Source organism: Sturnira hondurensis, unplaced genomic scaffold, assembly GCF_014824575.4.
Source record: "Sturnira hondurensis isolate 20B ecotype Veracruz unplaced genomic scaffold, ASM1482457v3 Scaffold0008782, whole genome shotgun sequence".
Lineage (NCBI taxonomy): Eukaryota > Metazoa > Chordata > Mammalia > Chiroptera > Phyllostomidae > Sturnira > Sturnira hondurensis.
Genome location: NW_028081413.1, coordinates 4,275,305 through 4,347,393, shown reverse-complemented (window position 1 = coordinate 4,347,393; position 72,089 = coordinate 4,275,305). Strand labels below are relative to the sequence as shown.

Below are 72,089 nucleotides of genomic sequence, written 5' to 3'. Positions count from 1 at the left end.
GTGTGAATTCTTAAGATATTTTTGCGCCTGGCCAACATATATTTTCATTTGGTTTTCCTTCCATTGGAAAAAAACAAACCCACGGATGTTTTGCTTAACCACCTTCTCTTCCTGTGAGGATAACATTTAAATCAGCAATAATGTGTGAGCTTTCCTGAGCACATAATATTCCAGAACCGTGGCCAGGAGAGCCTGGCGACTTACACACGCTTGCAAACCACAGGCTGGAACTCCTGGTTGCCCCCCTGCAGATAACTGAACTCGACAAAAGCTTCAGTTTTCTCATTTGTGGAATTGAAACAATACCTATCACATCAGACTATTGTGAGGCTTAAATAAGGTAAGTACTTAGTACCTCATTACTCGTAGGTATAATAAAACTAGTATCATATATGATCATCGTATCACACATTATGTAATTATTACTACTACTGCTACTACCATAGAAGTATTTTTATTTTTATATTGAATAGAAAACAAACGCCATTAAAATGTGTGTTTTCTACATTAATGTAGTATAAGGTGGATAGCTTGGTTTATTATTGCTTTTCTCAAGTTCGTTTAGAAAAAGCCACTTTGCAAAAGCTAAGAGACAGGCAGAACGAGGCAGTTGGAGGCAGAACGAAGCCTTCCTTATGTTTAGATAATTGTTTTATTGTATTGTATCTAAATTGTGTCTAAACAAACAGGTGTCTAGTTTAGCACTCCTCTGCTGGAGGTGGGGCTCAGAAGCAGCGAGTCCATGTTTCTTACCATAGCCACCGTAGCCATAAAATGCTGTTTGAATTTGATCTTTAAAAATTAAGGAAAAATGAATTTGGGGGAGTCACTGGTTTATTCCTCCTTCTGATTGATGATAGCAACACTATTTGGGACAGCTTTTTAAAAGACGATGCCTCACCAGCACAGCACCCCTAAACATAAACTGCATTAGATCACAGGCAAGCTGAAATATTTTTGAACAGTTCAAAGTGCTGATGTTTCCCTCCCCAAACACAGGCCAGCCTTTAGAGATGTTGGAAGCAGATTCTGGATCAGATTCTCCTTGGCAGCAGAAAACATTGTAACAATAACGCTGGGCACAGAAAGTGTGGCTTCTTTCATCTGGGGGCTTGAGAGCATTTTGCAAACAATTAACTAGCTTCCCGATACCCACGCCAGGTGGGCGAGTGCTCTTGTACAGAGTGGCTAACTGACTGAGCTGTTCTACTTGTGGAAGTTGCTTATTTGTTTACTTTTCAACAATAAAGGAAACTTGGAAAACATTTACCCTGAAGAGAATGACTTCTCTCTCCATACTACAGTTTATGTTATCTGGAAACGTTTTTTAAATGAATATTAAGCCCTGGCAGGATGGCTCAGTTGGTTGGAGCATTGCTCCATGCACCAGAAGGTTGTAGGTTCAATCCCTGCTCAGGGCACATGCCTGGGTTGTGGATTTGGTCCCTGGTGGGGGCATGTGCGAGGGGCAGCCCAGGTGTGTTTCTCTCCACATCGATGTTTCTGTCTCTCCCTCTCTCTCTCCTTTCCTCTTTCTCTACAATTAACAAACCATGTTCTTGGGTGAAGATTAAAACAAACAAGCAAACAAATAAATATTAAAATGTCCACCCAAGCATAAAAATTATAATAGCTGTTGCCCGAGCTGACCTGCGACCAACATGCAGAGAATGTTTTTCACAGATGTTAGTAACATCTCAGAGAACACTGGAAGACAAACATACCAAACAGTGACGCACCAGGAAGTTCCCCCAGGGATGCTCCGTCACAGCTCCGACCACGGCGCGGAGGAGTAAGGGAAAGGGCGCCGAAGCTGTGCATCGTTCCGTTTCCTGATGCCCCCAACAGCCCCTCCTCTCGCCCACGTGTTGCATAAACTGTGAATGAGAGAATTAAAGAGCAAAAATACTATCTTTTTTACCTACAAATTGTAAGAGTTCAGCAGAAGGAATATCACGGCCCTTGAAAAGAACTTTGCAGTGGCCCATTGTCGTCCTCACCGTGTGGTTTAAAGGTAATTCAGATGCTTTCATGAACTGACTTTGAAGATTTCAAATTCATTTGATTCAGACTCAACCTGGCATTATATCCTGTTAAAACACATGAAGCCTGATGTGGAGTGTCCTGATATGACTTCAGCTGATTATTACCTAAAACTGGGTTTGCGATGCACTAATGTCAAATTACACAGAGTCACCCCAATAGTTCACTCATTCTTCTAGCATGTAGGCATGCATTGATAAAGGTGGAGATGTGATGAGAAAGGGCGTCTCAGCTGCCGCAGGAGACATAATTCTTCCCTGCATGGGAACTGGAGGCTCACTAGAGACAGCAGGATTGGCTGGCCCCATCTAGGGTGGGGAGTCAGTGTCGCCACCGTAGCAGGCCCTGGGGTCAGTTCCAGAGCAGCTAGTAGGCCCTCAGCATGCAGATCCACAAAGGCAGTGATCTACAGGGGAGAGAGAGGACATGTGGCAAAAAATTTATTTTTCACATAAATCTCTCTCACACACAACATACCAACACATGCACAAACACATCTTCATCCTTTTTTACATAGTTCAATTTTTGTTAGGAGTTGGGGGAAGGTGCCTTATCACAGCAGGGGTAAACTAGTCCAGTGATGAGCTTGCACCATCAGTGTAGCCAGTAAAAAGTAAGGACACACGTATTGTGAGGTTTCCGAGAACACTTGTCTTCCCTGATAAAAGGAAAGCCACTTTTCTGGTAGCCCTTCCCTTTTGAGATCAGGGGATGGTGAGAGCTGCACTATCCATTTTGCAATCATGAGGGAAAGGCTAAAGAACCCACAGAGCAGGAAGGTATGAAGACACTGAGGTCGGCTCTGCCAAACTCCTCTTGTTTCAACTGTTATTCCTGAGATGGTCCGTTACTTGCACCCAGAAGCATTCCCAACTGGCCAAGGGCTCTTTCAAATCCCAAGAACAGAATTCTTGGTCATTTCTTATACTGTACTGAGGGAGTGATTTCGTTGAAATGTCTAATAAAGTTGCTGGTTGCTCAAGACATACCCAGAAACACTGCTCCCTAAGCAGTGAGGAACTCTAAGATGGCCAGGGTAGAAGCTACTTCCCCTCGGAGAGGGGATGAACCCAGCCATTTATAAGGCAGCACCCCACAAACACAGCACATCGTAGAACTCCGAAAATCTGTCAGGTTTCCCTGCCAGCACTGAAGCCTCCAGGGACATCATTATTAAGATCGAGTTGAGAATAGAAAATGAGTTCTAGAGAGCAAAGGGCCCCCTTAGAGAACTGTGGATGGAAACTTAGCTACATATGCAGTTGTTTTGGGTTAATGCTTCCCGTCTCCCTCTCCATACCTCACCCCCTGAAAACAATACCGTTTTCACTGAATTATTCAGTTGAATACATTAGCCAAACTTGTCTCTCTATCTTTGCCAGCACATTGAAAATGTTACAATGACAAGGACTGCTCTATCGTGCTGGGCACTTAATACACATCTAATTCAACCAGGTACAATTACCTCCAAGAGTGGAGCTGGGGACTAGTCATGCAGCCCCGTAAACTGGTGCTGGGTGCCTGGGTCCCAGTCACAGAACCAACTCGTGTGCTGTGTCAGCAAGTCACTTAAGTAAGTAAGGTGGTTATAATTCACCTTTTGTGCTATTTTAGAAACTGTGATAAACACTACTGGGGCTCACCAATGTTCAGTTCTGCCTGCCTTCCTGAATGACCTGCACTTCCCAGCCCCCTCCCGCTTACGCGGGGTCATGGTCCCAATTCTGGCTAATGAAACATGAGTGAATGAGACTTCTGCCCATGAGGTGGAAGGGCCCTGCAGATTTCTCCATTCTCTCTCTTCCCCTGCTGCACTCCTCAACCCAAGTTCACAGGCTGAGTCTCCATCAATCGGGGCTCTGAGGACCTAGAGCAGCCCACCACCACCGCCCAGCAGTGGCCACAGACAAACTTTGAGTGTTCAGCCACTGAGACTTGAGGGTTGTGGGCGGCACATCAGCCTAGCCTATCTCAACAAAGAGAGTAAAATTTCCAGTGCTATGTGACAAAAGAGAGAGTATTGATTTAATACTTTAATTAATAGGACATTATCCTACGGGCTCATTGGTGATCACTCTTGGTCATTTTTTTGTTGGTTTATCTGATATTATTATGCTACTATACTGAGCCATAAGCAGGAGTTCATGATCATTGTTCTACAGGTTAATTTTCTATTACAAGTAGTACTTTAGGTATGCAAACCTAAAGATAAGTAATTATGAATATTGGAACTAACATAGCTCATAATTTTAGTATTTTAGAAAGCCTTAATATTATTGCTGCTTTATATTTTCTTCAGGATATCATAGGAAAATCTATTGTAAATATTATCTTGGCCTTTTGGGTTTTTGAATAACATTTTAGCTAACCCTCCATGTAAAATATATTTAAGCAAGCATAAACAGAAGTTATTTTTATTCCTCCCTACCTAGGTTATAAAAATTAGAGCCTTAAAAATAGATTAATCTTCTAAAGACATGGTTAAGAAAATAAAAGCAGAAGCTACAGAGTGAAATATAATATTTGTGAGTCCTATCTGGTAAGAATTTGTATCCAGAATATGTTCAAACTCTCAAAACTCGATAATAAGAAAACAAACAACTCATTTTTAAAAAGTTGGGGAAAGACATATGCCATAAAAGCACTCACAATGACATTCAGTATCACGAGTCATTAGGGATATGCAAATGAAAATTTGCAATGAGGTACTGCTATGCTCCTATCAGAAGAGCCCAACTGAAAAACTGACATGACCGAATGTTGAGGGAGGATGTGGAGCAACGGAAATGCTCCTGCACTGTTGGCAGGAACACAAAGTGGGACAGCGGAGTCCTTTAGAATCTGACTGTTCCTTACAAAATTAAATCCACACTGCATCACCCAATAATTCCACCTCTAGACATTTACCTAAGAAAAAGGAAGACAAATGTTTTCACAAAAACCTGTCCATGAATATTTATAGCAATGGATTCATAACTGCCACAAGCTAGCAATGAACCAAATGTTCATCCACTTACTAGTGAAAAACAACAAATGAATGGTACATGCCTGTTGTAATGGATGTACCATTCAGCAGTGGAAACGGACCGAGTACAGATCCTAACCACAGCGTGAAGAAATCTCAAAACCATTCTGCTAGGCGAAAGGACCCAGGCTTAGAGGACTATATGCTGTATATTCCACTCGTATAATATTCTGCAAAAGGCAAAACTATACGGGCAGAAATCAAAGCAACTATTGATTGCCAGGGGTGGGAGCGGAGAGGAAGAAATCAACTACAAAGAGCCATGAGAGAACTTTTTAAAGATGTTGAAAGTATTCCGCCTTAATTGTGGTGTCTGCCCACCGTGTGCATCTGTCAAAGCCCACAGAACTGCGCACCAAAAAAGGGTGTGCTCTTTGTAAATTGTGTCTCAGAAAGCAACCCCCCAAAAGCAAATAAATGTAACAATTTTTAATAGATAGTAGTTTCAAATGACTTTGTTCTTTAAATGTCGGTAATGTTCTGATGGTTTATAAGTTAAGCTGTTTCCTGGTTCAATTTGTTATCTATAAAATATGTGATGTAGTAACTTAAACTAACCTACTTGAAATTATTCAAAGTAAAAAATTTAGAAGAGAAAATCGTATTCAAACAAAAAGAAACAAAAAATATATCTTGCTTCATAACTCTATACAAAATATTTATTCATCACTTCTCAACAAATGCTTTTTAAAATATTTTTATTTATTTATCTTTAGAGGGGAAGGGAAGGAGAGAGGGAGAGAAATATCAATGTATGGTTGCCTCGCCTGTGTCACCTGCTGGGAACTGGCTTGCAATCCAGGCATGTGCCCTGACTGGGAATCAAACCGCGATCCTCTGGTTCGCAGGCCCGTGCTCAATCCACTGAGCTACACCAGCCAGGGCAACAAATGCTTAATTGACGTGTATAGTCTCAGAATCTATAAAAACTGCAGACTTTAAAAGCCTCTAGTAACCATACGGAATAGCCAAATCTGCACTACTTCAAAGTATGCTAGAAAATGCCTTGATGTTACTACAGAATCCCATCTCTGTCTTGGAATAGCAGGTAAGAAGCAAATAATAGGTGTTATTTTATGATTTAAGTTTCTTGCACTCATCATTATTATACATGGCTAATAGTGTCTTCTGGAGTTGCCTCTTGTGAATTGCTGACCCAACAACCATTCACTGCCACCATCCCTCCTTTCTGCACCAATGTGACTTTTGTTCAGGGGTCTACTGCCCCCAGATGACCTCATACTTCCTCAGGAGAAGAGAACCCCAGTCCCAGCCCTAAGATGCACATAAGATCACGTCCCTCATGGCACTCCTTTCTCTCACCCGTGACTGGGCTAGGCATGTGCATATGATGCAATTGGACCAAAAAAATTGAGAGAAATTCTGCTGAAGGGCTTCTAGAAAAGGCCTTCCCTGCTGGTCAAGAATCACAAAAGGAAAACGGCCCCTCTCCTGTAGTTGGGGCTGTATCTGGGTGAGATACACCAACTGCCACAGCTGTTGGACGGTCCACCGTCCAGACAGGTGCTGGACGGTGGACCGGCCAGTCCCTGAGGGTCAGCAGGCAGCAAAAGGCAAAGAGCCTGACCTGGGGGACGTCACTGGGTCCCTGGTCCAACCTCGGAGCTGTCCTACCTCCAAACCTCCTGTGATCTGACGTAATACATTTTCTTTGTAAGCCAGTGGACTCAGGCTTTTCTGTTATTTGAACCCAAAATGTCCTAACTCAGAGCAAATACACTGTTTTCCATTTGAGTGGGGAAGAGGAAACTAAGATCTCAGAAAAAGAGAGTAGAGCATTCCACACTTATTCTTTTTAGAACTTAAGTATATGTAATAATAATTTGTCTTAGTGACTAAAAGTATGGATAGGATAGCGATCATAAGTGTCCATAAAAGTGGATATGATGTGGGGTATAGAGGAAGTCTCTGTACTCACTTCACAACTTTTCTATAAATGTAAAACTACTGGATTCATTTCAAAATATGGATAAAAATAACTCAATAAGACAAAGAAAATGAGCGTTTAAAATTTGACATTAATTTGCATAGTAATACTTCATTCACATTTCTGAGCAACTTTTATCACAAAGTCTCTTCACATACGTAGTCTTTTCATGTATCTTCCTACGAAGCTAAGACACTTCCTAAAATTGTGTAGAGGAACAGGAATTACGAGTTCACTTAACAGATGAGAAAACAGCCATACTAGACAGGGGACGTGACCTGCTGGGTTTCGCACGGTGAATAAGAGACAAAGCCCAGAAGAGACCTGGCTTCCCATGAAGGCAGCTTTGCTTTTTCATTGCTTCCTCCACTTGAAATGGCAAGATACTCTTACAAAAATTCATGGGAAAAGGAAATTTCACTCACCAAAAATAAGTAGATCATGCCAGAGACCACAGAGGATTCTCTCTGAATTTCAAAGAGAAACAAGGGCAGCTGAACCGATCCTTCCCCCAACACAGTGTATTGACGGAAAACTGGCCAGAGGCAGCGAGGAGAGCTTTGCGGCTGACACACTGCCTGGCGCGTGGTCAGGCCAGCCAACTGGGGGCGGGGAGGGGAGGCATTCATCCCAGTGCACGCATAGGCCAAGTGGACTGGAGCCTCTGATTTTTAATCTTACAAAAGAAAAAAAACCCTTAATTTTAGTAACATTGTATATAGCTTGCCAATTTTACCAATATTATCCAGTAGTTTATTCTGAAGATAAACAACTTGTAAATATGCTATACACAGCTTAAGGGTGTGTGTGCAATTTGGTTCTCCCTGACAGCAGTGTGGGATCGATAACAGCGAAGATCCGTAGGTACCACCTATGAGTGTCCACAGTCATTTGATACAAATTACACGCTGATTTCGACATGTCTTGCCATATATATTGATCTGTTATATCTCAAGTGCTTCCAAGGGACATCCTCACTTTTTAGACGTTTGGTCTCAATCTGGCAGTAACATACAATTGCAGTCTAAGCACCATAATCACAGAAAACATTCAGCACTTAGAGTATGATGGGCCCTTCTGCAAATGCCTAGGTATTGCACCCAGAAAATGAATACACTACACAAGGTAAGGGTCAAAAGAAGCAGCCAACTGACTTTGTAACTGTTGAATTCCCTGCTTCTTAATTCTTGAGGTCACATTTGACATTATCCCATCCACGGGTAAGCAGTGGCATGGTGGCACATACTGAATGAGGAGACAGAAAACACATTGCTAAGCCAATAAGCAAACAGGCAATTTCCCATAGTTATAAGAACTACTACGGAGAAGAGAGAACGGGGACAGGTGACACAGCAACACAGTTGGAGGAGGGCACCCTTTGGATTATGTGCCCAAAGAAGGGGATGTACAGCAAAGGCCTAAATGAGAAGAAGGAGCCATTCCTGCAAAACACCAGGGCTGAGCGTTTCCACGTGGAGGGACAGCACAGGTGAAGGCCCTCAGACAGGAGCCATCTGTCTTGTTTGAAAATGGCAAACAAGCCTGTGGCCAGATATACTGAACAGGAAAGGAGAGGGAAGGACAGGGAGAGGGACGGGTTGTGCGACGAGGTGTTTATATTTTACCAAGTGCAATTGGAAGATATGAAGTGGGGAAGTGACATGATCTGATTTACACTTTAAAAGATTACTATGGCTTCTATGAGGCAAACAGATTTTGGGAGGAAAGAGGGAGAGCAAAAATCAGGCAATAAGCAGTATTATTCACAATATTCAAACAGTGGAAGTAACCAGTATCCATTGATAAATGAATGGGTAAACAAAGTGGTATATCCATTGTATGGAATATTGTGCAGCCATATGAAAGAACAAAATTCTGACATAGGCTACATCCCAGATGAACCTTGAGGACATTATGCTAAATTAAATAACCAAGTCACAGAAGAAAACACACTGTATGATTCTTCTTATATGAGGTACCTGGACTAGTTGGACTCCTAGAGAGAGGAGTAGGATGGATGGGGGTTGCCAGGAGCTGGGAGACAGGGAGAATGGGAACTCATTGTTTATTGGGTTCAGCGTCTCAGTTTATGAAGATAGAAGCGTCCTGGGGATGGATGGCGGTAGTGGTTGCCCAACAGTGTGAATGGACTTAATGCCACTAAACTGTACACTTAAAAATAGTTGAAATGGTAACATTTATGTCATTTATATTTACCACAGTAAACAACATGAAGAGGTTAAAAGAAAAAAAAAGACCGAGCAAGAAATGATGGTAACTTGGACTAGGAGGTAGAAGTAGATGGAAAAGGGATATAATTTGGATCTAGAACCTAAAGGACTTTTGGCCAATTGAACAAGCAAGGAACAGGGAGGGAGGGTCAGGAGAAAAAGGTGCACAAGAATGACTTCAGGCTTTTCACTTCATTGAGTGCTTAGGTGGTGGTCCCACTCACAGAGCTGAGGGAGATTTGGGGCTGTGATGGTGGTGGAGGACAGGATGGGGTAGAAGTCTGGAATCTGATTTGGATATATTCATTTTGAGAGCCTATTAGAATACAACCAAGCATCAGGCGCCAAGTTGACGGTCGAATGTTATGCCTCAAGGTCAAAGGGCGGGCAGTGCTGGAGAGGCAGATCAGGAAGTTGTTGGTCTATGAGGCCCCAAGGGGAGAGAGTGTAGTTAGAGAAGTTAGCCTGGCTACTCCTGCACCCAAATTTCACACTACGTGATATCATCCAAGAGAGAACAGCTTTGAACATTAAATAAGTAAACAATTTCTCTTTTCTGTGGACAAGAAAACTTTGAGATATGAAGAAAACAAAGTTATCCTGAAGCTACTATCACAATGAACCGCTGGCCTGGTGAGTGGTTAGGTATAAATGCTAATGGTCGTTGAATTATTTTTGACCCATTTTGTATTTGTCAGTCCTGCCGTGTAATGATAGGTAACTGTTATTACATAGATGTTAGCTTTCCAACTTATATGGACGATGTCACAAGTTGGAGAGCATATAATAATTATCAGTACCACCCGCTACAATCATTTTAGTGTCCTGCACACAAAAGACACTCAGTAAAGGTGTCAATTTATGGACTAATACTTCAGGGAGGTCAGTGAGATTGCTCTCTAGTAAGAAGAGGAAAACTTCTTGTCCCGAGGAAAACAGCAGTAGAAAATGTGGTATCGACTCATAGTTGCAATTATTGACTATTTCTTCAGAAGCAGTGCCCTACTTTTTTGCTTAAATTGCCTAGAAAAAAACAGTCTAAATTATTCAAATGAAATGGCAAACTCAAAAGGTCAATGCACTTCTTCACTGTGGACTGAATATGTCTGACACAATAGGAGCTTGAAAGGTTACTCGTTAGCAAAGATTTGATTTAATTTTTTTAAAAGTGTCCCCGATTATCAGAAGGTGATGGGCAGCAAGACGTCAATGGATCAATGTACTCTGCAACCTCATGTCAAGTCAAGTTCAGAAAAGGTCAACAACGCTCATCACTCACACTCACTCGCTCATCAAACCTTCAGCAAAGGCTAGGTGCGCTTCAGGAAGACTTACCTTCATTTCTCAAGTGACTCATAGTTGTGTTCACAGTCCAGTTTTCGTGTATGCAGTGAGAGGCAAATACAGAGACATTTTCAGAATCTCAGTGCCTATGGATGGTACACAGGGCAAAAGCAAGTTTTCCTTCAAACCAGAATTTATTAATATGGGTCCTTTAAAACATTACATGATATAAAATCAATCTGGAGGTGAATAATGTGTTTGCAGATGACTACAAGATTCTCCCAGCTGAAAGATCAGGATGGTGACTGTATGTCAAAAGCAGTTGCTTTACCAGTGGCACTGAAACATCTAGAGAATGACGTGGCCCTTCAGAAGGGGAGTGGTCAGACTGGAAGTTGGAGAGTGGGGATTGAGAAGCCATGCAGCTGGTAGCAGGTGGCCAGCTTGGCCAAGGGCTAGCAGGCCACGCTCTCAGAGCTCACTCATAGGGTGTCGCTGGTGGGTTGTGCTCTGCGGAGGTGGATGCCCGGGGTTAGCAAGGTCATTGAAATTTGAATCACACAACTAACCTCTTGTGTTCTGATTCTATACATCTAACTGTCTTTCTCATGACAATTTATACCCTCATTTAGATTTCTATTTGCTGGCGAAAAACAAACCCATCTAGTTTTCTCGTGTTTCTTTTGTATTTTCATTAAGTAAATGGACATTTTGGTTTTTGTATCAGGCTCACGTAAGTTGGGTTCATGCAAATCTCTTCCCATGAAACAACAGATCCATCCCAGGGGGCTGAATACATCCAGTCTCAAAATCTGCAAATCTGAGCTCTGCCCTCAGTTCATCTAGGGAAGTGCCAAAATGTCAACGTCTCCATGTGACACATTTACTGTGGCATGCACTTTCAAGCCCCAGCAATTTACTCCCTGAAAATTTTGGTATAAATAATCCTGCCATGCCTGTTAGTAATACTTCCTTGCTTTAGACAGCTTCTTTATTCCTCAGGAGGTTATCTGAGCTGTTGGGTTTGGTTTGGTATGGGTTTGTTTTGTCACACATGAAGTGGTCATCATTTCTGTTTCACCTTGAATTTTATTTCCTCTAAGCAAAGAGGTACCTCATGCCTGACACTCAGATCCTTACGTCCTGGGTCCAGATGACTACCTAACCCCCTTTAAACTGCTAAAAATCATCACACTTACTCCAAGAACCTGGGCAAAAACAGCAGCAAAAGTTGGTGATGTTCCTCCATTCACAAGGTTAAAAACCAGAGTAGAATATATTGATACTATAGTTGGGAAGGTCAGGTAAACATAATACAGCAGAAACAAACCCACTATACTTTGGATTTGTGAGTGAGTTCTTCTAATGAGACCTGTCAGATGCATGTTACTATAAAATAAATGCATTTTGGCAGCTTTTTTTTTCTCCTTATTAAAAAGAAAGGCAAACTGTAGCACAATTCTTAAACAAATTTTAAATGATATCATCATTGTTAATGCTTTTTATTTACAATTCAGTTCATCACTGCAGGCAAATCAGTTTCTCATTCATAAATACTCTGATTGTCAAAACAATGTACACGATCGTTTATCATAATGTAATATATCTTGGAAAGTAGTCATAATATAAAGAAGACTTTCTCTTATGTAAAGGACAGCCTATTTTGAAATATTTTGAAGGCAATCCCTGACTGGCTATCACTAAATTGTTGCTGCGAGCAACGAAACATTTTATTTTGGTACCCTCCAGGATGTAGTAGCTCTGTAGTGCTGCATCTGAATTTCTCAGCTGTTTTTTTTTTTTCTCTTTAAGTTTTGGGACTTCCTGTTCTCCAGAGAAGAAAATTTAACTTTTTTATCTAAACACATTCCTGTTTGGAATATTTAAAAATGTTATAATATACGCCAATCACACAAGATTACACAGATTATTACTTAGTGTATTAATGCCTAGCTGCAAATAAAAGAAATTGTTGGCCGACTTGCCCGAAAGAGAATTTACTGGCAGTATATTAGTTTCCGAGGACCGCTGTAACGAAATACCACAAACTCGGTGGCTGCAAACCGCAGAAACTTGTTGTTTCCCAGTTCTGAAGGCCCGAAGTCTGGAATCGAGTTGTTGGCAGGGCCACACCCTCTCCGAAGGCCCCTGGGAAGAACCCTCCCCTGCCTCTTTCAGCTTCTGGTGGTTCCTGGCGATCCTTGGGGTCTGTGGCTTACCCTCCAATCCTTGCCTCTGTTGTCCCTTGACATTCTCACTGTGTATCTCTATGTTTCTTCTCTTCTTACAGCAATGCCAGTGACATTAGATCAGGTCCACCTATAGTCCAATATGACTTTGTCTTAACTTGCTTGCACCCGCAAAGACCCTATGTCCAAAAAGGTGACATTCAGAAGTTCCAAGGGCTCGTATTAGACTGAAAATAGTAATTCCAGAGGGCTAAGCTTCAGGAACATGTGAGTTAACACGTGCTGATGAGATGTATGATGCATGGTCTTTCATCAGCCATTGTGGTTGTTTATGAACTCCTCCAACATTGGCAGGTCCGGGCATCAAATGGCCAGCCAAGTTTGGGTCACACTCGTGCAGCACCCGACAGCACTGGAGCAGGACAGGGAGGCTGTGCCTCCTTCAGCTTCTGCACGGCGAGGTGAGGAAACACCAAGTTTAGTCCCCCGAAAAGAGGTCATTCCCCAAAAGGAACAAGATGCTGTTAGGAGAGTAGGCTGGAGTCTGGACTGAAAAAAATAAAGAAAGTCTACATTCTCATTGTCATGGCTACTTACAAATCATGTGTAACAAGACAAGGAGGTGGGGGGGGGAGAGTTTGCAGATTTACCACAGCTTGTGTGCGTGACTTCAAGGTGCACAAAAAAAGTCAGACACCTAAGTCCAAAACACTTGTCTAAAAGCTTTGAGCCCATGAGTATTTCAGAATTCAGAATTTTTCAGGCTTTAGAAAGATAATCCATGGTGCGTACCATGTATTATATAATATCCCAGCAGGGTGCACACCAGCACCCCATAATCAGGTGCACAACCGTTTCTGCAGTAAATTGTTTGAGTAGCCCCATTAAATGATAGAAAAGACCAAAAATCTCCTCATGGCAGCTTAGGCTGGGCTTAGATGCTAAATAAATTGAGGTCAAATCAGGTTTTGCCACTGTAATTTTTTTAATTGGAGGTTTTCAGAACTTTATGTATTTCCAAACCACAGTTAAGGGTCTGTGGAATATCCTTTTCCTGGAAACAGCCTAAGAAGGGAAGCCATTCTCTCCCAAGTAGGCCGTTTAAGGGTGTGCTCGCAGCCGGCACAGGTCAAACGAAAGTTACACATCCTCACATCAACAAATCTATATCTCTAGTGTTAAGTTTTAGAGGCCAACAGTTATCTTTTTGGGTCTGTGAATGATTGTCATTTTTTCAAATTGTAAAGGAAAGAGAAGAGCACAGGGGTCTGGGACAGAGACCTTCAGGGCAAGGTATGTTGTGAAAACTTATAAAGAGAAAAATCTTCAGGACTTCCAGCCAAGATGGAGGTGTAGGTGGAAACACTGTGCCTCCTCACACAACCAAGTTTAAAGACAACAAAGTGCTAGTAACAAAAACGCCACCAAAACACAGAAAATTGAACTATACAGAAGTCCAACAACAAAGAACCCTTCAGCCAGACTGGTAAGAGGGGCGGAGCCAGCAACTGGCAGAGCAGGGTTGCACAGGAAAACTCAGCCAGACCGACCCAGGTGTGCAGGGGGCGGTTGGCAGATCCCAGGTGTGGGGTTGCAACAGGCAGACCCAGTGAGGGCTCAAGGCAGCGGGCTGACCGCAGTCACACATTTGCGCGCAGATAAACCAGGTGAAGGAGCAAGTAGTGAGACAAACCACGCAGGCCCCAGCAGCGAGAAGCAGCAGAGGGGACCACCATTGCCCCTCTTTGACCCCGCTCCCCCAGACAGCATCACAACCCAGCGACTGAGTTGCCCCACCCTGGTGAACACCTAGGGCTCTGCCCCTCATAGGTAACAAGCGCGAACAGACCAAAACATTATGGCTCAAGAAAAACTCAAAGACACCAGAGCCAATACTTCTAAGTGACCAAGAAATAGCCAATCTATCAGATGCACAGTTCAAAATACTGGTGATCAGGATGCTCACAGAACTGGTTGATTTTAGTCACAAATTAGAGGAACATATGAAGGCTAAACTAATTGAAATGAAGGGAAATGCACAGGAAACCAACAGTGATGGAAAGGAAACTGGGACTCAAATCAAGGGAGTGGACCAGAAGGAATAAAAAAATGACCAAACAGAAAAGTATGAAGAAACAAGAATAAAAAAAAATAGGGAGAGGCTTAGGAATCTCCAGGACATCTTTAAATGTTCCAACATCCCAATTATAGGGGTACCAGAAGGGAAAGAGGAACAGCCATGAGTGGAAAACTTATTTGAACAAATAATAAAGGAGAACTTCCCCAATCTTGCAAAGGCAGTAGAATTCCAGGAAATCCAGGAACCTCAGAGAGTCCCAAAGAAGGTGGACCCAAGAGGGAACACACCAAGGCACATCATAATTACATTAGCCAAGATGAAAATGAAAGAGAGAATCCTAGAAGCAGCAAGAAATAAGGGGACAGTCACCTACAAAGGAGTTCTCATCAGACTGTCAGCTGATTTCTCAAAAGAGACCTTACAGGCAAGAAGGGGCTGGAAAGAAGTATTCCAGGTCATGAAATCCAAAGACCTACATCCTAGATTGCTCTATCCAGCAAAGCTTTCATTTAGAATGGAAGGGCAGATAAAGTGCTTCTCAGATAAGATCAAATTCAAGGAGTTCACCAAGCCCTTATTATATGAAATGCTAAAGGGACTTATATAAGGAAAAGAAGATGAAAAATATGAAGAGTGAAAGGACAGCAAACTCACAGTTATCAACAACCACACCTAAAACGAAAGCAAACTAAGAGGACAGCTAGATCAGGAGCGGAACCATAGAAATGGAGATCACATGGAGGGTTAGCAACAGGGGAGTGGGAGGAGGAGAAGGGGGGAGAAGGTACAGAGAATAAGTATCAGAGGCGGTAGGTAGAAAATAGATGGGGGAGGGCAAGAATAGTATGGGAAATATAGAATCTAAAGAACTGAGACACGTGGACATAAACTAAAGGGGGGAAATGGTGGAGGAGGGGTGTGCAGGGTGGAGGGGAATGAAGGGGGGAATAGGACAACTGTAATGGCATAATCAATAAAATATATTTTAAAAATTATAAAGGAAAAAGTAATCTCTTAAGTGATCTTTGTCTGCATTTATGTAAGAATCCAATTTTACTCTAGGAACATGATGATTACATGGAAGAAGTTAAGTTGATTCGCCCAATGTCAAAATGAGTTGATTTTTCTTAGTTCTGCTTTGGTTTTCAATGGTCTGTATACTCTCCTGCTCAGAGTGTAACACCCACGTCAGAAAAGGGAGAATTACGGTTCCTCTTTCAGAAATAAATTTTAACAAAACTTACTTTTAAATGTGTGAATTGCTACTGAGAGAAATGAAGACTATCAAATTACATATCAGGTTTTGGATCAGAAGACCTACTGTTGTTAAGATGTCAGTTTTCACTAAGTCGACCTATAGATTCAATGTACTCTTAAGCAAAATGCCAGCAGTGTTTTGTTTGTTTGTTTATTACAAATGGGTGTGTTGATTCTAAACTTCATTTGGAAATACAAAGAAGAGTCAAGATATTTTTGAAAAGAAAATCAAAATTGAAGGACTATGCTACCTGATTTCAAGATTTTGTATAGAGTGCCAGTATTCAAGATAGTGTGCTAAATAAACATATAAATCAATAGAATAAATTAGAAAGTCCAAAAATAGACCTACACATATATGTCAATTGATTTCTGACTAAGATGACAAGGTACTTCAAGGAGAAAACAGTCCAAAAAATGAGGCTGGAACAGCTATATATCTATAAGCAGAAGGAAATGATCCAAACCCCTACCTCACACCACATGCAAAAATTAACTCAAAATGAATCAGAGACCTAAATGTAAAAGATAACATTGTAAAATTACTTTTAAAAGTGGGCTAGAAAATTTGTGTGACCTTGACAAAGTTCCCTTAGATAGGACACAAAAAGTATGAGTCATGAAAGAGAGAAATGACAAATTGGACTCAGAGTTTAAAGCCTCTGCTCCCAGAAAGGCACTGCTAGGACAATGGAAAGCAAAGCCACACCCTGGGAGAAAATGCCCACGAGGCATAAAGACTGTATCTAGAATACATATAATTTCTTATAACTCAAGAAGACAAAAATTTAGCAAAAGATTTGAACACTTTGCAAAAGAAAGTATACAAGTGGTCAATAAACACAAGAGAAGCTATATAATTTAATTAGTCATCAGACAAGTGCAATTAAAACCACAAAATATACACTGTCATTACAACAGCCAAAGTTTTGAAGACTGAGAATCTCAGGGTTTGATGGGAACCACTTTGGCAGAGTTGAGCAATGTCTTAAAATGCTCATATGCACTTACCTTATGACCCAGAAATTCCACCCTTGGGTATTTATGCAAGAGAAATGAAAACATTTAACAGTGGGGATACATTCTGAGAAACATGTTACTAGATGATTTCATTACTATGCAAACATCATTGTGTGCACTTACACAAACCTAGGTGGTAGCTTACTGCATACCTTCATGGTCTAGCCCATTGCTCTTAGGCTGCAAACCTGTACAGCATGTTACTGTACTGAATACTGTAGGAAATTGTAACACAACCGTAGTTGTATGTCAAAACATATCTAGACATAAAAGAGGTACAGTAAAATGTGCTATGAAATATTTAAAAAATCATACCCCTGGATTGGGCACTTACCATGAATGGAGCTTGCAGGATTCAAAGCTGCTCTGGGCAAGTCAGCGAGGGAGGGGCGAGTGACTGTGCGGGCCTAGGACGTCACTGCACACCACTGCAGACTTTATAAATGCTGCCCCACAAGCCTCCCCAGGTCCCTCCCGACAAGGTCAGAAATAGGACATTGAAGCTGTCAATGTTGCTCCATGAACAAGGAGGTGCACTGAATTGATTGGAAATATCGATTCGAAACTGGCTGGGCAGGGCATAGATCACCATAATAGTGACGATCAGGAGCAAGTAAAAGGTGGCCTGAGGCTCAGTAGAAAAAAGAAATCAAGATGGAGACATAAAGGAACATGGGAAATTGTCATGTCAGTGTGGTTTCAGTTATTGCATGTTGGAGCAGTGGTCAGATTAAGGGACTTCATGGCATTCATAAAAAATGGGGGGCGGTGTTTAACATGGAGAGGGTATAGAACTAAGGACTCAATATTTTGACTTTGGAAATGTGGTTTTTGTTTTGCTGACCCTATCTGGCACAAAGAGCCCTCTCCAGCATTGGATTTATGGAAGAAATAAAACTTATCTATACTTATACCACCCTGAAAATGCTTCCAAAGTGCAGGGACAGGCTGGCCCTGCACTAGCACAGGGAACTTCTGCTGAAGCGACAGTGGGACTTGTTAAGGTAGCTCCTGTGGACCTGTGTCCTTGTATAGGGCCTGAGGTCCTCAATGAAGAATCCACAGCAATGTACTCTGAAGACCATCAGGCTAGATCTGGGAGGGTTGTGGTGCCTCTGAACCTGTAACACTGGGGGACGGGCTCCTCCGTGCCGAACCAGGTCTGCGGCTGACTGATCTGGAGGTGCTCGTGCACACGAAAGTGAGGTGCTGTAGGTGAGGGGAGTCTATTGCTGAGCCCCACAGACATTGTTCCCATCAGAGAAAGCAAAAATTCCTCCTGAACCACATATCCTCCCATTTCTTACAAGAAATTTAACTCCATTATAATCTAATGGGACCACTATTATATACGTGGTTCCTGATTCACAGAAATGTCCTTATGTGACACGTGACTGTATATGAATATTTATAGAAACTTTATTCATCATAACCAAAAGCCAGGAACAACCCAAATGTCCATCAACAGATGAATGGATAAACAAATTGTGAGAGAGAAAATGGTGGCTAGGAAACAGATTCTACTTCCCCCTACACATGGGAGAGAAACCTGGCTGATTTACAGAGGAACAGAGCAGACAGCCAAAGGCAACATAGCATATATGAAAATAGGAGATCAAGAATTGTAGTGGACAGGCCCTGGCTGGTGTAGCTCAGTGGATTGAGCACGGGCCTGCGAACCAAACAACCGTGGTTCGATTCCCAGTCAGGGCACATGCCTGGGTTGCAGGCCAGTTCCCAGCAGGGGATGCACCAGAAACAACCATACATTGTTATTTCTCTTCTCTCCTTCCCTTCCCTTCTAAAGATAAATAATTTTTTTTAAAAGCATTTAAAAAAGAATTGTAGTGGACACTGAAAAAACCAGACAGTAAGGAGAGTGCTTCAGGACAATAAGGGCCCAGAGATCAGTGCGAGGACCAGGGAGGCTGCAGCCCCAGGCCAGGGCCCGCTGGGCCCACCACAGGTTCCTTGGGAGAGAGCTGGGTCAACCGCTCCTTCCCCGGCCAAGCAGGGTTTGAGCAGCACTGGGGGAGACCTGGTTACTTGAAGTCGTAGAAAGGGGAGTAAGGACTGAGTGGCAAACACATGGGGGCTGGGAGCACCCACGCATAGCCCTGGGAAGAGTGTGCACCAGAGCTCGTACGACTGGAGGCGGCCTGGCCAGCAGGCACCCACAACCTGGGGAGAGAGAGCTTTGTGGAACACCCTGGGAGCCTGCACCGGTAAACCCACCCCTCAGCCTGCAACTGCCAGCAAGAACAGAAAAACCCGTTTGGCCAGTTTGAAACCAGCAAGATGGGTTTGTTGTTGTTGTTTGTGGTTTTGTTTCTTGTTTATTTGTTTGATTTTTTAAAGTAAATTTTTGTTTTTAAATTTTATTATTTTGTATCTCTCAATTCTTTTTGCTTCTCTTTCCTTCTTCCTTATTTTATTCCTTCTTCCTTTCTTTCCAATTTTATCTCTTCTACCTTCCTTAGTCTGCTTTTTTATTTCTTTGAAATACCCACAAATGAGACCAAAAAACCCGAAACTGTGAAAAGACCAGAGTTGGACCCAAAGAGGGGGCATCCCAGCATGTGAGACAGAGAGACAAATTTCACTTTGTTACTACAGAGAACCTGCAAGATATTGCATATTTGTATTATTATTTTCACATTATTTTTACATCTTTCATTCGAATAATATTTTTGTATTTCTCGTCTTTCTGTTTAGTCTTCTTTGTTTGGCTGGTTATATTATATCGTTTGACAGGTTTCCCCTGATCTCTCTTTCATAATGTATTGTCAATTTACTGTCCTTCACTTCACCCGTGTTCCATTAGCACACTACTGAAGGCCTGATATTCCCTATTCTTGGTATCTAGATCTCATAGATTCTGTCATATGATTGTTGCTCTAATATTATTGTAAATAATAGCTTCTCCATACTATTGTAAATACTACACAACATCCCTCCCAGATATTAGCCCACTTCACAGTTTCCTGAACTCTATTACTGTAGTGGTTAAATAAACTCTGTTTATTCTCTCACACACTACACCTATTTACTATAGTTTATTTTCACCTTACCTCAGAATCTGACCTCCCACATCCTTATTGCTTCCTAGATCCAAATCACAATCCTTCCCTCTCCAACAGGAGTCTTATCTTCTTTCCAGCCTTTCTAAAAAGGTGTAAAGAAATATTCCAAGTAATGAGAACCAGAGGGCTACAACCAAGGTTATTTTACCCAGCAAGGCTCTCAATCAAGATAAAAGGCCACATAAGGAGCTTTCCAGAAAAAAGAAGTCTAAAAGAATACATCTCCACCAAACCAGCTGTGCAAGACCTGCTAAAGGTACTGTTTTAGGAAAGGAAGGAAAAGAGAGAGAGAGAGAGAGGAACGCAGGTACCAAAATGGCAATGAATAAGTACCTATCAATAATAACCTTAAATGTATGGATTAAATGGATTAAATGCTCCAATTAAAAGACATAGAATAGCTGAATGGATAAGAAGCATGACCCACATGTATGCTGCCTACAAGAGACCCAGCTCAGGACAAAAGACCTACACAGACTAAAAGTAAAGGGCTGGAAACAAATTTTTCAAGCAAACAGACAGGAAAAAAGTTGAGGTAGCAATACTTATATCAGACGAAATAGGCTTCAAAAAAGGGGCCACAAAGAGAGACCCAGAATATCACTTCATAACACTCAAGGGAAGAATCCACCAAGAAGACATAAACATTGTAAATGTATATGAACCCAACATAGGAGCACCCAAATACATAAAGAAAATCTTAGAGGACTTCAAGAAAAATATTGACAGCAACACACTTATAGTAGATTTTAACACCCCACTGTCAAAAATGGACAAATTTTCCAAACAAAATATCAACAAAGATATTGTGGCATTGAACAATGCCCTAGATGAAATGGACTTAACTGATATATATATAGAACCCTTCACCCCAAAGAAGCTAAATACACATTATTTTCAAAGGCACATGGAACATTTTCAAATATTAACCACATGATAGGACACAAAACAAGCCTCAACAAATTTAAGAAAATTGAAATCATCCCAAGCATTTTCTCTGACCACAAGGGACTGAAACAGGAAACCAGCCCCAAGGGAAAAGACCCAAAACACTGAAAATCATGGAGATTGAATAGCATGCTATTAAACAATGAATGGGGAGTTCATAGCAATGCAGGCTTACCTAAAAAATATAGAAACATTTCAAACAAACAACCTAACCCTATGCTTACAAGAATTTGAGGAACAACAACAAAAACAGCCCAGAGCTAGTAGAAGGAAGGAAATAACCAAGATCAGAGAAGAATTAAGAGACATAGAGACTAAAAAAACAATTCTAAGGATCAATGAATCCAGGAGCTGGTTTTTTGAAAAGATAAACAAAATAGACAAGCCTTTAAGCAGGTTGATCAAGAAAAGAAGAGGAAGAACCCAAATAAACACAATCAGAAATGAAAGGAGAGATTACAACTGACACCACAGAAATACAAAGGATTGTAAGAAATTACTATGAAGTAATTTGCCAAGAAATGCCAAGTATGCCAAGAAATTTGAAAACTTAGGTGAAGTGGACAAATTTCTAGAAAAATATAATCTTCCAAAACTCAATGAAGAAGAAGCAGAGAGCCTGAATAGACAAATAACAGCAAATGAAATTGAAGTAGTAATCAAAAATCTCCCAGTACACAGAAGCCCTGGGCCAGATGGTTCGCAGGAGAATTCTACAAAGCATTTAAGGGAGAACTAACCCCTATTCTTCACAAACTATTCCAAAAAATCCAAAATGATGGAAGAATCCCAAACTCTTTTTATGAAGCCAGCATCATCCTAATCCCCAAACCAGATAAAGACACAACAAAGAAAGAAAACTTTAGGCCAATATTGCTGATGAACATAGATGCTAAAATCCTCAACAAAATATTGGCAAATCGCATCCAACAATACATGAAAAAGATCATACACCATGAGCAAGTGGGATTCATCCCAGGGATGCAAGGATAGTTCAATATTCACAAATCAGTAAATGTAATACATCACATAAACAAAAGCAAAAACAGAAAGCACATGACTATATCAATAGATGTGGAAAAAGCTTTGGATAAGGTACAACACCCATTCATGATAAAAAACACTCAGCAAAGTAAGAATAGAGGGAATATTCCTCAATATAATAAAGGCCATATATGAGAGACCTACAGCCAACATCATACTCACTGGGCAAAATCTAAAATATTTTCCACTAAGATCAGGAACAAGACAAGGTTGTCCACTTTCACCACTTCTATTCAATACAGTATTGGAAGTTTTAGCCACAGTTATTAGACAAGAAAAGGAAATAAAAGGCATCCAAATCTGAAAGGGTGAAACAAAACTGTCATTGTTTGCAGATGACATGATGGTGTACATGGGAAATCCTATAGACTCCACCCAAAAACTGCTCAACCTTATAAATGAATTTGGCAAAACAGCGGGATACAAAGTTAATATCCAGAAATCAAAGGCATTTTTGTATACCAACAATGAAAGAGTAGAAGCAGAAATCAAGAAAAAAAATCCTATTCAATATAGCAAAAAGAAAAATAAAATACCTAGGAATAAACCTAACCAAGGAGGGAAAAAACCTGTATGCAGGAAACTACACAACACTGAAGAAAGAAATCAAGGAAGACACAAACAAATGAAAACATATACCATGTTCATGGATTGGAAGAATTAACATCATCAAAATGTCCATACTACCCAAAGCAATTTACAGATTCAATGCAATACCTATTAAAGTACCAATGGCATATTTCACAGACATAGAACAAACACTTCAAAAATTTATATGGAACCATAAATGACCTCGAATAGCAGCTGCAATTTTGAGAAAGAAGAACAAAGTAGGAGGGATCACAATACCTGATAACAAACTATATTACAAGGCCACTGTAATCAAAACAGCCTGGTACTGGCACATAGACCAATGGAACAAAACAGAGAGCACATAAACCAGGCACATAGACCAATGGAATAGAACAGAGAGCCCAGAAATAAACCCAAGTCTCCATGGTCAATTAATATTTGACAAAAAGGGCAACGACATAAAATGAAGTAAAAATAGCCTCTTCAACAAATGGTGGGAGAACTGGACAGCTATGTGCAAAAAAATAAAACTCGAGGACCAATTTACACCATACACCAAAATAAATTCAAGGTGGATAAAAGACTTAAATATAAGCTGTAATACCATTAAAGTCCTAGAGGAGAATATTGGCAAGAAAATCTCAGATATTGCACGCAGCAACATTTTTACTGATATGTCCCCTAGAGCAAGGAACATACAGAAAAGAATAAAGAAATGGGACCTCATTTTTTTAAAAAAAGCTTCTGCACGGCTAAAGAAAACACTATTAAAATAAAAAGAAACAATCATATGGGAAAACATATTTGCCAATGATACCTCAGACAAAGGTTTAATCTCCAAAATATATAAAGAATTTACATGACTCCACTCTAAGAAGACAAGCAACCCAATTAAAAAGTGAGCAAAGGACTTGAACAGATACTTCTCCAAGGAGGACATACAAAAGATCCAGAGACACATGAAAAGATGCTCAATATAGCTATCTATCAGAGAGATGCAAATTAAAACCACAATGAGATACCCCTTCACACTTCAGAATAAACACACTTCACACTGGCCATCATAAACAAAGCAATAAACAACAAATGTTGGAGAGGTTGTGGGAAAAGGGAACCCTAGTGCACCAGTGGTGGGATTGCAGACTGATACAACCTCTATGGAAAACAGTATGGAATTTTCTCAATAAACTAAAAATGGATTTTTCTTTTGACCCAGCAATTCTGTTAGGATTATGCCATAAGAACCCTAAAACACCAATCCAAAAGAACCTATGCACCCCAATGTTCATAGCAGCACAATTTACAATAGCCAAGTGCTGGAAGCAACCTAGGTGCCCATCAATAAATGAATGGATCCAAAAACTATGGTACATTTAAACAATGGAATTCTATGCAGCAGAAAGAAAGAAGTAGCTTCCACCCTTTGCGAGAGCATGGATGAAACTGGAAAGCATTATGCTAAGCTAAATAAGCCAGGGGGTGAGAGACAAATACCACATGATCTCACCTTTAACAGGAACCTAAAGAACAAAACAATCAAATAAAAAATATAACCAAAGACACTGAAATACAGAACAGGCTGGCAGTAACAAGAGGGGAAAGGGGAGGGAATTTCAGGGGGAAAGGGGAGGGGTTTACAAGAACAAGTATAAAAGACACATGGACAAAAACTAGGCGGGAGTGGAAATGGGAGGGAGGGGGAGGGAGGGTGGGTGGGATGGGGTGGGAGTAAAGACAGAAAACTGTACTTGAACACCAATTAAAATTTAAAAAATCGTTGCATATTCATGCAATAGAATACTATTCAACAATCAAAAAGAATGTACTGATGCTACATGAAACATTAAGGATGAATTTTAAAAAAGTAATGCTTAGCGAAAGAAGCCACTCAAAACACTAGGACTCCCTTCATATGAAACTCCAGACAAAATTCATCTTTGGGAACAGGAGCAGAAAAATAGTTTCCTAGGGCTGATGAAGGTAGGGACATGGATTGGAAAGGGGCCAAAATGAACATTTTGGGGTAATTAAAATGTGTTTGGGGTAATTAAAATTCTGTGTTCTGTGCCAGTGATTACTCAAAATGTCCACTGGTCAGGATGTATTGAACTTTACACTTAACATGGATTCATGTAAATGACACCTCTCTAGAGGGGATTTTTAAAACAACCATATTAACTCAGACCGCGGACACTTGCACACTCCAGTGCCAGGCAGGAAGAGGACACCCTTCCAAACGCTCTGACAGACAGATCCACCTCTTAGGTCAGTGTCCTTTGGATCAGCAGTGTCATTTGCTTTTACAGTACTTATTTGAAACATATGATAAAAACATTGTTTAGAAACTTTACGGATGTCAATATGAATTGAGGTGAGTTACATACATTATTATAAATAAAAGTGTGTAAAAACATTGTTCATTTTGACGATGAGCTTAGAGCTGCGATTTTCAACTGGCGTGTGGCAGAAGGCACGCTGCTGTGCCACAGCGTGGGATGGGATGGGAGTAATAGAAAACTGTACTTGAAAAATAATTAAAGAAATTAAAAAAAAAACCGCGTGGTACCTGGCTGCTTAGTCAGGGACTGACCCCTTGTTGTCTCTCAGGTTGCCAAATAAAAAAATGCCAACAGCCAATGCAACAATAGCTGTCTGGTGTGAGTTCACCAAAGTTATATGTATTTTTTGCCAGATGGGCAAAAAAAAATTTTTGTCATGCCACTGAATTTTAGTAATTAATTTATATGTGCTATCAGATGAAAACATTGAAAATTACTGGCTTAGACAGTATATCAGTTTCCTAAAGCTGCTGTAATGAACTATCACAAGCTGGGTAGCTTAAAACAACAGAAATTTTTTACCTCACGATACCAGAGAGCAGAAGTGTGAAGTCGAACGCTGGCAGGGCCGCACTCCCTCTGAAATCTGTAGGGAAGCCCTTCCTTGCCTCGTACTAGCTTCTGGTGGTCTGCCACAGTCTGTGGCATTCCTTGACCTGCAGCTGCCTCACTCTAGTCTCTGCTTTTGCAGTCACATGGCACCCTCGCCTCCTTGCCCATCTCTCTGTCCTCACTTCGCTGGATTCTTGAAAGGACACCAGTCATGTTGGTCCAGGGGCCCACCCTCTTCCCTTGTGACCGTATTTCCAAACAAGGTTCCATTCTGAGACACTGGGGGCTAAGACTTCAACATATCTTGTTATTTTGGAGAGACACAGTTAAGCCCATAACAGAGAACACAATTGTTGAATTCACCCTGTACTTTGAACGAGACAAGAAAATCCAGCCCTATCTCTTATTGAACAGAAGTCAGAGATTTATTAAACTATTCCTTCATTTTTTGGTCATCTATCTGTCCATTCATTGATTTAATAAGCATTTATAGAACACCTACAATGTACCAAGCTTTTGCACCCTACTGTTTAAGAACTCAGGTCTCATAAAGAAAAGAGTCAAGCCCTGGCTGGTATAGCTCAGTGGATTGAGCGGGAGCCTGTGAAGCAAAGGGTCACCGGTTCGATTCCCAGTCAGGGCACATACCTGGGTTGCAGGCCAGGTCCCCAGTAGGGGATACTTGAGAGGCAACCACACATTGATGTTTCTTTCCCACTTTCTTCTTCCCTTCCCCTCTCTCTAAAAATAAATAAATAAAATATAAATTTAAAAAAAGAAAAGAGTCAAGAAAACAAATACGGAAAATATCCTATGGTCTGCCATGGCCAGTGCAGCTCAGCTGGCTGGAGTGCCCTTCCACAACCAAAAGGTTGTGGGTTGGATCCCCGGTCAGGGCACATACTTAGGTTGTGGGTTCAATCCCTGATTCAGGAGCATATGATACCCAGTCCAGGCACAGACAAAAGGCAGCCAATCAACGTTTCTCTCCACATTGATGTTTCTCTCTCTCCCTTCCTCTCTCCCTTCTTCTCTCTCTCTAAAAAAAACAAAAAAACAACAAAAAAAAAACAATAGGAAAGTGTCTTCAGATGAGGATAAAAAATAAAAGTCATGTGGTCTGTGCCTCTAGGAAGATTTGTTCAAAGGTGGCAGGGAGAAGAGAGCCACCACTCATGACTCGGTATTTTTGGAAGACAATGGCATGTGAGCTTAGGCCTTTGGAAGCAGCAACCTTTTCGCAGAAGGTTGGGGACAGGGGTTAGGGCACAGAGACTGATATTTTCCATGCAAAAACAAAAATAACATACCCAAAGACATGGAAGTATGGGGAAAAAACCTAGCATGTTCAGGACACTATTAGCAGTGCAGGGTGATTAGGTGATTGGTTCACAGGGTTATTAGGGAGGGCAGATAAAAGCCCAGAAGAAAATCTGGGGCCAGATAATGAACAGCCTTGTGAAGCAAGGCAGAAATTCAGAGGTCAGCCTATGGGAAATGCATATCAATTGAAAAGGTTTTGAGCAAAGAAGTAGTAATAACATTTGTGCTTGTAAGCAGTGAATTAATAACCATATTCCTGGGAGTGGAGTTTATTAAAATGAGAGTCTAAAAAGGGAGGCCGATCAGGTGGCTTACCTGAACTAAGGCAATAGAAGAAAACAAGGAGTGCCTTCCAGAGGTATTTTTAAAGACGCATAAATAAAAAGAGTGGCCGAGAAAGTTAGAAAACTCAATCATCATTTCACAACACTAAGTGTGGAAGAGGATATGAGGAATAAAATGACATTTAAAAATTTGGTTTATCTTTAAAGTTCTTCCTTTTTACATAAACGGATCTGAGAGTGCCTGGCAAGGGTAGAAACATTGCAATGGGTTAAGTAAATGAAATAAGTGGGGGAATGGAAATGAAGAGAAATAAGTTGAAATCATGATTAAAAGTAGCACTCGAAATGTGTGCTGTGTGATTTACATACACGATAGGAGACAGATTCGGCTTGGAGCTTCCCAATGGCCAAAGCAAAGAGTGGTAATCTCAGTGCAAGATTCGTACTTCCCGGAGGGTAAAAAGAAAATTGTGAGAAGAACCCAGCTTTTCCTGGCATTAGAAATGGAAAGGAAATTCTCCTGTAGAGAAGGGACGCATCAAGTCTGAAGAGCCACTGGAGCAAGTGAACAAATGAAAATATGCATCCAGAATTCAAGAGAGGGTTCAGGCGTGCCAATCCTTTGAAAACCATGGCCATTAAGTATAGGACATGTTCTTCAAATTTTTTGAAGGCTTTATTTATTTATCGTTAGAGGGGAAGGGAAGGAGAGAGGGAGAGAAATATCAGTGTATGGTTGCCTCTCATGTGTCCCCTGCTGGGAACTGGCCTGCAACCCAGGCATGTGCCCTGACTGGGAATCGAACCACGATCCTTTGGTTCATAGGCCCGTGCTCAATCCACTGAGCTACAGGGCTGAATTTTTTTATTACCTCATACACCACCACAAGAATTTTATTAGCACTGAAAAGCACATGTTCTGTTAAAAGTAAGACCATTAAAGGTCATTGATATAAGACTATGTCATTAAGTTCTATTTTTCAAAAGACACTTCAGGTGATTCTAAAACCTCAGTTTGCACGGGGGGATTCTATGGGAGGGTCAGAGTGGTCCCACTCGTAACTCCACTCCTACGCTTTAAATTGTCCAAATCCCACCCCCCACCCCCCCACAATCCGCAGCAAAGGTGTATTCTTGCCCCTACTGTGTGAAAATGTAACTGAGGGTCTTGTTTTTTGTCAACACTTCCTTTAGTGTATGCGTGTTCTATTAGGTCAGTCCTGAGCTAATGATTGCAGAGTAAAAGGGGCAATGTTCAGCCATGACCAAAACTTATTTTTTAAGAGGGCTAATGTTCACCATATGCTCATCCATGTTCCCTTGAAAGGTAAGATAAACTTTCAGACTTTCTCTGTTGCTGCCTTAGAGAAAGGACATGTATGCAAGTGATTTAAAATCTGGACTAACTCCGTCTCCCTGTTTTGACTTATAGCTCTCAGCCTCACACACAAAATCAAAGTATAGCCTTGGAGAGTCCATATGTGTTTTAAGAGACATTTAGGGAAATTCGTTACTGCTGTTTAACTATTTTAAGCACATCCTGACGGCAGCTGGCTAAAATTCTCCAGAAACCACTGGATTCAAGTCATTATCAGTTTCGTATATAATATCTCCGAAACCATCTGGTTCGTAGCAGTTCAGAGGACGAAGTCAAGCAAAACCCTTCTAGTAGTTCTGTACCTTTGGATTCTCAAAGTGTCTTCTCCTTACCAATTCGACCATGTCAAAATTTTCACATTCTACCACAGTCATTCCTGACTTTACGATAATTATGCTTTGAAACATGTCTACTCTTATTTACACTGAGTTTGCACTTATAATTAAAATGTAAAAAATAATACCCATTTAACAGCATGTCTTTATGCCCAAACACTACTCATTTTTAATGTTCTATCCTGAAAAGAATAGAAATTCAGCTTCTCTCTCACTAAGTAATGAGTTTCAAAGTTGACAAAACTGAAAGGAAAACATTGGGGCTCATTGGCATCTGTGCTTACCATACCCTTTCTTTATAAGCAAAAATATGATATTAATAAACAGTTACACAACACAGTAAGGCAAAATGGATTTCAAAGAACAGCTGTGTGAATGCTGTATTTTGCTTTCTGGTTCAGTAGATTTTTATCTTGAGTAATAGCTTAGAAGATTAACCAGCTATTCATTTCATGAGCTTGAACACACACCTCATAGGAGAAAACAAATTGGCCTTTGGAGTCCCTGGATAAAGTGCTATTCAACGTGGCCCCATAGTCATGAAAACACAGAGTTCGTTTTGTGAATGGAGTCAGTCCAAACATCTTGCTCATGTAAAGAAAGTGGTAGGAAGAAACTTTAAGTCAAAGGCAAGTTCTTCGGGTCCCTCATCCACAATGTTTATCCCAGTGGGATATGATACAGCCTGTGCAATTGCTGTGTTTCACAATAATTATAAAGAGCAATAACATGTGGTATGAATAGAACATGTAACAAAGAACAGCAGTAGATGATAAAATAAACCACTGGTTATGTCAAAACTAATAACTTATTTACTCATGTGGAGTCGGTGAGTTAAGAGGTCAGATGAGCTCCGTTGTTTAAGCCTCACTAATAGTACACGTGGTGTTCCTGGTTCATCATTCCCAACAGTCCCTTCAGAACCGTTTTAGGGATTATGTAAAATTGACTGGATTTCATTAATGGCTTATGTAAGAACATGTGCTCATATCTTGAGAGTAAGGTCTAAGATAGTCAATGTGAGCATTTGCCTTCTTGCAGCTCCTGTGAAGAGGCGGAGCGTTACCCCAGCCCCTGTCATAAATACAGCGTTCACTCTCATGGAAAACAGCGTCCATTTTTTTGTTAGGAAAATAAGTAATTGTGCAGTGTGACACCCAGAGCATCTTTAAAATGTTATGCATCATGGTATACTTACAAAACACTGTACTTCTCATTGATCTTCCCGTTTTACTTTGATTTAAAATGCAGATCTTTTCTTCCCATTGAAATCTTTGCATTTTTTATGTATAAATGTATAGCGGGGGATCCATCTCCGACATGTGTAGTCTCATAAATGATGTTTGGTAGTTGAAACAGTATGCACTTATGTCAGGGATTGAACATCCTCCTTTATTAGAATGCTATTTATTGCCACCAGCTGCAGTGCTTAGCTAAGAAAGTTCTTGACACCAGTGATTGCTTTTCAGCACCAGTGCTTCCGGCTGCTAACAGGGGCTTCTATTTCCAAGTGAAGCCACCCCTCTCCAGCTCGTCCTTCTGCCTCACAGATAGCTCCTGTCATCGTGACGCGGGAGAATCGATGGGGGATAGGACTACACCCACTCATGCTCTATGATCTCCCAGGCCGTAAATCTCCCATGGCTTTGAGATTTCTCTCCTAATAACACTGGTCTGAGAGCTGTCAAAGGCATTCGAGGAATCAAACCCACAGTAATGGATTTTTTCAAAATTAAGATGTGAATTTAGTTTGCGATCGCAGGGTGTTTCAGAGTCATTGGCGTGTAGTGAAGAAGGGAAGCTGGGTGCAGACCACAGTAGACATTGGTCTCTAGTTTATTACATTTTACAGCAGGGAGAACTAGACAAAGGTAATTACTCTTCTTCTGTTAAAGACTATTATTACACTTGCATGAACAGTTAACCCTGCTGTTATTTTCTCTGCTGCTTGTGCTGATGGCATCTAGACCATCCAAGCAGGAAAGGTACAGAAATAGGGGTCTCAGCTCGTTTCCAACCGCACGGTAAGTCCACTTCGGAAGGTAATCTTCCAAGCCACGAGTGTGGACGCCGACACACCTGCGCATGCCATTATTTGTTGACAGGATCGCTGTCCTGTCTTCCACACGCCAGTTTGAAGGCTGGCTCTTTTTTCTAACGCCTCTACACATAATTGGGCTCCCAGAGCCCACAGAGCTAACAGCCACAGACAGTGACAGGGGGAGACCTCCCTCTGTTAACATGGAAACGGAATTTCCTTGCTCTCCTCTAGAAAGGAAATTCCCTGCAGGTCAAGGTTGAGGCTTTCTGCAACGTGGGGAGGGCAAGCTTGCGCGCAAGATACCTTAACCTGTGACCCCGGAGAGCTCTCTCGAAGTGGTGTCAGGCCCTCAAGCCTTTATAAGCAGCAAATTTCTCCCCTTGACTAAACAAGAGGACAAGCAGAAAATTGATTTCTAGTTATTCCCTTTGAGATACAGACTGAAAATTAGAACTTCAGGGCACTCTTTGCTGCAAACAAAAGCTCAGGCAAAGGCAGACTCTGAGGATGTTCCTTGTTTCAGGCTTGGAAATGCAGCTTATTCAACCTCGGGTCCTCTTCTGAGATAAAGTCATGGCTCCCCTCCCTGGATTTTGCTTCTAATTCGACAGGGAATTGGGTTAAAATCATACAGTCAAATAACTTTCACCTGATGTTCACCAACAACTCACCGGGCAAATATTATCTGCATCATGACAGGGCGGAAACAGGAGCACAAATTGTCACCTCTTGTTTCCCTAGTGCCACTCAGGGCTCAGACATGCTGACAGGGATGCCTGACTCCCAACTCGGTTTTTTTGTTTGTTTTGTTTTGTTTCCTCTTGGGCCAGTCTCCAGTATAAGATCTAGTAGAAAGAACGGGAAGAATAGCATGGCTTTGAAACACATGGAAGAGTGAAAACGCTGAACTAAACAGAGACTGGGTGTTTGTGAGTGTCTGTGTGTATTCCTACAATGGCAATGTGAGCCTGGGAGGGGTCCCCTTCCAGATGTCAGGGGCCCCGAAACTCCTAAATGGTGACCATCTAGAAAAGAAAGGAGAGATGGGATTTGGGGTATTATTGCTTGTGTCTTCTAAAAAGTACATAATTAGACCTGGCCAGGTGGCTCACTTGGTTGGAGCATCATCCTGTACACCAGAAGGTTGCGGGTTTGATTCCCAATCAGGGCACATACCTGGGTTGCAGATTCAATCCCTGGTTGGGGTGCATATGGAAGGCAACCAATTGAGGTTTCTCTCTCACATCAATGCTTCTCTCTTTCTCTCTCTCTCCTCGCCCCCTCTCTTAGATAATAAGTACCTAATCAGAAACTCATCTTAGAGTGGGAACCCTGAACATCTCTGTGGTGACGTTTTGGGGAACCATGGGCAGCAATGCCCTGAGATTCTTGAGTGAAGCCAACAGGCCTATTCCATGAGGACCACGTCTGCCACTCACAGGAGTGTCCTCAACGGAGCCCCTCATATGGAGAGACCCACATCCCTTTCCCCACAGTCACAAGAAGATTCCCATGCTGGTCCCTTCCATGGTTCTGAGGCTGCAAAGCAGTCTGAAAAATGACGTCAGAATACCTTCCAATGAACAGTCTCTTTCTGAGGCCTGGGTGAGCCCATGGCCAGCAGCTGGGGTGGGGGGTGGGGGGAGAAAGAAAGAAAATCATCTTAGATGACTTGTGATAAAATGCCCCAAGTTATATGAACTCTTAAATGAGGTTGAAAGTAGACAATGTGTTTTAAACAATTGAAGAATGAGGATAAAGTTTTTTTTAAAAGGATTACTAGGAAAAGACAAACCACACTGACACCAGAAATGGAATCTCAAAATGTAAGTGGAATACCCAGCTTGAAGAATCTGTCTTCTTTCGAGAAAATCTTTTACCTGAAATGTCATGTAGCTGAATCTGACCAATTCATTTAATATTTATTGCTGATTTTAGCAACACATATTTTGGGTAGAAAAATAAAAAAAATTTAAATGTTTCAAAACAGAATTTCCTTCTGCCTTGATTTGTATTCATTCTATAATATCTATATAACAAACATTTATTGTGTACCTAATGTGGACCAGGTACAGTACTAGGTGCTGTGGATCTTTAAATTCTGACTTTCTAGGGTGTTATTATTGACTGTAACTGTGACATACAGCGAATTTTTGAGGAACCAATGAAACCAATTATAATAAAGTCCAGTCTCACTTGCTTCATGTTGCAAGGTACCTTCCAGGAGGGTCTAAAATTTATATAACTTAACCTAAACTTCTTCAAGCTATTATTGTTGTTTCCGTTGTCTGTATAAAATTTCCTTTCTTTAAAATGTCCAAGTACATTTGATTTAGCAGTTGTGGAAATTAAATAATTTGGAATTACCTGATAGTTGTTAGTTTGACCATCTTTCTGAAAGTAAGAATATTTATTAAACAACTAAACCTAATTTTCACTGCGGGACAGTAAACCAATTGGTACTCCAATGTCTTTCAGAAATTCTCCATTTATTATAGCATATCGGCAGAATAATCACTAGATAGCACTAGTAATTATGATTCATCTCAAATGAAGCAGTAGAAGTAAGTGACTCAATCCACAAGGTTTTATCTACTTGCAAGGAAGTAAAATAAGCAATTTCAGCAATTCTACCAAATGGAACAACACAGCACACAGCCAACTGAATGCCAGACTATCTAAGCTAAAACTCTAGCTTTGCAATTTAACTAGCCTTGTTCCCTTGGACCAGCTGCATGACTTCGCCACACTGCATCTGGGAAGTGGGTGTAATAGTCTCCTTACCACAGGGAATCGTCCCGAGGAATGAATTGTTCTATATGTGGTTTCCTCCCAGAATTGCTAGCTATGTTTATTATAGTGTCAAAGATTTAAATAAATATACACAGAAGAGTTTGCAGCTATCTTTTGCTTAGCAGTGGCATAAAACATAGTTTACACCTCTATACCATGAGTGGATAGAGTAACTTAGATTTCCTGGGTAGGTTAATCTCTTTTCTCCAAAGGCTACCCTCATGTTTCATTTCACTGCTTACTAAGACCAACTACAGGCTTCTCCCCGACTTAAAGAGCTCCCGAAGTCCCTCCTCCCCCGCAGAACATTGCCTGACTCCGTATAAGAAGATAAATCTCTCTCCCCTTCAGTTTCAACAAGCTACTTAAACAACGCAAACATGCAGCACACCCGAGCTTGTGAGTCAATGTTTACATTACATCTTGGCGAACGTTTTTTGCAATGTGCACAGTTTAAAATGTAGGCTTATTGCCAGAGCAGGAGTTTTGTCTTCTTAATTTGTTCCCCAAGCTCATGCTTGGCCATAGTTGGGGGCGGGGGTCCGTGTACTTGCCTTAAAGTGGCTTCTGCACGGTTCTGAGGTCTCAAATAGTTCTTTTAACTTTCTACAGTGGACACCAGTACAGGAAATTTGATTCTGATGGGGAAACTCAAAATTGCCCTTCTAGTGTATTTTGTGCTTCTTATCACCCCCGAAGTGAGGATTAATTGGAAGACCAGAGATGTGTCTCGTCCTTCACATCTCAAGAAGTGAGCCTGACCACAGCCGTGGAGCGGAAACCAGAAGAAGGCCAGCCGTGGGAGGCATGACTGCTTCAGGCAGTCTCCAAGCCACAGCGCCCTCTGAAAGAGCTGCCATTGGGGTTAAAAGAATGTCAGGTGTCACGAAGTAAAAGAGAAGTTGTGGCAAGCCCCCCTAAGAAGTATGCATGTGAAAAAAGCTTTCCCCCGGTGAAAGAGGCTTCACCGGACCCCAGCCCTAAATTCTGTGAGTTATGACGCCCAGGCGGAGCCCTCTGTCTCTCGCTCCCCGCCCTCCGCCCGGACCCTATTGAGTCTCCCCATCGGTACTGAGTTACCTGTATGGGTATCTACCGGATAAAGTCAACAGGACAATTGGAGGCCTCAGAACCAGTAAGAATCCACCTTAAGGAAAGGACCCAATGGTAGCATCTTCTATGACAATGGTTTTCAAGTTTGGCTGCACATTGGAATCACTAAGGGAGCTTTATAAATACCAATGCTGGTTTCCCACCCCAGAGGTTTGGTGAGGGGTGTGGCCTGGGCTCAGAATTGAATGCTCCCCTCTTGGTTCTAAAGTGTAGTTGGGAAACACTGAACTATGCAGTAAATACCCTGAGCACCAACCACTGAAGGGTGTGCTCCTGCGCCAGGCTTTTCCTGGACTTGGCTCTGGAGGCGAATTAACACCACAATGAAACACTGGGTCCCAGCACTGGCACCTCGAGCCAATGTATAACGATTTGTTGAGCATTTATTTACCGTGTGTAAAATTCTAGGTCAATGCTCGATAAAAGATCACGTGATAGTCTCAAAGTATCAAACTCCTTCCCAGAAAAGCACTTCCCTTTCTCTCTCCTGTAACTTGTTGTCTTAATTCTTCTCCTCAAGGGGAAAGCTAGCTAATTATTACTATAGCAATTTTCTCTTTCCTAAGCAGGTGGTTTTAAAATAAGCAGCCTTATAGGCTACGATGCCTTGTTTGAAACTGTTAGGAACAAAAAAAGAAGAAGAAACTGTCAAAAACAAGGGATAGAATTAAGATTTATTAATGCATTTTTTATGTTTCATAATAAAATGGAACAGCACAGAAGTCAACAGGCCACGAGCATCTCAGGGGACTCACTATAGACTCACCCATCTGGTTTTCCTAGAACCGGAGTCTTACCAAAAGAGAAGGGACGATAGACAGAAGGGAAGAAAATGGAAGCATTACAAGGACAGAGGCAGAGAGAGCATGGAGGTAAGAGAAAGATGAAGCTGCGAGTGGAGCAGGATGGAAAAGGAGATGAGAGGAGATCCTTTCACTGCAGAGGAAGTCTGCCTCCCTAGAGCTAATAGGTGGCCACAGAAGGCCTCTCCCAGCAAATCCATTTCAAATGAAATCATAATTTAATAGTAAATAGTTCAAAAAGATCTGTTCAGAAATATTTTTCATGAAAGTTAAAATTATAAAAGCAAATGTATTTTATTTTACAAGTAACAAAATACATTTAGTCATTCACTGTAGTTCTTCTTAGAATGGAGAGGAGTGAATCAAGTACCGATTTGTTGGGGGTGGTAGTTCTCCCATCAATACTGGAAGACAACATAGTGTACCCATCATTTCACATCGCACTTTGGAAAATATTTTGGTTTTTCCAAAGGTCTCACTAAATCCTTTATATTCACATTCTCTGTTTAGCATCTTCCTCTCTATTGATTTCTCTAGTTAACTGAACTCTACCAAATCTTTATATGCCAAATACTGGTTTAAAATGTGATTTACACAGTTCACAATGTTACTTTCATTAATTTCATAAAATTGTACATGTTTTGAAAGATAAGTAATTTTTTGCAATTGATTTGCATTCTATTGTATCATATTGTTGTCTTTTTATACTACTTGATAGTGAGAGACTGGCTAGGGTGTTGAAATGGTGGGCCCATATAAATGTTCTTCTAAGCCAGTAAAGATAGTTGGATAGACATTAATCATGCAAATGGTTAGTTTAGTAATGAATATTTCTAGATAACAACCACTTTTCACTAACCTGCCTGATGATTTCAGATCTTGGACACAAATAATCAGATAATGAAGTCCTCGTGCATAAAAGCCAGGTGTCTAGGTGAATCCACACATTTCGCCTCCTCGTTCCTTTTTCTCCCACCCCAGGGATGTTTACTAGCTATCCTGGGAGGCCAGAATCTCTAGTAAGATCAGAAGTGGCTCCTATTATAGTCTTCCACAGATGAATGTTGAAATAATAGGAGTAAGCCATTTTATGGGAAGTTATCTAATACACACCCCAAAATTAATTTCTAAAGGGGCTCCATTCTAAAAGCTGAAAAAATATACTCAAGATTTCTGTCTATTAGAAAAATTATTAGTAACCAGGGTTATAAATTGCTGGGTATAAAAGTAATCACTAGTGCCTACATCATCAAATAACTTAAAATCCACCACTTAGATGACCCTTCTTCCTCAGTAAGGGTATCTTACATGAGTGAAGAACAGTTCAATAAAGGGGCATAAACATCGTGGGTCCTGGACCAGATGATATCCAAGAGAAGCCTGCGGCTTACATTGTTGGAATCTCCTATTTCCATGAGGAGAACAGGAGTTGCTACAATGAAGGCATGTGCCGTGCACACTATATTCTATCATACTTCATTGGAATCATCTTCTTAGGAAAGAAACCATCCTCTTAGAGGGGAAAAAATGGCTTCTACATCTCAAAGCCTTCCCCTCAGCTGAACCCTCTTACTTTTTGTTATCTGTGAAGTCCACGTAGTGAAATGTACACATACGGAACAGGGTAAACAATCACAATGTTCTGAGTTTGTTGCATCAAAGCCTGATGTTTAACCTCAGAATCCAAAGAAATTTCAAGTAACTTCAAATCAATTAACAAAATTCAAAATGATATGGAATAAATCTAAAGATCATGGACTAAATGGCAGATGTCAGCCAGGATTTGCAACAGGAACCTCGCCTGCTCAAAACACCTTTGCCTGAAAAATAAAACCTACAGACAACATGTATCAGTAAACTTACAACTTAGCGAGCATAGGAAAAACAGTCAAGAATTCAATAGGCAGTGAAGCACTGATTATCGAAGTATTGCTTTAATAAAAAGGAATAATAAACACTGAAGAAAACACGAGAAAGAGAAGAAAATTTCTGGCAACTTTGTTTATATATCCCTACAGAAAGCAATCAAGCAAAAATTTTAAAAGTCTCTTTTAAACCAAGACTTTGCAATATTCCTTCCCATCATGGAATCCGGAGGCAAGTTTCTAGCCTCCAGAAACAGAAACAAGTGGCAATGTGGTCAGTTTGTGTAATCAGCCAATGCAGAGACCAGTCAACGCTGCAGGAAAATCACCCTGGGAAGCTTATTATGGCCAATTTAAAATAATAAGCCAAATGAACCACTGGGCTGAGGAACAGAGAGCACTATTTCTCACTGCCAGTCCAAGGAAACTGCTCTCATTGTGCAGAGCGATTTGTCAGAAAAAGACAGAAGGAGCTCTCCAGTATTATTAGCAAACTAACCAGACTTTTTAGAGTTGGACACAAGGCGAGATTGGCCAGAGTGAAATTCAAGAATTCTATCAGAAAAAGCGGATAGTCACTAACCACATTGACTCAAGATACTGAATGATGATTAGATCAAATCTATCCAGACACCATGAGGAAATAAACAGTACCTGAATTCCATCTTCTGAAGCATTTTTAAAGTCATCAATGGAAAAAAAGTTACATTAATTTTGTTTTAAATCCAATATTTTAAGCACTCTATACAAAGCTTATTATTGAATAATCTTCCTGATAAATATTGGGAGAAAACATTGCTCTAAATAAAATGAGTATGGAATAGTAATATTAGAAATATCAAACATTTATGCTAATGCAAGTGTTGGCCAAGATCAATCTCTTTCAATGGTTCATCACCTTTAGAAGTATCAACTGGGGAGATGTTAAAAATATAGGTTCTCACCTTAACCAGTGTGGCTTAGGTGTTTGGGCGTCACCCCACAAAGCGAAAGATTGTGGGTTCAATTCCCAATCCAGGCACAGGCCTGGGTTATGGTTTGGTCCTGGTAGGGGTGTGTACCAGAGGCAACCAACTGATGTTGCTCTCCCTGTCTTTCTCTCTTTTTTTCCCCTCTCTTTAAAAATAAATAAAATCTTTTTTTAATGTCAGAGGTTCTTATGCCCCATCTCTGAAGATTATGATTTAATAGGTCTGCAGTAAGGCCCAGAAATCTCTATAATTAACAGTCTTCTATGGTAATTCTGGCACATGTCAAAGTTTGAGAGCAAAACTTCTAAGTTAATGAGGTAGTAAACTTTACTCTGTTATTTACACTGAGTTTAAATAGTTTCCACAGGAAATTTAATGATACACATTTTTTGATGTGATGATAAAAATGGGAAGAAATAACACTATCAAAAATATATGTGACTTCCAGAAAGGCAATTGAATGGAAAAATGTTAATCAAGAATTGAATGGATGGGATACACACCTCATTGTTAACTGGAGAAACGCGATGTTGTAACAAGCCCTCACACGGTCACCAGAGCAACGGGTGCGGGCTCAGAGCCCCGGCGAGCAGGGCAGGCCCAGCAGACCTGCAGACATGCGAGGCAGAAGAGAAAGCATACTGTCGAAATGTTTTGGTTTCAAAGTAATAATAGCTAATTAATATACCTCCCCACTTAAAAATTACATACATCTTTTCAAATATATGAGAGTTCATAAGATCTCCAACTTCTGAAGGACTAGGTAGTTTGTGAGAATATACAGAAAATGTCTGCCTATTGGTGGCAAAATGATAGGTATCTTATTTTTTTTCAAACAGTAAGTATGGGATATGGGATAAAATTAACCATGGATAATAAATAAAGAATATTTCTTAATTCTAGACCACAGTAAAATATTGTACAAAGTGGCAATTTTTGAAATTGCATGGTACTGGCCAAGAATATACAAACAGATACAGCAAGGAAAATGAAGTCAATGGGAAAAAAAGAGGGATATTCCTTGAGAATTTGTCTCTATAATCCTACCCTCACAAAGCATTTATTTACATCTATACATTACATACATATAGTATATACTGTACATACCCACAAGGTTTATAATACATGAAAAGTTGTTCTGAGTGGGTAAGATTACTGGGCCATCTGGGAAAAGCAAATGCAAAATGTCTCTAGAGAAAAAACACCCTCAACTGAAGGTGCAGAGTTTCCACAAATAAAGCCAAGCTCACATAAGGTGACAATCCAAAATTTAAAAGTGCAGAACGAGGCATTCTTCCCTGACTGAGAAGAGTGAGCAGTCAGATGGCAGAATTAGATCTCAAGAACTTCGCAAAAGAAAATCATCACATAGATACTTTAAAATAAGTATTGTAAATTATTTTAAAATATAAAAGGAAGACTGAAAATGAGTTAAAAGAACTTTCAGGAGGTTATCAAGCTGATGAGAAGAAATAGAAAATAGAACTGAAGGATAAATCTGTCTTTTTCTTTTTATGGCTGAGTGGTAAGCCATTGTATAAATGCACCGTAGTCATTTTAGCCTCTTGTCTACTGCTGGGCAATTGTTTAACCTTTCGTGAGAGTATGGATGGACCTGGAGAACATCGTGCTAAATGAAATAAGCCAGTCAGAGAGAGATAAGTACCGTATAATTTCACTCATATGTGGAATCTAATGAACAAACTGAACTAACATGCAAAATAGAGACAGACTCATAGATAGAGAGGAGAATGACAGCTAAGGGTGGTGATGGGTAGAAGGTAGAGGAATTGTTTGAAAAGGAAATGAAAACTCATGGATGTGAAAAACAGTGTGGTGATTGTGGGGGGTTGGGACATAAGGGGACTAAAAGGTAGTGGAAAACACAATAAAAATAATAAAAATAAATAAAGAAAATAATTCTTTGTAAAAAAAAAACCAGAAGAAATCACTGAAAATAAAGGGAAGAGAAATAAATAGATAGAATATATGAAAGAGATATAAGAGACCTGGAGGATAAAAATAAACATTTCTGAAACTTGCCTAATGGGACAAATAGCAAATATACACCAGAACTTGTTAATACATGTCTGCATGTTAAAAGTTTAAAGGCAAACACCAAAAAACTAGAAATAAAACCACTACTTTTAAATCAGTACAGGCATGAAATTGAATAAAGACTCAATCAACCCAATAGAAGGGTACAAAAGTGATAAAAAGAATCACAAAAAAGTAGGGTAAGTGAATGTCTATTTCCAACCAAGGTGAACAGGGCCTGGGTTTCCCCTCCTGACTGAAATGACAAAACAAATAAGCGAAAAAGAAAAGGGAGAAGGTAAAGGAAGAAAGAGAGAGAGGGAAAGAGAAAGGAAGAGAGAGAGAGGAGAGAAGGAAGGAAGGAAGGAAGGACAGTTTTTAAGTCACTCCATATCTAGCAGTAAGTCACTGACCTCTGAGGAATGGGGACAAGCGCTATGAATCCTACTATTGGCCTGGCTCATTGCCCTGAGAGAGTTTTCGAGCCACAGTGCAAGGAGGTAGAACTCAGAGCCCAACAAGGCGCTTTGAGGAGATGGAGATGACAGTGTGAGGAGACTGAAGAGCCCCAGCTCGCAGGACCAGGTCCCAGAGAAGTGAGAGCTGTGCTGAGGGAGGACTCAGTAGATTGGCCAAGGGTGCCCCTGAGAATTCAGTGACATGCTGATTAATGCACTTGAGTGAGGAAACTAGTCAAGACCAGTTTCATCCCAAGATTATCCCAAGTGATTAGAGGAAATGGTACCAGGTGCTCCTACAGGGCTAGAAATAGGTTCTGTATCCAGCACCCAGATTAGAAAATGGAAAATTAGTGGTGCATTTTGGAGACTATTTGGAAGTATCTTTCCTCATCAGTGGGAAATAATGATCTCTACACACTGTGTAAGCAATATATATATATATATATATATATAATGTACATATATAAAGTCAATTCAGCTAAGCTTCCCCAAAGTCCTTTGCAGTAGCTATTAGTATTATTAGCATCTGCATTTTATGAATGAGAAAACTGAAGTATAGAGATGTTACAAAACTTACTGAAGGTCATTCAGAGTCAGGATTCCAACACAGACTCACTGGCTCCTGATTGCATGTTCTTACCTTCTACAGTATTCTACAAGTTAAAAAGAATATGGATTTTGCCCTGGCTGGCGTAGCTCAGTGGATTGAGCACGGGCCTGCGAACCAGACGATCGCGGTTCGATTCCCAGTCAGGGCACATGCCTGGGTTGCAGGCCAGTTCCTTGCAGGCTAACTCCCAGCAGGGACGCACAAAAGGCAACCATACATTGATGTTACTCTCCCTCTCTCCTTCCCCTCTAAAGATAAATAAATAAATAAATAAATAAATAAAGAATATGGATTTTTAAGCATAAGGATTTTAGATTCGAGGGCAGTAAGTTCTCAAAGCTGTTTTGTCAACTGTATTTTGGAATTGGAGAGTGAGTCTATTTTTCTCTTTGAAGGCATACCCGAAGTTCATTTGGGCCCCCTAAATTAATGAGGAAGCAATTTTACTTTAGGAATTTATACAACAGATACAGCACGCATGTGCACAAAGACATATGTACAAGCATATTTGTTGCTGTGTTTGCATTCGCAAAAGACAGGACATAAATCTAAATGTTTAGCAATAAAGACCAATTAAAAAATTACATTTCATCCATGCAATAATTACCTCCTTCAAAAAAGTGGGAGAGATCTATACGTACTGATATATAGAATTACCCCCAACACGTACGGTTAGTGGTAAAGAGCAGTGGGGAGAAGAGCAAACGGCAGATTTCTTCCGGTTGCTCATTCTGATCCACTCCCCACTCTTTGAGGCCAGGAGGTGCAGCAGCCCCACCGCTTCCGGTCTGGGTCACTGAGCCCTTCCCTTGTTGTGCCCCTGTATTATAACAATGTATTTGATGATAATTTCTTTGTAAAAAAAAAAAAGCTATCCTCTATTCTCCAAATTTAAGTGTGCCCTCTGTTTCCTATTATCACCTAAACATGTTGTTATGTTAATAAGGAAAAGAATGCAGGGACAAAAAGAAAAAGAATATGGAAATATATGCAGAGGATGCATTTAGAATGACATATGTGAGGACAAAAAGAAAAAGAATATGGAAATATATGCAGAGGATGCATTTAGAATGACATATGTGAAATGCTAACAATCATTGTCAGGAAGAAAAAATATCACTGAGGTTTGGGAATAAAAGGAAGTCTTATCTTCATGATATATATCCTTTCATGCTGTCTGAGTTTTGTACCACCGTGTAAACCATTAAGGAAAATAATCAAATAAAATGAAAATGACTAAATAATGCAAACTTTACCTCTAGGGTAGGAAAAATCAGTGAGGAAACTGCCCCATACAGCCACAGTCTAGTTCAGATCCCATATGTACATGAAAATTTAGCCCATGTACACAGGCCATGAAGACAAGTTGGACACAGATGGAGATTCTCCCCAGTATTTTCTGGACATGCCCCAGGGTCTATCACAGAGTGATACCTACGAACAAGTACTTTACCTCTGAGTCATCTGCCATTAGGTTACTGAGGCTTTTGTCTGTTTGTTTTTTGATTGAAATAATCTAAGTGTTTTTTTATAAACTACTTTTCTTATGTCTGTGACCTGTTTTAGATATTTTCGTTGACAGTATTTTCACAACTCTCAAGAACTATACATATATATTCCTGTCATTGTTTAATGAAATCTTGTTTTGCGCTTTTGTATTAATATTTTAAGCTTATTTGAACATCTATTATGATCAAAGAACGTAACATTGTAGGTAGGATGGAAAATTGCCTTATACCCATTTCACAGATGGGAAATTAAACCTCAGCGACACTGAATCTATTCCCTCGGTCACCCAGTCAGCAAAAACTACAGAATTAAAACCAGAACCCAGATATTGTATGAGTCTTCAAAAAAACTTATGTCTAGCAAACACATGGTATTTTTTAAATATTGAGACCTAGTATAGAAATACATTAATCAAGAAATAAAAATATAAATTGATTTATTTTTCCCAGCTAAACAAACTATATATTTTAAAACTGCTAATAAAGAGATATAATTTGTGGCATAACTGTTTATCAGACCATTTTAGTAATTTCCAATCATCGTTTTACTTCTAGGAAATGTTGGCACGCCCTCCGTGTCACTGTATGATTCAGTGACTGCAGCTAAATGACGCCACAGGCTGAGCCCTGATCTGACACGAGAAATGTTCCAAATCTCCTGATGATATCGATAGACGTTGCTTGACTTGTATGAAAAACTGCTCTTAACATCAATGGTATTGCTCCTGGTGTTTATTAATTCTGCAAAACTAACAGCAATTGTACTCAAAAGACTCCTAGACTTTCTAATACTGTCTAAGACTTTATTCAATACCACTCTTATGAACTAAGCCACAAAAACACTTTATTGAAATGCCATATTTAATTAGTTGTCTTCATCTTATTAATTTTTAAATTTTGATTTATAATTTATATTCTATAACACATTTGTCCATCCATTTCTCCTCCTCCCCCTACTCCCATATACTGTGGCAACCACCAATCTGTTCTCTGTGTCTATGATATTTTATATACATATATATGTATGTGTGTATATATAGAGAGAGATTTCTAATAGATCTATATATACTAGATCTATGATCTATATGTACATATGTATTAGATCACATATAAGAGAAAACATATGGTATTTGTCTGACTTATTTTGCTTAACATAATGCCCTTGAAGTCAATCCTTGCAAATGACAAGATTCCATTTTTTATGGCTGAATAACATCCCACTACGCATATCTTTTTTATTCATGAATCCACTGATGGACACAGGCTGCTTCCACGTCTTGGCTGTTGGAAACAATGCTGCAATGAACACGGGAGTGCGTCTGTGTTTAGAATCAGTGCCGTCCCTTTTTAAAGATAAATACCAAGAAATAGAATTGCTGGATAATATACTAATTCTGTTTTAAATTTTTTGAGAAACATTTATATTGTTATCCACAGAGGCCATACCAATTTACATTCTCACCAGTAGTATACAAGACTTCCCCTTTCTCTATATCCTTGTCAGCACTTGTTATTTCTAGTCTTTTTTATGATAACCATTCTACTGGGTGTGAGGCGGTAGCTCACTGCATTTTCTCGGTGATCAAATGACATAGAACATCTTTTCATGTGATTGTCAACCATCTGTATGACTTATTTGGAAAAATGTCTATTCACATATTCTGCTCATTTTTAAATTATATTGTTTGGAGCATTTTAGATTTTTGCTATTGAGTTATATACATTCTTTATATATCTTGGATATTAGCCCCTTATAAGACATATGATTTGGAAATACTTTAGTTGATTCAGTAAATTTTCATTTTGTCGATAGTTTTCTGTGCTGAGCTGTTAAGTTTGGTGTAGTCCCATTTATTTTTTTGTTTTGTTTTGTTGCTTTGCTTTTGGTATCAGATTCAAAAAAATCATCACCAAGATGTACACCAAGAAGCTTACCACCTATGTTTTCTTCTAGTTTTATGGTTCCAGGTATTACGACAAGATTTTTATTTAGTTTTGAATTATAGATATACTTCGCAGATTTAAACCATACACAGAAACCATGATCTTCATTTAGACTAAATGTAACGATTATTCAATCTTACCTCTGGCTTTAAATGAAAACTCACTAGTGATAATGAGGGCAGGTCACTTCAAGCCACATGAAATAAACCTTACCATCAGGATCTAAACTTTGAGTCACATCCTCTCGAACCAACAGATTTGCAAGCAGTGGATGCGAAAAATAAGTTGTCTTCCTTTTCCTTTTTATTTTTGGCAACAATTTAGCAAAGACATATGCTTCAAACTCACATGACTTCACTTCAATTTGAAATTAAGAAATGCTTTGGAGCACAGTCATTGGATAATGATTTGCTTCAAAATACGCTGCATGCTTCTTTTCACGAGGACCCACATTCTCGGACACGTGACTCGACAGTGGGGTGAATGAAAAAGCCAAGTGCCCTCAGAAGTAGTCTCCAAATGTAATCCCGTCTGCAGTTCGGGCAGCTGCGCTCCTCTGCGGTGGGGGTCTGCACCGCCGGCCCTGGGCGCAGACCTCACGGTGTTCTTGCTCGCTGCACCGATGATGAATGGTCTGAGAAAGAGGATCTGGGCGTCTGCCAAGGACCTAGTCTCCACTCCAGTGTGTTTCAGCTTTCAAGACCTGATTGTTTTCTGCTCTCTCCCAGGGACCACTAGCTACCTTATTACCAAGAAGAATGACCCTTTGACAGCCCAACTGCAATCCAGAATCTCCACCAAATTGTTACCTTAGAGATGCCAATGGCATTGAAAAACTAATCAAGATCAGAAGGTCAGAAAGACAAATGCATTAGTACATATATAGTCTCCAGGTTATTTGGCAATTTTCTTGGCTTGCTGAAAATCATTTTTAAAGTTACTTTTGATGTATTTATTGCCTCTTTGCTTACAATCTTTACACTGCCAGTATACTTAATGTATAGGGGATTCCACCATACGAGAATACTGCCTTTATTTCATTCACAACCCATTTCAGAGAATGCTGAACTAGAAACAGCCTCTTCCTCTCCCCAAACATTCTCTATTATTCTTTTACTCAGATTTTACTATTAGCAAAATACCAATTAGGTCAGCTATTTACTAAAAAAATATTACATAAAACAGCTGAAACTAAAAGGGTTTGTTGTTAAAAGTGTAGCCATACAAATAGTAAATGAAAATAAATGGCTGGCTGGCTATTTAAGCTACTTGACAACTTGGATTAATCTATCTCCCAACTGCCTCTTCTTATTACACTTACGCTGATTAAATAAAACAACACTAGACATATTTTTAATTCATATGAACCAGTAATTAATTGCTCAATTTCTTCAAAGTAACTTGAACTTTTTATATACAGTAATAATAATAACAATAAATAATAAATTATAGCAGCTACTTATCAAGTGTCTGCTACAAGTAGGATACTTTGCATGCTTATTTCTAAACTTGATGACACAAGCCACCTGGGCAAAGTATGCATGTACCCATTTTACAGAAAAGGAAACACTCAGAGACTTTAAGTGACCCAGCAGACAACAAAATCTTATTTTTTGGAATGTCTTCAATGTTTTAGTTTACAATATATCAAATGACTTTTAAGTTATTCAACCATTTTGGCTAATTTAGTCACTGATTGAGCCAGTATAATTTACTGCTTTTGGGGAGATATATCTTCACAGCAGCAAGGAAAATAAATGTCAGTGAAATAACAAACTATGGATTGGTTTATATCATCTTGAAGGTTCAATTCAGAAAGGCACCAACATTGAACTGCTTTTAATAATTAAATTGATAGACATTTCCTGGAGCAAGGAACTGCGGCTGCATTCTGTAAGTTGGTTGCATCCTACCAAGTCTTGTGTGGGTGTGCAAACGTCAAGCATGTATTATAATACAATGGCCATGCTCGTGGTGAAAGAGTTTCCATATCTCAGTCGGAAAGAAAGAAACAGCATATTGGAGTGCGTGATCTGGTTCTAAGAGCGGCACTGGCGTTGAATGGATGACCATTCTACAACCTTACTTACTTTACCAGAGGCCTAGGTGTCACTGAAGATGGTATTTCTTGTCTCTATTCCATGTGGGCAAAAGCTTTCGCTCCAGTCATGGAGAAAGAAGTCTAATAGTGCCATTCAGGGATGGCATCTCTCTTTAAGCTCTCCCCGGCGGCTGTTGTGGCAATGAAGAAACCAAGAAGCATATTTTTCTTGCCGTTTTATGTGCCGTTTTAGTCTTTATTTGGCAGCCTGCCTGGAGGGTGAGGGTTGGCCTCTAGATAGATCTTTAAGTCTTTCTCCTTGCCAATTACCATCACTCACATGCCCTCATTATCAGTGGGTTTCTTAAACTCTGGGTTACACCTCCTTTTTATTCCACTTCCAGAAGCAGAGCTTCTAAAATAGATGCTTCTATTAATGATGGCAGTCAGCTGACCACTTGCCTGTGCCTAAAGGTGGAACTCAACCATTTCTGAAAGAAAGGGTAAATCATACAATGATCAAGTTTTCATATATAAAACTGCATTATCTGTACTCAATATGATATTAAAAATAATGCTCTAGAAAGGAACCTAAGTTTTTTAAAGTAAATGATTTTCATATATCAATATTAGCTTCCCATCTTGCTTACGCAATTTTATACCGAGCCTCACAGATCACTGTAGTATCTTTAATCTCATCTTTTCCTTCATCCCACTCTCGCTAACGTGCACCCAATAATTACTCACTCCTAAAGTCATTTTCATGTTAAATTGTATGACAGTGTATTTGTGTGTAAAGGGTGAACATACTTTATGTAAACCAAAAGGAGTTCCATTATGCTTGGCTGTATCAAGGACAGCTTCCTGAAGTTGAAGGTATTTGAGTTGACCCTAGAATTTGACTCATAACAGAATGAACAAAGCCAACAGAGAGAAGCAGGATACTGGCGGCCTCATAAATTGTCCAGTGGAATTTGAGTATTGGTATGTAGAGGGTTTGGCAAAGTGGAATAATTCAAGATGGTAGAAAGTCATCTTTGGTTTTATCTTATCAGTAAACAGAAAATACTGGAGGCTTTAAGTAATACTATCTGATAAAACTCACCTCATTTGCTCAAAGAGGCTTTAACCACCTAATCAGTATTTTTGTTGAGTCAACCCATGTCACAGCCTTTCATCCAGTCTCACACATGTGAGCTGCCTGAGGTGACTGCAGATTTACAGCCACAAGTGAATCACTATGTTGATCTTGAACCACCAGACTCCGAAAAGTAAACCTGAGAGAGGAGGTGAGCTACCTCAACCTCTTCCCATCTGAGATGAGCATCAGGCTTAGGCACAAACAACTGGGGCCAAGTGACCAGCCGTCAAGAAAAGATTGCAGAAACACAGAAACATCCATTTTAAGTTGTTCTCATAGCAATTCTCATTGCTCATCCTTTCTCTACCCATTCGCTCCTCTCATTTTCTCCCTAAAAGAAAGGGAGGGTGGTGGAAGAAGACCTTTGTCTATCTAAAAATGAACCAGCCCTTTCTCTTCATTACTGTCCCTACAGAGGTTCCCTAGGGCACAGAAGCCAATGGGACATCGTTGGATGGAACCATTTGGCACCCACGAGTTTACCACAAGAAGTTCCTTCTGCCTGGTAAGAACTGGCCCTGGGCTGCATGAATTGGGGTGATGTGCCACATATCTAGGGGCATGTGGCATCACATAGCACGGAACACTCCCCATATCATTGCCCGAATTTCTGGTGCAGCCAGCTTGAATATTTCCTATCTATTCCATTCCTATTTCCAATGCCTGATGTCTGAGATGAGGTTCTCCATCACTTTTTACTTGAAATGCCGCAACACTTCCCCAAACTGCTGGTGGGGGGGATGATGACAGTGATCATGACGATGATGACAGCTGACTTTTACTGAGTGAGAGCTTTCAGCCAGTTGGGCCTTCTCACATTCATTTTAAATCTTATATTTAAATAATTTTCAGATGTACAGAAAAGTTGCAGTAAGTATCCATGTGTCCCGTACACCCATTGACCAATTTTTATATAAATTTGCAACATTTGCTTTAGCATTTTTCTCCTTCCACATTTTCTCTCTTGACAATTAAGAGGAGGTTGCATATATTGTGCTACTTTACTCATTTACATTTCAGTATGTGTGTATTTCATTTTATTTTTTGATTTTAGAGAGAGAGGAAGGCAGGGGGAAAGAAAGGAAGAGAGTTATGGATGTGAGAGAGAAATACCGATTGATTGCCTTCCACATGTGCCCTGACTGGGGACCAGACCCACAACCCAAGTGTGTACCGCGAATAGGAATGGAACCGGTGGCCTTTCCATTTGTGGGACAAATGCCCAACCAACTGAGCCACACTGGCCACTCCAGTATTTTTTTTTTTTATGTAACTGAAGTAGAGTTATAAAACTAAGAAAATGTAACATTGATACAATCCTTTTATCCGGTAAAAAGTATATATTACAATCAATGTTACCTCACTCCAATAAAAATTAAAAACAAACAAACAGAGGTTGGAAACAAAGAAAAAAACAAACTATAATTCTGGCATGTATTTTCTGAAATCCCCAGACTTTCATAGCTACACACTTTTTAAAAAGTATTTTGCATTAGGTGGTTTTCTGAGAAATTTGAGAGTAAGAGTTAATTATCATTTCATTAAATTTTTAGAATAATTAAGCATTTATAAGACACTGTGATTTAAAAAATATTTTATTTATTTACTTTCAGAGAGAGGAGAGGAGAGAAAGAAAGAGAGGGAGAGAAATACCAGTACTGGGAGAGAAACATCTATCTGGCTGGCAACCCAGGCATGTGCCCTGACTGGGAACAGGACAGACAACCTTTGGATTTGCAGGCAGGCCTCTATCCACTGAGCCACACCAGCCAGGAGAACACCATGATTAAGTCAGAGTAATCAACAGAATGATTAGAAGGGGGTTATAATTAAATCACCAAAATTCATTTGTATGAGCCCAAGTAATTTTTTTAAATTTTAGTTTAATATGTAGTACACCACAGTATGTACTTGATTACCTGGGATAGTTATATTTTGGATACATATGTCGTTAGAAAAGGCTGCATTGAGATGATACTATAGCAGAAAGATCATTTTGGTCTTGCTCCTAGTTCTTTTGTCAGACTTGTATACTTGTTCGCAATAAACTCTTTACTGGGAGCCTGAGTGTCAATGGATAAATGATATTCTAGTTTTTCTACAAAAATATCCATATTACAATTTCGCCTGTTATAAGGGACTCAGTAATGTCCTCTACAGCCATTTTTTCCGGTGCGGAATTCAGTCCAGGATAATGAACCACAGCTGTCGTGTCTCCTTCGTCTCCTTTGATGTGGAGTGCTTACCTGGTCTTGCCTTTAAATAATGCAGGCCACCCTGGCTGGTGTAGCTCAGTGGATTGAGCGCGGGCCTGCGACTCAGACGATCGCGGTTCGATTCTCAGTCAGGGCACATGCCTGCGCAGGCCAGTTCCCTGTAGGCCAACTCCCAGCAGGGGATGCACGAAAGGCAACCATACATTGATGTTTCTCTCCCTCTCTCCTTCCCTTCCCCTCTAAAGATAAATAAATAAAATCTTTTTAAAAAAAAAAAAAAGCCCTGGCTGGTGTAGCTCAGTGGATTGAGCATGGGCCTGAGAACCAGATGATCGCAGTTCATGATTCCCAGTCAGGGGCACATGATTGGGTTGCAGGCCAGGGGCCAGTTCCCTGCAAGGGATGCACGAGAAGCAACCATACATTGATGTTTCCTTCCTCTCTCCTTCCCTTCCTCTCTAAAGATAAATAAATAAAATATTTAAAAAAAATAATGCAGGCCAGTCATCTCATAGAATGTTCCTCCACGTGGGTGTGGGTACTGTGGCCCCTGACCATGCTCAGGGCCTGCCTTGGGGGCTGGAATGCCGAGAAGGCTGATCGTGTTCTCATGATCTCACTGTGGGACAAACCACCTTTTTTGGTGATGTTAGATTTGATTGCTTCGTTAAAGTGCTCTTTTTTTCTCAACTGAAGAGTAATATTTTCCCTTTTGTAATAAGTAATTTATAGTAAGATAGTTCTATATAATGCAAATATCCTGGTATTCATTCATTTTCCTGTACTAAATTTGGTATTCACTGATGATTCTTGCCTGAATCATTTTTTTCTATGATGGTTGCAAAATGTTGTTTTTAAAAAATGTCATTATTCCTTCTATATTTATTAGTTGACATGCTACTGTAAAAGAGAGCCTTCTCTTTTTTATTTATTGATCTATTTATCAGTCTAGACTCACAGGTTCTTCTTTTATTCAGCATACTATAATCCATTACTTGCTTATTTATTTGGATGCTCCAATTATCTCTGATCTGATCCATGAAGCCCCTCCAGGCTGGCTTCATGTCCCGTTTGACAGCCCCCGTCATTTTTTGTGAGTCCTTCCTCACTGTCAGGTGCTGCGAGACGTTCCAGGCTCATTTTGTACCTTTCTTCCTCCAGACATGGAATCTGTAAGGCATCATTATAAATAAGTAATTTCCCAGCAAACCTACAAGATAGGTACTCTTCTCGTTTCCATTATACAAATGAAGGAACTAAGACAAAGACAGGTTAAAAAAATACACTGGAAAAGAAAAAATCACACTGAAGTCACAGATCGAGCTACTAGATGGTGAAGCCACTAATGTTGCTGCTCCTAGTCTTGTCTCAGTCCGACCCTGCTCCCACCCCCTCGCCACCAAATTAACTCTCCACCAAGTTAACAGAACAATGTAGCTCAAATGGAAACACTGAATCTCCTCTACCACAGAGCAACGCCTTGGAACCTGGTGCTCACACACTAAATATTTAACTGAATGTTTAACTAAACATTTAACTGGAATTAAACTGAAAAAGAATTAATGAATAAACCCCACCCCCATTTTCTCCTTTGCTTTATTTATGTGTTTACTTCTATTTACTTACTTACTTACTTGATGATCTGACCCAAGAATCATAAAAGGGACCCCTGTCACGAAATGAGATGAGAAGAAATTGAGGGTGTTGTCAAAATGTTTAGGGGACACATGAAATGCCTCTTATAATATCAGTCTCCATGGCCAATCTAGTCCACTTATTCCCAGGTAAATTCCATCTCTGCATCTTAAATTTCAACAAAATCCCTCACTCCACTTTGCACACCCTCCCAGCTCTCAGAACCTCTCTTTTTCCTTGTCTAAGAAAACATGCAATCCCCGTATCACTAATTTTACTCCCTGTCTGTCATCATCTTGTGTCTTCACTTTCTCTTCTATCTAACTCACACCCAGTGGTTTAGTAATTCAAATACTAAAGCCCAACCTCTTATTTCCCACTTCCCAAATGTTCTTTCCCTGCATACTCTCAGACGTGGACGAATCCATGCATCTCACTCCTTCACTGAACTTGCTGGCACTTCTAGAGAAAATTACACAGTGATATGGATGGTTGGCCCCACAAATCTCCTATGCCGAGGTTCAGCAATCTTTTGACCTGATCCTGATCAGCTTCCATTCTCATTCCCCTAAACAGTGATCCTAAGCTTTTGCTCTCTTTTTATGTCTTCTCCCCACCACTCCCTTTCTCTGAGTATGTCCTACAACTGGGGGTCCAATCTAGGCTATCAAGCAGACCCCACATTATCTTCTGGGGCCCGTGCTTCCATTCAATCCATATTCACACCTGCCTTCACCTCCTTTCTTCTTGACTCCATGAAGAGGCCACTTCTGACTTTCATAAAACGTGTGCTCTGGAGCCCAGCTTGTACAGCAACCTTCCTCCGTTAAGTTAGAGCTTCTTGCTCCTATATCCTCAGTCTCTCCATCACTCTGTAGATCTTCTCCTTGAGCGCTCTCTCTTCAGCTAAATCATTAGGCTCAGTTTTCTTTTACATTTAAAAATAAGACATCCCTTGATCCTACATCTTCCTCTTGTTTATTGCCAGATTGTTTTTATGTTTCCCATGAATAAGATTCTTATCTTATTCGTATCTAAAATCTAAAATTTGTTTATACCCACTGCCGCCACTTTCTCCCCTCCTTCTCACTCCTCAGACCAGTTCCCCGTCTGCCCAGACCACGCCACTGAAACTGCTTTCTCCAACATCACCATTACCTCTTAGTTCCTAAATCCAGTGGACACTTATTTAACTGTTCCTTTCCCTTCTTGTTTTTATTTCAAAGAAAATATTTATTAGACATTGAGAGTACTATGGGGAATCAAACATGCCTGACCTTATCCTTATAAAATGCCCTGTTGAGCAGGAGAAACGGATATTAAACAAGTAATTATATAATTAATAATTAATTAGATATGAATACAATAATACTACAAAAAATTTGAATGTTATTATGATCATCAAAAATCTAGCTTACCCTAGAGAGAAAATAAATGGTCAAGAAAACGTCCCCATGGAAATGGCATTTAACTGGAGATCTGAAAAGTGAATAGCAGTTAGCCCAGTTAGAGAGGGGAGACGAAGGAGAAAAGAGACTTCCACAATGAAGAGACAGAAGGTTCGAGAGACCTAAGGCAAGCAGAAGGCTATACCATTTGAGCAACATGGAGAAGAGCACTGTGACTAGATCAGAAAGAATGAAGGGATCCGAGATGGGGCTGGAGGTGAGGGGACAGGGCTGCGATCAATCAAGGTCTTAGAACAAGGTTAAGAAATTCAGACGTTATCCTGAGAACAGTGCATTACCATTAGAGGATTTTATATTACTTTTTAATTTTATTAAATGTTTTGGGGTGACATTGATTAATAAAATTGTATATGTTTCAAGTGATTTTTAAATGGGCACAGGATGGGATCAGATTTCATTCCAGAGCCCCACCCATCAAGTCCAAAGAACGGAAGCTTGGACTACAATGGTGGCCGTGGGGGAAAAAAGAAGCATATGGGGTAAGGATGCATTTGTAGGGTACAATGATTAAGTCTGGGAATTGATTGGACTGGGGGTATAGGTGATAAAGAAGAGAAGTAACAATGCTCAAATCTAAATTTCTAGCACAAGCATCCAAGTGGATGGTGATACCATTTACTACAATAGTAAACACAGGGGAAGGTGTTTCCTGGGGGTGCAAATCACAAGTCTGGGGCACCTCCAGACATACAGAGATGTCCATGGAGAGCTGAAGATGTAGGTCGAAGTTCAAGAGCAAGTCTGGGGTGAAGATATCGACTGAGATGTCATCAGCAAATGGAGGGAGGGTCCCAAAGCCGAAGGAGGACATAGGAATGACTACAGAGACAAGAAAAGATGAGGGGAAGCCTCATCTCTACCTAACTACCCCCACCCTCTGCCCTACAGCATTTCCCACACCCTCAGCCTTACAGAACTACCAGTTCTCTCTACAACCTCATCTGTTTTGTTTCTTTGCGCATACTAGTCCCACCCGGAATGCCTTTTTCCTCACCTCACCCTTAGCTCTTATTTCGTCTTCAAGATTCCATTCAGGTGCCAACTGTTCTACAAAGCTATCTCTTATCTTCCTGTTGGTTACAAGTTTGCTGCCAATGGTTGGATGGTTTGATGATATACCTGGGCTTATAACTCCCCACACATGCCTCCAACAGAACATTTACCGCACTGGAATGTAATGTGTACCCCTCCACTGGGCTGTAAATCACTCCTCTGGGCCTAGCAGAGGGCCAGGCATATCGTAGTTACTGAACCTACACTTGGGGAAAAGTTCTGCTGGAGAAAGGCCCCCAGGTGAGTCACGTAATCTTTGACTGTTGGAGCCAGAATGGACTTTGAATATTTTCTACTTTGACCTGTTTTACAGATGAGGAAATTGAGGCCCAGTCACATTTAAATTGGTGACAAAATCATATTTAGAATCTAGTTTTTCTATAGCTTCCAGTCTAGTGGTCTTCCCATTATTCAGGAGTGTCAAACTCACTTTCACCGGGGGTCACATCAGCCTCGCAGCTGCCTTCAAAGGGCCAAATGTAATTTGGGGACTGTATAAATGTAACTATGCCTTAACTAGGGGCAAGGAGCTGGGCACTGCCCCTGGGTAGAAACAAAGTGCCTGGCTGGATAAAACAAGGCAGAGGGCTGGTTTTATTGGCCCATGGGTCTTGTGTTTCCCATCTGTACATTATTTCACTGACAAACAACCCTGTAAACTATTTATTCAGTGACTTGCCTGCAAAATGTGTGCCATTGGGTCTTTTTAAAGGTGTAATACTAAACATAACTATGTAGATACAAGGATATAACTGAAGTGAACAGAGGAACGTAGATCAAATTGTGAAACTGTACTAACAGTGAGTTTCTACAGGACTAGTAAAACTAAAAGGTATCTAAAGATATCTGAATTTCATGAACTGTTCATAGGTGGACCTACCTAACTTATAGGGAGGGTATGGGGTTAGCCATTAATAATAATAATAATAATAATAATAATAATAGTAATATAGGAACTGATATCCATTGAAGCCTCATGCCATGAACCAAGTACTAGGGTAAATTCCTTTGTGCATTAACTCATTCGATTTTCATGTCAAACCCTATGAAAAGTTTAGAAGTGGTAGTTAGTTTGCCTAAGGTCACATAATTAGTGGCTGAGTCAGCATTTATGTACAGGCATTCTGCCTATAGCTTTTTTTCTTTATTTTTATTGTTGACCCTATTGCAGATGTCCCCATTTCCCCATCTTTGCCAACCTTCCGCCATCCCTGCACCCCCAACCTCACCCTGCCCTCCCCTCTGGCCATCACCGAAGTGTTGTCTGTGTCTACAAGTTATGCATATCAGTCTTTGCATAAGAGTCCTTTCATCCAGGACTTCCCCTCAACCCTCCCTTCATTCATCCCCTCTGATAGCTCTCGATCTCTTCCAGGTGTCCATGCCTCTGTTTCTGTTTCAATCATCAGTTTGTTTTGTTCATTGGATCCCACTGGGCTCTCCCGCCTTTGTTAGTTAACCTTGTACATCCTCTTCAGTCTGATGCTACCTTCTTCTCTTTGTTGATCACTTTTTAAAATGTTAAAAGGGGAACAGTTATTAATCAAGTGTACCCCTAATTGATAGAAAATAATTGGAATGAACTATTCTTTATTTTCCAACCACTTATTTGGATCTGAAAGAAAAATATTTAAATGGAAAGAAGGTAAATATTTGTTTGTTCATGAACTGGGCTTCATTACAGTTTCCTTTTCATAAAACAAGAATATATAAATATAACTGTGCCCTACCTCCTGTCGGTCCATGTTTCTCTGTATTTGTTGGTGTCAATGCTATCTCAGATTATAGACTCTAGATGGCAGTGATCAAGTTCAGGTTTGTGCGATGTCTGCACAATGGTGTATATGTCGTATAATACAAATAAACACTATTTGTAATTATAATCACGGTGAGTTCTGGAAGAGGTAAACAAGGGTATAAAATTCATCTTCCATATTCCATTTATTACTCCATTTATATGAGAAGTCCACTAAATTCACTGAACCATATCAGGACACATCTGTTTGAAAACCTACCAGTTTTTATGAGCATTAAATAAAAATGGTTAGAGCTAATGACCATTTATCATATTCATGCAAAAATAATGAAATAGAAACAGCAAAAAAAGGAGTTCACACTAAAAAAGAAAAAGAGTTGTAAATGCTAACAAGTTCACTATTTTATTATTCACATTTTCAAAAATCAAATATCTGCTATTAATGCTCCAAAACCTTCTGGAATTGGAGGGCATTTTTATTTTGATGTTTTTCTCTTTCTTGTTTAGGTATTAACCTAAGTATCATAGACTCAGAAAGTAGGCCAAATACATTTATACCTAAACTTTTCTCACAAATGTTAGGCTTTGGAACCCTAAGAGAAACTGCTTGGGTGAAGGAGTTTATCACAAGGATACACAGTGGCCCACAGCCCTTAAACAGAAGGAAGATAAAGCCGAGGAGAGGGGCAAGGGAAGGCAGACAGGAAGTGAAAACAAAAAGTTCTCCTGGTTGTATTTTATAGGGGAAGTAGATTCTACTTAGATTAGACCTTCCAAGTTACTATGACAGAAGGTAAAGAGAGGTGGAAAGAAAACTTTGAGTGACATTTTTGACAGCAAGCTACAGAAATAACAATTTGACAGAAGAGGCCACATCATAAATATGAGATCATCTCAGGCATGAATAGGATTCCCTTAATGTAAAATATATGGAGCACGTGTAGGATTCAATTTGGGGTAAAGAGAAGAGCCAGACGGGAAGGTTACCTGGAAGCAAGCTACTAGTGCTGAAGTCAGGGATTCTCACGTCAGTTTAAATATCCCTAGTGAACATTTTTGGAGATTTTGAGGTATCGCTCTCAGTTATTCCTATTTATATCTGTTCCTAGCTTGATTGACTGAGCTGATGCATAACCAATAAATAGAGAAGGTTAGGATTTCTATTAATACAAAGTTTGTTTTTGTGCCAGTGCTGAGATCTATTTATCCTTTGGGTAGGAAATAGATCTCATTCTTGCCTAATCAATACAGACATCACAGATCAACAACAAATCTTCATATTGGCAAACAGACCAGTCAATACCTTATTATTATTTAATAAGAATTTCATTGTCAGTGTGCTGGAAAGAAAAATATTAGTAGAAAAGTCAGCATGTGGTATTATAAATACTACTCTAACATAAAGAGCAGGAGATGGGGAAGCATCGTATCGTAAGAAAAATTCGACTCAGGACTTAGAAGCCTGAGCTAATTAGTTTTATGAGTCAATTGCCACCTTTAGCACTCCAATTCTTTGTCAGAAAAAAAAAAGAGGGTGGCCAAATTATTCCAAAAGCCCACCTTTTCACTCTGAAATTCATGACAAGCAAATACTCTATTTTGAATTTTCATCAGGTTACAGATTTAACAATCAGCTGAAACAGGATGACTAACCCATAACATGTTCCAGGAAAAATGTGAAATGACATGTTGAAGAGCATTTAAACTGAACAAAACAGATTTGTGTATGTGCCACTATTGATACACAAATGTTGAGTGTGTTTTATGTATCTACCAAGTGTGATTGATAGTAGATGCATCAATTTCAAGGTTTCTGAATTTAAGTAAATTGTTGTCAGTGGTATTGCTTCTTGGGAAAAAAAAAGGTGAAGGGATTAAGAAAAATAACACACACATAGGCACGGACAACATTCCAGTGACTGCCAGACAGAAAGGAGGGTGGGGGCGGGGAGGCAGGCAAAGGGACCACACGGCCACAGTCAGAGACTTCGGGTGGTGGACGCACAATGCAGTGTGCAGAGAAGCTGTGTTATGGAACTGTGCACTGGACGCCTACATGGTTTTATTGACCAGTGTCACCATAGACCCAATAGGCCCGGCTACAATTTTTAAAATTAATTTTATGCAATAAAAAAATATATCCTTACACAGAATAGACGAATTAAGGCAGGTATACGTAACACAACAATTTAGCACAAATACTCTCTTACAATTGTGGAAATTGTAAGAGAATATAAATATAGATTTTTCAGAAAATTTGGGGAACATTTTTTAAATAGCTTGTGCTTTTCAGGATGCTTAGCATTTCTGTTTTGAAAACAACTTGTCTTCCTTTTCAAAACGTTTGTGCCAAGCTGGCTCTGACATCAGAATGACCTAATTTCACGAGACTGGGTCAGCCCCTGCTCGATGATTCTTTTACAGAAAAGAGATCCTCTGGTGAGATCGTAGTTTAGTTCATAAAGTCTCAAAGTCTCAAATTCTCTGCCCCTTTTCCAAAGCGCTACAAAACCCTTACAGGTATAATCAAGAGGAGGAGCCCTGGCGGTTTGGCTCTGGGGACTGAGTGCCAGCGTGTGCAGCAGAGTCACTGGTTCGATTCCCAGTCAGGGCACATGCCTGGGTTGTGGGCCAGGTCCCTGGTCGGGGACACGTGAGAGGCAAACACACATTGGTGTTTCTCTCCCTCCATTCCCCCCTCTCTCAAAATAAATACATAAAATCTTTTTTTAAAAAAGAGGAGGAAAAAAGGGTAGGGATTGTCTTTTACTGAATTATTTTCATCTTTTCCCTTTCCACCTTGACCCTTTCTTCCTGCGTGTTTTTATTTAAATTTTCTCTTTGGGACTAAAGCATGAGTAAGTCTTGTGTAGAAAAAGGAAAACATGCAAAGAGATAAATTTAAGAAAAACCCTTATCCTCTCATCTCTCTTCCATTGCTGTTTTATTTTCCTTTCTCCTTTCTGTCTGTATCTAACTTAGATTGTATCTAATTAAAGCCTCTTTATACCTAGGATATTTTAGGTTTTCAATATTTTACATTAAATGAAAATAGCTTTAGATTTTTTAAATGTATGTCACAAATATTTTACAGATAAACTTGATTTAAAACATAAATGATTACTGATCAGGTAGTTCTCTCAGTTGGTTGAAGCGTGGTCCCACATGCCAAAAGGTTGCAGGTCCCATCCCTGGTCCAGGGCACCTACAGGAGGCAACTGATGGGTGTTTCTCCCTCGCATTGATGTTTCTCTCTCTCTCTCTCCCTCTCTCTCCCTCCCTCCCTTCCTCTCTGACTAATATCAATAAACATCCTCAGGTGAGGATTTAAAAAAATAAGTGAATCTCAAGTGGGAAAAGCACAAACATAGATTTTTTCTTCGCAAAATTTAGGTATCTCTTTTCACCTTAAGAATTTTTTAACGTTGATGATGGAGGGGATTGACTGTCTGGGGGCCCACCCTGGGTGTAATTTACAAGTTCCCCTTGGTGTCATGTCAGATTTGGGGAAACTGCTGAACCCTCACTGAGTGCCCTGGTCTGGCTGTCTCCTGAGCTGGATACCCAGGGTTCACGACTGCGGTTCCTGGCACCATCATAAATATTCATACCTCCTACTAATAATTTGCAAGCCAAATCCATTTGGCTTTTTTCACCCCATCAATCTTATAATTAATAAGGGTGGTGCTCTTGTTTCACTTTCCTCCAAAAGAAAAGATAAATGAAATAAAGAGTTATCCTGCAAATTTAAATAGGAGTGCCTCCCGTTGATTAAAAGCTGATGCTATCATACAATGGTGGAAGGGGAGGCTCTAGCCATTTCTCTCACTGGTGGCTGACTGGGTGAAGGGAGGAGGCGGGGGGGGCGCGGGGGGGATAAGAGCAAAGGAAGCAGTTCCAGATGTGGCAGTACGAGCCTTAGTCTGAAGAGCTTGGTCATAGGAATTAAGTAATGCAGAGGGGAACCTCCACGATATTGTGGAGAAAGTGAGTTCTTGAGGGATGCATTTATAAATTGCATTCTATCCACTGTTTGGTTAGGTGGACATTGAGTACGGCGTGCCAACACTACCCAGAGAATTCGATTCTAAACTGTCTGCAGGTTCTGTCTGCAGTTCAGAATGAGAGATACTTCAGAACGTCGTCCAGATTTAGTGATCATTGTGTCTCTGAAGTGACTGCCTTGGAATTAGCATGGCAGCCATGTTACTGACTGTAAAGACTTGGGCTCCACAGAACCACTGAAGGAGGCGTGTATCACCGACCCACTGCACAGATAAGTCACGCCGCGCGGGACATTGGGGGGAATTCTTCACTCCCTTTGGATTTCCCGAGGTCGTTTACAGCAAAGCAGGGAAACAACATTGACCATAATTTAGAAATAAAATTTTGATAATTGAGCTAAGTAACCTGAACTTGTCAGTCATCTGTGACCTTTTTCTATTTACACTTCACTTGAACATTCAAAAGTCCTAAGGCCAATGGATAAGCTTCAAAGCATACACAACGGCCCTTGCTCTGCTGTGGTGGGCAATATCGACCCTCTGAGGAGATTATTTAAACTGTATTAACATTGAGAGACCGGAATAAATAAGTAAGCAGAAAAATCTTAACTTTGCAGTGAGGTATTTGACGCTAACTTGTTTTAGGGAAACTTACTTTAAAAGTGCCTTAATGTGTTGGTTTTTGTACATTGTTTAGTTTGTTTTAGGAGCTCTTATCACCTGAGATATCCTTAGGACTCCCTCCTCCGCCCCCTTGTGCAGGTGAAGGCAGTGGCGGGGTGGGGCATCAGGCATCCTTAGTGTCCCTTACCCTCAAAGCCTGTCCTTAAGTATCCTGTTCTGTAAGCATGCCATGTTCCGGGCAGCCCTTTAACAATGTCTAAGTACGGTTAAAGAAAAGATTATTTTTATGCCTTAATTCTGTGGGAACATAATTACATATTTGATTTACTGAAAAAACAATTATGGTTTCCTCTGTTGACTTTTAAAATAGGAGAACAAGTAAGGGAGACACAAACCTAACTGTTGGGCCTCCTTGGGTGTCCTCAGACCCAATCTGGTCAGTTGCTTCAGAGGTGACAGGGGGTGGAGTCTGCAGAGTGCACCCCCCCACACACACACACACACAAGTGGCTCACTGGATGGTGGCACAGGCTGGGAGTCCAAGACATCTTTGCAAAGAGTCCCCAGCTAGGTTAGGAGTTGTGATTCTTATTCTGTCCAGGTTCCTTCTTGGGGACTGTGGTGGGTAATCATTTTGGGGTTTTTTTCCCTCCACTTTTTACCAAACCTTTCATAACTTTGCTTGGCTGGGGGTGGGGAAGCTTGGAAAACTCACTATTGGATAATAGGATCCTTTTCCTCTCCTCTCCCACAACTCTTCAAAAGCAGAATTTGCTGCTGCTCTCCTAAGTCACCAAAACAACGCACCCCAGCAGGTTCCCCACAGAGAACCGCCAAGGGATGACACAGGAATTCATCCAAGAGAAAGAGAGAGAAGGAGGCAGGAGATGAAGACAGAGAGGTTCTGACAGTCACCCCTTCCTCTGCCCCAAATCTGCTCCTTGAGCCAGGGACCGTTCTCCCCTCCCCGGTGGCACCCGAGGTCAGAAATCACCCAGGCTGCTGGGGCAGGCTGGGCCTGGGCGCTCTGTAGTGGCCTTCTCCACCATCAAAGGGCGCTGGCGGGTGAGCGCTCAAAGTTCCAGCGCGGCTCTTCGGGGCGCAGACCTCCTGGTTCGAGGAGTGGAATCCCAGGCAGTCACCTCGTGGCGCCCAGGAGGTGCCCGCCCTGCGCGGCTTCTCCAAGTCCTGCGAATCTTTGTGGTCCGAGGACTGGCTCTCGTCCCGACTTCCTCTCCGGCAGCCGAGGAGAGGAAGGTGGAAAGCGCCCCCCGCCCTCACCCAGCCTCACCCTCCAAGGGGGTGTCCCCAGGACCCAGAGCAGCAAGGGGCCTCGCTCCCGGCTGCACCCCAAGCCGTGCTCTTCCCCAGCCAGGGGGACCTGAGGGCTTTTGCCAAAGGTTTTTTGTTTTGTTTTTATGTTCTTCCCTCTTTTTATTTTCTCAAGACGTGAGACGCTGCAGAGCGAGACGGGAGGGGGTGTAGGACTGAGTCAGAGAAGAGGAGATAGTGCAGAGCTTTGTGGATGCGTTCTGTGCACGTGGGTGTGTGTGAGAAAGGAGGAGAGAGGGAAGGAGAGGGTGTACAAGGCTGAGAGCTGGAGGCCGAGTGGGTCTGTGGAACTTGAGTCAGAGACACACCAGATTCAGCTACCCTTTCCTCACCTCGGGGTCTGGAACAGAAACCTGTAACTCGGGGCTTACTGAACCCCTGTTTGTGCGTCAGTCCCAAGAACTCGGAGAGAGAGGATAGAGAGGAAAGTGAGGCTGGGAATAGCCGCGGACAAAGGTTCAGACCAGAGAGCTGGGCTTCAGGGTGCCGGGCTCTCACCCAGCGCTCAGCTCTGTGGCCTGCGGCCCTGCCTTGCCTGCCTGCCCGTTTTCAGATCCTTCTTCTAGGTGAGATACAAGCCTTTCCTTGCACGGATTTGGCTTGCTTGCTGTCAGAAGGGAAATTACCAATCGTGTTTTTATTTTTTAAAAATCACGTTTGCCTGAGATTGTGTTTACCAGGCAAAGGGAAGTGGGGAGCTAAGAAGAGTCCGGATAATTTCCAATAAAAACTACCAGTAATGACAATTGGTGTCAGAGCTAAGATTGGGGCTGGTTTTGGACAGTGGCCTGGATTGGTTCTGTATTTAGACAGAAGTAACCCTCCTCCTGGCACTGACTGTGCGTGTGTGCACACAACGTCATCAGTAATCTTAAACCTCCCGGTTTTACTGGTTTCAAAAGGTGAGTGGGCTGACACATCCCAAGAGCCTACCTACTCCTTTCTGAGTGTTTTGGAGAAATACTTTGGACTAAATGGGTTCGCCTGCAATACACAAAGACAAACAGAATACAGGAAAAGGAAAGAAAATTCCCATGCAATCTGGAAGAGATGAGAAGAAAGGGGAAGAGCAGGGAGAGCAAAGAAATGGAGACAGGAGGAGGGAGGATGGAAAGGAGGAGAGAGGAGAAGGAGAGGAAGACAGGGAGAGAGGGAGGGAGAGGTTATCACACGTGCAGACCAAGAAAGGGCTCTGAAGCCGTCGACCCCGACCCCCAACCCCCCTTTTGTGAGGTTAGGGCCACCTTACAAAACCAGTTCGGCTGGTGCTTCAGGCCGTCTCCTTGCCCCGGTCCCCGGGGCCCTAATTCACTGCTGTCCACTCTGCACAATGACATTCGAACCTCGGAAAATAATTGCATTAGAGCAGATTACTTAAAACCGATAGTTATCCGTCTTTCTCCGTTCGACAGAAGTCTATTAAACTCAGCACAGCCATTACCAGCTGAGCTCTAGAGAGCGCCTTCATTAAGAAAATTAAAATCATACTTTTGAATCTAAGCAAAGCCTGCGCAGGTCTCAAGAGCCCTCCCGCGTCAAACCCAGACGTTTCCGTAAGCACGATTTTCCCGCGAATCAATCTCCGCTTTCTGGGTAACGTGGGTCTTGGTGGAAAGATTGAGTGTGATGACAATTACAGGAAGATAGGAATGTCTGAGTTCTGGAAGGACCATCTTTCTTCCCAGCCCCTTGGCCCCCCTCCCCTGCCCCCTCTGCCTTTCCTCCGGGGTATCTTTTCTCTGGCACCTTCCAGTCCAAGGCCCCACACCTGTGCAGGCGTGGCCGGGATTCGGGGAGGAGTTTGGGTGTCTTGAGCGGAGGGTGGGGGACAGGGAAAAGTGTGGGTTCAGGACCCAGGGAGCCGCGTGGGCGAACTTCCCCCAGCTGACGCGTGCGGCCAGAGGCCTGCTCCCAGTGCACGTGTTTCACACTCAGACACACAGCGGGCGCGGGGGGCGGGGCGGAACTCTCCCCCTCCACTGCCTTTCACACTCGCTCCTAGACCCGCTTGGTCTAAGAGCCTTTTGTCCACCAGGGCAAGGGCGCCTGGCCCCGGGACTGGGCAGGCTGTGGCGTGTAACTCGGACCGAGAATCTACATTCCTTTGGCCGGATCTTCGGCCTCTGGGGGCCTGTTTAGGTTTCCTCCTTGGTTTGGTAGGAGCTTCAGCTCTCTGTAGCCCGACCCCGGCTGATCCTCCCAGCTCCTCTGGCGCCTCCGCTAGGAGAGCAGGGAACAGGTGGGAGTCGTGGGCTGGGGGGTGCAGGGAAGGTGACACCCCTACCTCCCCTCCCGACGGCCTCAGGGTAACAACTCTTGCCGCTCCAGCGGAGGTGGCAGCCCCGACCCCACTTGCGTATGGAAACAGCACCCGGCTGGAGAGCTGTCTGCTCAGTTGGGGGGGGGGGTGCTCAGTTAGGAGGGGGCGCGTTTGCATTGATTTTCTGTGGCATCTGGAAATCTGCAGGGTTTGAAGAATAATTTTTAGCATGATTTATTTATTATTTTTTTGTTGGCCACCGTCCTTCGTTTCAGCATTTTGCTTTTTCACATGTTAATTACTGTGTATTTCTCTGAAAGGTCTGCCCAGCTCAGGGCTCTTAAGTAAATACACCGACTTGTGCCCTTTTTCGGGGTGTCCTTTCTAGGGGTCTAGGAGCAGAAGGGGCGCCGCTTCTGTTTTTGTCAGAATGCTCAGTAATAGGGTTCTCACCCCTCTTTGTCCACATTTAATGAAGGCTTTGGGGTTTATGAGGGGATAATAGCGCGCGCGAGCACGCTTCCCAGCACTCAAATGCAGAATCAGGTGGAATCTGCTTGAAAGTGTAATGTCGTTTCTTGGCAAAATACCTATTTCTCTTTTCCATAATTTCTATCTGACACAAAAGCCTACCAAATGCAAGTGATGAAAGTCAGCAAATAGACGCGGACAAGGGAACCTCTTTTACCTGTTCACAGCTTCCGACTTTGCTAAATTGGTGGATATTAAAAAATTTTTTCAGGGAAAAAGGAAATAAAACAAATTCACCTTCACTGTTATTGTTAGTGTTTTCTTCTCGTCCAACGCAGACACATCTTTCGAGTTTTTTCTTTGTAGTGAAAGATAAGAAAATCAGAAATGAAGAAACAGCCTTTTAACAACAGCAAACACGAGACTTCTGAGGTGGTTTTCTTTGCTCTGTTTTCCTTTCTTTGCCCTTAAAGCAAAACAAAAACAAAGATAAAGAGGAAGAAACATCATTCCCACTGCAGAGTTTATTTTGTTGCCACAATAAAGGGGTGGAGACAGTTCACAGCTATTTGAGATGATAATGCTTAGTGATCCCATTCTTTTAATCATACTCTTCAAGTGCTTTAAGATTAATGGCAAGAGGTGTTCCAGTCTCTTCCTAAGGACCTTCGCATTAATTTACTTAGAACATTGACCAGACTGTCAACGTCTCCAAATTTCATTAAGTCGAACCAAGACAAATGAAATGAGATTTTCGTATTTTCTTCATCTGCGAGAGCCTCTTACTGAAAATTTTATTTGGATTCAGTTGTAACCGGGACACTTGCTTTTTTCCCCCTTATTATAGATATGTAAGTATATGCGTTTTTAGATAGACACACATTACACCCGTGTATGTAAATGCACCACTATTGTTTGCAGATAACTAACTTCCCCTCCACTGCTGAACTAAATGAAGACCCTTCAAAAAGTCAACTCCAGTGGCAAGCGGCGGATCCTGCTCCCCCTCAGACCAGGATTTACTTTTAAACTGAGTTTGAATGCACTGAACTTCTTCAAAACAGACCAAAAAAGAATGACAACAACTTGGAGGATAAATATTTAACTTTACCTCAGTGGACACAATCGCCCCAGCAATTCTTCAGACACATCCTGACTGAGGCATCACCCCTCTAGCGTGGAGACCCGGCTTTCTCCGCCTCGCCCCCGCAGCGCTGTGCCCCGAAGTCCCTGGCCGCGTCCGGGCCCTGGAGCCCCCGGGGCGGAGGGCTGGAGGAGGCGTGACGCGCGTGCGGGGTGGGGGGTTCTAGGAACGAGCGAAGCAGGAGAAGGAATGTCTAAACTAGCGCGTCCCGGTGCTCCGGCAGGAAAGGGACTGTCAAGAGACCCACTTTCCCCTGCTGTTCTCCCGCCCGGTGTCCCTGCCCCGCGCCTCCTTTCTCAGAGCTGTTTTCGCCACGTCCTGCAATCCGGCGCCTTAAAAAGCAAAGCCCCCCAACTCCCCGCAAACTAAAGTTCCGCGCCGCAGATCTGCATGCTTTGCAGGGGGTCTGGCTGCGGTCAGACGACTTTCCTGAGTCAGGGCTGCTGTGGCAGCGCCTTTCCCAGAAGGAGAGGCTGGCGGCGGAGCCCGAGGGTCCCCGGGCGGGGATGGGCCGGGCTCTCGCCCCCCGGGCGCCCTGGCGTCCGGGCGGTCAGAAGTCCCGGGCAGAGTCACCGGAGAGCCGAGAAAACGCATCTGTGCACCCAGGCAGTGGGAAAACAACCCGTGCACTCTAAAGTAGGACCGGTCTCACACCTTACATTTGACGTGAAGCACCAGTGGAAGTAAGATCAGGCGTCAAAGACACTGGAGGGTTACTTTGGAGCGCTCCAGCTGGCCTCTCTGTTCCCGGCAACGCCGAGCAGCCCTGGGGAAGGGACAAGACACGCAGGGAAAAGGCATGGTGTGTGTGTAGGTGGGTAGATAGATAGGACTGGGACAACTTTTAAACACGTTCTCTATTTTGAAAAACAAGATCGTACAGGAGCCGGTATTTCTTTGCCTTGCAAGAGTCATTCAAGACAAGGAACTAACTGTCTGAATTCCTAAAGTGATTCCTGGGGACTTTACCGAAATAGTGCCAGTTCCCTGGGAGCTGAATTTTGCGAGGCTGCAACACATTGTTTTGTATTGGTCTCCTTCCCCATGAGATACTCATTTTTTAAAAAAAATCTTCTACAGCATCTATTAAAAACATTTCTTTGGACTCAGAATCTACAGTTCGGCAGAAACAAACAACCCACAGCAAAAACTCAGAAGAATAGAGAGGTTTAGAAAAAAGAAAATGTGTCCCTTTGGTAATCATGTGATAGTTTATTCCCCGGAGGCCAAGTGAAAGTGGGGGTTCCTTCGTATTTTATTATTATTTTTATCATTTACTCATGTAAATGTTCAGCTTTGACGTGCTATTCCCCTGCGGCGCGGTTTTGCTGCAGAACGGAGGTGGGGGCTGTGGAAGGAGTCTGTGGGTGGGGGGTGGGGAGCACAGAAAAGCACGATTTGCTTCGCGTTGGGGAGAGGTGGGGGGGCGCTGACCCGCAGCATTCTGCTCCACTGGCCAGCAGGGGGCGCTCTGATGTTATCTCTGGACAAGACAGCCAAGTCGCTCAGAGCTGCAAGACAAGCTTGCAGTTTCACGCAGCTGCAAAAGGAGGGGGCATTGTAGCCCCTAAAAGACCTAAATCCTCAACAGCCATTCCTCTTGGGTTATTTACCCTCCGTTCGAAATATACCTACATCTCACTTTACCTAACCACCCTACTTACAGTACACCCGCCTTCGCCTTCCCATCAACCTCATTTCATCCGCATGCAGGCAGCACACGTATAGTCTCTCTTCCTAGCCTTGAAATATACATTAATGCAACTTATTAAACGCGACGATGAATAGTCAACATTTTTTTCGCCTGTTAGTTCCGCTGATCCAAGCAGGATTTATTTGCAGATCTCACATCCCGGAGCCATAACATAGTGATTTTTTTTTCCTTAAATAAAATTGGTCAAATGTTGACAACCTTTAAGCCAATCTAACACTCAAGATTAGTGATGAGAAACTAATGAGAAAATATCAGATCTCCAGGCCTGAGGGCTGCCAATTAAATCTTCGCTGATTGAAAAATAAAAGCGGACTTGGGGTGTGAGCCCGGCTCAACTTCAACTATTAATTTAACATGTTGCCGGAGTCCGCGCCTTCCCTCCTGCAAAGGGCTTCCCGTAATAGAGCTTCATCCTCTCTCATCCTTCAACCTAAAAGCCAAGTGTTATTTCTCAGAATATTTCAAGAGGTCCAAATCAGGATGATCATTTCTTACACGGCAAATATTAGGCCTTTAAGCAATATGATTTAACTAATTAGAAAATTTACATCATTAAGTCTCAGGGAGAGAAAAAAGAGAAACAAATCTGCCAGTCATTTTAAAGGAGACAGGCACTATTGAAGTGTGAAGAAATCGGCTCTAATTCAAAAAGGCAATCGGGCAGAAAAAGCCCTCAACATTACCCTGCTAGTTATTAATCAGAAAGGGCTCTCCCTCCTCCCCACACCCCCTCCTCTCTGAGCAGAGTTTAAGTTCGCGTTTTTTGCCAGTGGCCCATGTCATAGTTATATTGAGGTTTTGTCTGCTAAAAGATTAAAATTTGAAAATGTTTCAATATAAAGAAAACAGAATCCCCAAAGGGAAAAATAGTCACAGAATTACTTCTCTTCCAGTCAAGGAAACCTGTTGTGATAAACAATTCTCACCACCACCACCCCCCTTTATTTTTTTGCACTCTTTCCTTTTTCTTCCTATTAAGTTCCTATGTTGAAACCTGCTCGGTGAGAACTAAAGTCTTTGTGTTAAGCTCCCCTCCCCCTCCTTTCTTGCACCCCTCCTTCCTCCAAAGCCAGAAACTTAGACTGAAAGCAGAAAAGTACAAATACATTAACAAAGCCCCACTCACTTGATAAAAAGGCCATGGTCTAGGCTTACATGTCAGAGCTCTAAGGGAAGGGAGATCAATCCAGTGGGTCTACAGACAAAAGACGATGAACTAGAAATTTCCCCCACCTATGTGTAATGTCGGGTGGAGTGTGAGGCTGGAGTGAAAGGGAAAGGCAGGTAGGTGAGAATTACTTTAGAACGCATTGTGGCGTTGTGTGGCTTTTTCTCTGTGCCTCCTCTCATTCAGCTGATTACAGTGGCCTCATTATATACAGGTGCCCCTTCCCATCAGACTCTTACAGAAGCCCTTGGTACACCACACACATAGCCCTTCCCCTGGTCTTCTCATTCCCAGCAAATTAACTGAACAGGGAGCTGCGAAGGAACTTTGTGAGTGTGTAATTCCATTTGGAAACTCTGGCCCTTCCTGGCATCTCAGGATTTGTTCTCAAACAGACATTGGGTATAAAAAAAAGAAGAAGAAATTAACAGCAAGTCTTAGATATTCAGTTCCCCTTCATTATTATTTCTTTTTAAATTACAAAGAGGTCCCCAAAGCTCTCCCCCCCCCCTGTCTAGCCCTATTCTTTTCTTATTAGGTTCTACTCTAGCCTCATTTCCTTCATTCTCTTCTCTGCCTTACATTCCGAAAGTTTCACTACCTTGCTTCCCACCAAGTCCCTGGGCCTGGAATGCTCAAGTCTTTGCGTTTCCCGGGTCCTGATGCATGCTCTCCAATATTGGTTCAGTGCCATTCTCCACCTTACCAGACTTCAGATTTGCAAGAGAGAGCGGTAGCAGACCTGGGTTATTAACACACCACAGCTAATTCTCCGCAGGAACTTTTACTACGTGGAATGTGTGGAAGGAGAAAACATCTGTAAACAGTGAGTGCTCTTGAGGGTGGGGAGTGAGTTCTGACATAGAGGCCAGAACACACAAAATATGGCAGAATTTGTGAAAGAACCACTTAAGAATTACATTTTGGCAAAATAACAGAAGAAACGAGAAAGGGGGGCCACTGGGGAGAGTTTAGAAGGCTCCCGAAGTGTAGCTTCTTTTCTATCACAAAGTAGTGGGAGTGGAACTGCTCCTCCTGGAGAAATATTAGAGGAAAATGAACACTTGTGTCACTCGGAGAAGGTGGGACACAGAGAGGTGAAATATTTAAGACAGTGGCCTCTGGCACTGGAGGGCTGCCTGGCCGGCTCCCCACCCTTGGCTCCATCCCTCTGGGAACCCTCCTTACCTTTGTTGCTTGCATTTGATCTGACACACTGATGATGTTCCTGGGAGAGGGGAAGACCAGGAGAACCAACCGGTCTCTGCACCTACTCCGAAGCCAAGGAGCAGTACAATAAAATTTACAGTGCCTTTAACAACTCGCAAGTAAAGCATTAAAATTCCCTTTAATTGAGAAAATATTGATTTTTGCGGTCTAGAAAAAGCGAAATCGTAATTCAGGTGCAAACTTGCAGGCGAGAATATAGCGTATTAGGTCTCCACATTACGGATCCTCTCTTTACGCCCATGCAACATCACGTTTTTAATTGCGCTACTTCATGAAGTGATAAAGACAAAAAGATGACTCGACAACTCGACTTAGACAAACACTTTACCAAAAAAAAAAAAGAAAGATAAAAATAAAGAAAAAGAAAGGAAAGAAAAGAGAGAGGGGACCTAGATTAATTTCCCTTTCGAGTTATTTATAAAAGAATTGTCTTTTTTATTTTCAGGGGGGAAAATGCCCAAAGGGGAAGAAAGAACGGAAAACCACAGACCAGTGTAAAAGCAACTCACAGTAGCCAATCCGTTGATATTCTTTACCAAAGGAGGAGTGAAGCCAACACATTTAAGAAAATGCATTCACGGGCAAAACTGCGTCCTCCTTGAAAGGAGACAAACCTGGGTCTATTTTCTTACTTTACTCCCACGTCCTTTGGGGTTGAGGGGGTAGAATCCATTGGTGGATAGGGAAGGGAGAGAAAAATCAGGCTTTCTATGTTATTTCTGTATCGGTTTTTGGTATTATAGAGGAGTAAAGAAGTTTTTGTGTGGTGGTTTTTCATTGATCAGTCACTCTGAGCTAATGTAATTATCCTCATCAATAGGAGGCTGCAGAGAGAATCATTATGTGGGTGACATTGATAAATGATCGCCCAGGCACGGCCCTCTCGCGGGCAACCCCCACATCTGACCCTCCCACACACACAATGTAGTCATAGAAACACCTAGAGAACCCCAAGCACCGCCGCGGAAGGGGCCCGGGAGGGAAGAAAAGCCCGGGGCGCCTGCGGTGGGGGTGGGGCCGAGAGGGGGCGGCCGGCCCCGGACCCCAACCGGCTCCGACCACAAAAACAGCCGAGGACCGGGAGCGAGGAGGGCGCGGCGGGAGGGGGGGGGCCCTTCCCAGCAGCAGCCCCTCGCCCACTTGCTCACAACAAAGTGCAAACGCGCGCTGCAGCGGGACCCATTCCTCCACACCTTCTCCCGCGTGCGGCCTCACCACCGACGACGCCCGCTGCTTGCGGGGACGCGCGTTCACAGGGGTTTCTCCTAAGGGGTCCCCCAAACTAGGTCACAAAACCTGTGGGCACCTCGTGGTCACGCGGCCTCCCCGTTCAAAAAACCAAAACCAAAACACAAACCCCCAACAAACAGCAAACACCCCGAACGCACCCGAACAAAGACAGCAGCCGGGCGCCGGCCCTGTGCCCAGCGTCCCCCCGGGGTGTTCACTGGGCGACCCCTTCCTTTCTCTTCCCCTCCTCCCCCAGCGCCTCTGATTATGAGATCATGGATTTTGCGATGGTTCCTGTCGGGGGGGATCCCCACAGAACCCCACGTTTTCATCTTTTGACTGTTTTATTTAAGCCAATGGAAAGTATTGAGAACAGTAATTGATTCATAATGATCCATAAATCGATGTCGGAGAGCGGGGGGTGCGGGTGGAGGGGTACGAAGAGTAAGGGGGGCGACGCTGTTTATTTATTTCATTTCTAAAGCTTCAACTGAAGTAGCTTTGACACCGTGGGGGCTG

The 72,089-nt window shown here is 41.6% G+C and overlaps 1 long non-coding RNA gene across 2 annotated transcripts; it reads right to left on the bottom strand.

Moving 5' to 3' along the window:
• Window positions 1–51,484: 51,484 nt before the first annotated feature.
• On the bottom strand, window positions 51,485–66,894 carry LOC118993620 (uncharacterized). Of its 2 annotated transcripts, none has more exons than XR_005067893.1 (3): window positions 66,196–66,443; window positions 65,382–65,550; window positions 51,485–51,650 (listed from the first exon to the last, which is right to left on the bottom strand). It is a non-coding gene; the product is annotated as an uncharacterized LOC118993620 (long non-coding RNA). The 2 variants fall into 2 exon arrangements; XR_005067892.1 differs by lacking the exon at window positions 51,485–51,650 and adding an exon at window positions 66,883–66,894 and having other exon boundaries at window positions 64,853–65,550; window positions 66,196–66,390.
• Window positions 66,895–72,089: the final 5,195 nt, after the last annotated feature.